The sequence below is a fragment of the Pseudophryne corroboree genome, chromosome 5 (genome assembly GCF_028390025.1).
Source record: "Pseudophryne corroboree isolate aPseCor3 chromosome 5, aPseCor3.hap2, whole genome shotgun sequence".
Taxonomy (NCBI): domain Eukaryota; kingdom Metazoa; phylum Chordata; class Amphibia; order Anura; family Myobatrachidae; genus Pseudophryne; species Pseudophryne corroboree.
Genome location: NC_086448.1, coordinates 366,251,276 through 366,323,364, shown reverse-complemented (window position 1 = coordinate 366,323,364; position 72,089 = coordinate 366,251,276).

The following is a 72,089-nucleotide window of genomic DNA, read 5'->3' as shown; positions in this document are numbered from 1 at the left end:
GCTCTATAATATGAATGCCTATGTCTTTTAACAACAATAGTCAAGTCTTCCAATGGACTTTTTAGTGAAACCCAATAGATAGCTTTATTTTCTCTTTGTTTACTCAAATATTGAATGCTTATGTCTTATAATTGTAGTAGGAAAGAATTCTAATTACTTGCTTATGACACCCCATAGAATATATTATGTTTCGTACTTTGGACACTGTAGCTTATTTACTTAAATCTCTGATAAATTGTGCTTCTGGTATGCACAGTCTGGTTAGCACAGTTAGTAAGGTGTTGGGTTTGCGCTATCAAATTAAGACTTTCATTGGTTCGAATCCCATGTTATCATGTTTTTATTTTACTAGTGTGGTTTGTGGCTCTATAATATGAATACCTATGTGTTCTAACAACAATAGTCAAGACTTCCAATGGACTTTTTAGTGAAACCCAATATATAGCTTTATTTTCTCTTTGTTTACTCAAATATTGAATGCTTATGTCTTATAAATTTAGTAGGAAAGTATTCTAATGACTTGCTTATGACAACCCATAGAATATATTATGTTTAGTACCTTGGACACTGTAGCTTATTCACTTAATTCTCTGATAAATTGCGTTTCTGGTACGCACAGTCTGGTTAGCACAGTAAGTAAGGCGTTGGGTTTGCACTATTAAATTAAGACTGTCATTGGTTCGAATCCCATGTTATCATGTTTTTATTTTACTAGTGTGGTTCGTGGCTCTATAATATGAATACCTATGTCTTCTAACAACAATAGTCAAGACTTCCAATGGACTTTTTAGTGAAACCCAATAGATAGCTTTATTTTCTCTTTATTTACTCAAATATTGAATGCTTATGTCTTATAAATTTAGTAGGAAAGTATTCTAATGACTTGCTTGTGACACCCCATAGAATATATTATGTTTAGTACCTTGTACACTGTAGCTTATTTACTTAAATCTCTGATAAATTGTGTGTCTGGTATGCACAGTCTGGTTAGCACAGTTGGTAAGGTGTTAGGTTTGCACTATCAAGTTAAGACTGTCATTGGTTCGAATCCAATGTTACCATGTTTTTATTTTACTAGTGTGGTTTGTGGCTCTATAATATGAATGCCTATGTCTTTTAACAACAATAGTAAAGTCTTCCAATGGACTTTTTTAGTGAAACCCAATAGATAGCTTTATTTTCTCTTTGTTTACTCAAATATTGAATGCTTATGTCTTATAAATTTAGTAGGAAAGTATTCTAATTACTTGCTTGTGACAGCCCATATATTATATTATGTTTAGTACTTGGACACTGTAGCTTATTCACTTAAATCTCTGATAAATTGTGTGTCTGGTATGCACAGTTTGGTTAGCACAGTTGGTAAGGTGTTGGGTTTGCACTATCAAATTAAGACTGTCATTGGTTCGAAATCCATGTTATCATGTTTTTATTTTACTAGTGTGGTTTGTGGCTCTATAATATGAATACCTATGTCTTCTAACAACAATAGTCAAGACTTACAATGGACTTTTTAGTGAAACCCAATAGATAGCTTTATTTTCTCTTTGTTTACTCAAATATTGGATGCTTATGTCTTATAAATTTAGTAGGAAAGTATTCTAATGACTTTCTTATGACAACCCATAGAATATATTATGTTTAGTACCTTGGACACTGTAGCTTATTCACTTAAATCTCTGATAAATTTTGTGTCTGCTATGTACAGTCTGGCTAGCACAGTTAGTAAGGTGTTGGGATTGCACTATCAAATTAAGACTGTCATTGGTTTGAATCCCATGTTACCATGTTTTTATTTTACTAGTGTGGTTTGTGGCTCTATAATATTAATGCCTATATCTTTTAACGACAATAGTCAAGTCTTCCAATGGACTTTTTAGTGAAACCCAATAGATAGCTTTATTTTCTCTTTGTTTACTCAAATATTGAATGCTTATGTCTTATAAATTTAGTAGGAAAGTATTCTAATGACTTGCTTGTGACACCCCATAGAATATATTATGTTTAGTACCTTGGACACTGTAGCTTATTCACTTAAATCTCTGATAAATTGTGTTTTGGTATGCACAGTCTGGTTAGCACAGTTAGTAAGGTGTTGGGTTTGAATTATCAAATTAAGACTGTCATTAGTTCGGATCCCATGTTGTCATGTTTTTATTTTACTAGTGTGGTTTGTGGCTCTATAATATGAATGCCTATGTCTTTTAACAACAATAGTCAAGTCTTCCAATGGACTTTTTAGTGAAACCCAATAGATAGCTTTATTTTCTCTTTGTTTACTCAAATATTGAATGCTTATGTCTTATAATTGTAATAGGAAAGAATTCTAATTACATGCTTATGACACCCCATAGAATATATTATGTTTAGTACTTTGGACACTGTAGCTTATTTACTTAAATCTCTGATAAATTGTGTTTCTGGTATGCACAGTCTGGTTAGCACAGTTAGTAAGGCGTTGGGTTTGCACTATTAAATTAAGACTGTCATTGGTTCGAATCCCATGTTATCATGTTTTTATTTTACTAGTGTGGTTTGTGGCTCTATAATATGAATGCCTATGTCTTTTAACAACAATAGTCAAGTCTTCCAATGGACTTTTTAGTGAAACCCAATAGATAGCTTTATTTTCTCTTTGTTTACTCAAATATTGGATGCTTATGTCTTATATATTTAGTAGGAAAGTATTCTAATTACTTGCTTATGACAACCCATAGAATATATTATGTTTAGTACCTTGGACACTGTAGCTTATTCACTTAAATCTCTGATAAATTGTGTGTCTGCTATGTACAGTCTGGTTAGCACAGTTAGTAAGGTGTTGGGATTGCACTATCAAATTAAGACTGTCATTGGTTCGAATCCCATGTTGTCATGTTTTTATTTTACTAGTGTGGTTTGTGGCTCTATAATATTAATGCCTATGTCTTTTAACAACAATAGTCAAGTCTTCCAATGGACTTTTTAGTGAAACCCAATAGATAGCTTTATTTTCTCTTTGTTTACTCAAATATTCAATGCTTATGTCTTATAAATTTAGTAGGAAAGTATTCTAACGACTTGCTTATGACACCCCATAGAATATATTATGTTTAGTACCTTGGACACTGTAGCTTATTCACTTAAATATCTGATAAATTGTGTGTCTGGTATGCACAGTCTGTTTAGCACAGTTAGTAAGGTGTTGGGATTGCACTATCAAATTAAGACTGTCATTGGTTTCAATCCCATGTTATCCTGTTTTTATTTTACTAGTGTGGTTTGTGGCTCTATAATATGAATGCCTATGTCTTTTAACAACAATAGTCAAGTCTTCCAATGCACTTTTTAGTGAAACCCAATAGATAGCTTTATTTTCTCTTTGTTTACTCAAATATTGAATGCTTATGTCTTATAATTGTAGTAGGAAAGTATTCTAATTACTTGCTTATGACACCCCATAGAATATATTATGTTTAGTACCTTGGACACTGTAGCTTATTCACTGAAATATCTGATAAATTGTGTTTCTGGTATGCACAGTATGGTTAGCACAGTTAGTAAGGCGTTGGGTTTGCACTATTAAATTAAGACTGTCATTGGTTCGAATCCCATGTTACCATGTTTTTATTTTACTAGTGTGGTTTGTGGCTCTATAATATGAATGCCTATGTCTTTTAACAACAATAGTCAAGTCTTCCAATGGACTTTTTAGTGAAACCCAATAGATAGCTTTATTTTCTCTTTGTTTACTCAAATATTGAATGCTTATGTCTTATAAATTTAGTAGGAAAGTATTCTAATGACTTGCTTGTGACACCCCATAGAATATATTATGTTTAGTACCTTGGACACTGTAGCTTATTCACTTAAATCTCTGATAAATTGTGTTTTGGTATGCACAGTCTGGTTAGCACAGTTAGTAAGGTGTTGGGTTTGAATTATCAAATTAAGACTGTCATTAGTTCGGATCCCATGTTGTCATGTTTTTATTTTACTAGTGTGGTTTGTGGCTCTATAATATGAATGCCTATGTCTTTTAACAACAATAGTCAAGTCTTCCAATGGACTTTTTAGTGAAACCCAATCGATAGCTTTATTTTCTCTTTGTTTACTCAAATATTGAATGCTTATGTCTTATAATTGTAATAGGAAAGAATTCTAATTACATGCTTATGACACCCCATAGAATATATTATGTTTAGTACTTTGGACACTGTAGCTTATTTACTTAAATCTCTGATAAATTGTGCTTCTGGTATGCACAGTCTGGTTAGCACAGTTAGTAAGGCGTTGGGTTTGCACTATTAAATTAAGACTGTCATTGGTTCGAATCCCATGTTATCATGTTTTTATTTTACTAGTGTGGTTTGTGGCTCTATAATATGAATGCCTATGTCTTTTAACAACAATAGTCAAGTCTTCCAATGGACTTTTTAGTGAAACCCAATAGATAGCTTTATTTTCTCTTTGTTTACTCAAATATTGGATGCTTATGTCTTATATATTTAGTAGGAAAGTATTCTAATTACTTGCTTATGACAACCCATAGAATATATTATGTTTAGTACCTTGGACACTGTAGCTTATTCACTTAAATCTCTGATAAATTGTGTGTCTGCTATGTACAGTCTGGTTAGCACAGTTAGTAAGGTGTTGGGATTGCACTATCAAATTAAGACTGTCATTGGTTCGAATCCCATGTTGTCATGTTTTTATTTTACTAGTGTGGTTTGTGGCTCTATAATATTAATGCCTATGTCTTTTAACAACAATAGTCAAGTCTTCCAATGGACTTTTTAGTGAAACCCAATAGATAGCTTTATTTTCTCTTTGTTTACTCAAATATTCAATGCTTATGTCTTATAAATTTAGTAGGAAAGTATTCTAACGACTTGCTTATGACACCCCATAGAATATATTATGTTTAGTACCTTGGACAATGTAGCTTATTCACTTAAATATCTGATAAATTGTGTGTCTGGTATGCACAGTCTGTTTAGCACAGTTAGTAAGGTGTTGGGATTGCACTATCAAATTAAGACTGTCATTGGTTTCAATCCCATGTTATCCTGTTTTTATTTTACTAGTGTGGTTTGTGGCTCTATAATATGAATGCCTATGTCTTTTAACAACAATAGTCAAGTCTTCCAATGCACTTTTTAGTGAAACCCAATAGATAGCTTTATTTTCTCTTTGTTTACTCAAATATTGAATGCTTATGTCTTATAATTGTAGTAGGAAAGTATTCTAATTACTTGCTTATGACACCCCATAGAATATATTATGTTTAGTACCTTGGACACTGTAGCTTATTCACTGAAATATCTGATAAATTGTGTTTCTGGTATGCACAGTATGGTTAGCACAGTTAGTAAGGCGTTGGGTTTGCACTATTAAATTAAGACTGTCATTGGTTCGAATCCCATGTTACCATGTTTTTATTTTACTAGTGTGGTTTGTGGCTCTATAATATGAATGCCTATGTCTTTTAACAACAATAGTCAAGTCTTCCAATGGACTTTTTAGTGAAACCCAATAGATAGCTTTATTTTCTCTTTGTTTACTCAAATATTGAATGCTTATGTCTTATAAATTTAGTAGGAAAGTATTCTAGTGACTTGCTTGTGACACCCCATAGAATATATTATGTTTAGTACCTTGGACACTGTAGCTTATTCACTTAAATCTCTGATAAATTGTGTTTTGGTATGCACAGTCTGGTTAGCACAGTTAGTAAGGTGTTGGGTTTGAATTATCAAATTAAGATTGTCATTAGTTCGGATCCCATGTTGTCATGTTTTTATTTTACTAGTGTGGTTTGTGGCTCTATAATATGAATGCCTATGTCTTTTAACAACAATAGTCAAGTCTTCCAATGGACTTTTTAGTGAAACCCAATAGATAGCTTTATTTTCTCTTTGTTTACTCAAATATTGGATGCTTATGTCTTATATATTTAGTAGGAAAGTATTCTAATTACTTGCTTATGACAACCCATAGAATATATTATGTTTAGTACCTTGGACACTGTAGCTTATTCACTTAAATCTCTGATAAATTGTGTGTCTGCTATGTACAGTCTGGTTAGCACAGTTAGTAAGGTGTTGGGATTGCACTATCAAATTAAGACTGTCATTGGTTCGAATCCCATGTTGTCATGTTTTTATTTTACTAGTGTGGTTTGTGGCTCTATAATATTAATGCCTATGTCTTTTAACAACAATAGTCAAGTCTTCCAATGGACTTTTTAGTGAAACCCAATAGATAGCTTTATTTTCTCTTTGTTTACTCAAATATTCAATGCTTATGTCTTATAAATTTAGTAGGAAAGTATTCTAACGACTTGCTTATGACACCCCATAGAATATATTATGTTTAGTACCTTGGACACTGTAGCTTATTCACTTAAATATCTGATAAATTGTGTGTCTGGTATGCACAGTCTGTTTAGCACAGTTAGTAAGGTGTTGGGATTGCACAATCAAATTAAGACTGTCATTGGTTTCAATCCCATGTTATCCTGTTTTTATTTTACTAGTGTGGTTTGTGGCTCTATAATATGAATGCCTATGTCTTTTAACAACAATAGTCAAGTCTTCCAATGCACTTTTTAGTGAAACCCAATAGATAGCTTTATTTTCTCTTTGTTTACTCAAATATTGAATGCTTATGTCTTATAATTGTAGTAGGAAAGTATTCTAATTACTTGCTTATGACACCCCATAGAATATATTATGTTTAGTACCTTGGACACTGTAGCTTATTCACTGAAATATCTGATAAATTGTGTTTCTGGTATGCACAGTATGGTTAGCACAGTTAGTAAGGCGTTGGGTTTGCACTATTAAATTAAGACTGTCATTGGTTCGAATCCCATGTTACCATGTTTTTATTTTACTAGTGTGGTTTGTGGCTCTATAATATGAATGCCTATGTCTTTTAACAACAATAGTCAAGTCTTCCAATGGACTTTTTAGTGAAACCCAATAGATAGCTTTATTTTCTCTTTGTTTACTCAAATATTGAATGCTTATGTCTTATAAATTTAGTAGGAAAGTATTCTAATGACTTGCTTGTGACACCCCATAGAATATATTATGTTTAGTACCTTGGACACTGTAGCTTATTCACTTAAATCTCTGATAAATTGTGTTTTGGTATGCACAGTCTGGTTAGCACAGTTAGTAAGGTGTTGGGTTTGAATTATCAAATTAAGGCTGTCATTAGTTCGGATCCCATGTTGTCATGTTTTTATTTTACTAGTGTGGTTTGTGGCTCTATAATATGAATGCCTATGTCTTTTAACAACAATAGTCAAGTCTTCCAATGGACTTTTTAGTGAAACCCAATCGATAGCTTTATTTTCTCTTTGTTTACTCAAATATTGAATGCTTATGTCTTATAATTGTAATAGGAAAGAATTCTAATTACATGCTTATGACACCCCATAGAATATATTATGTTTAGTACTTTGGACACTGTAGCTTATTTACTTAAATCTCTGATAAATTGTGCTTCTGGTATGCACAGTCTGGTTAGCACAGTTAGTAAGGCGTTGGGTTTGCACTATTAAATTAAGACTGTCATTGGTTCGAATCCCATGTTATCATGTTTTTATTTTACTAGTGTGGTTTGTGGCTCTATAATATGAATGCCTATGTCTTTTAACAACAATAGTCAAGTCTTCCAATGGACTTTTTAGTGAAACCCAATAGATAGCTTTATTTTCTCTTTGTTTACTCAAATATTGGATGCTTATGTCTTATATATTTAGTAGGAAAGTATTCTAATTACTTGCTTATGACAACCCATAGAATATATTATGTTTAGTACCTTGGACACTGTAGCTTATTCACTTAAATCTCTGATAAATTGTGTGTCTGCTATGTACAGTCTGGTTAGCACAGTTAGTAAGGTGTTGGGATTGCACTATCAAATTAAGACTGTCATTGGTTCGAATCCCATGTTGTCATGTTTTTATTTTACTAGTGTGGTTTGTGGCTCTATAATATTAATGCCTATGTCTTTTAACAACAATAGTCAAGTCTTCCAATGGACTTTTTAGTGAAACCCAATAGATAGCTTTATTTTCTCTTTGTTTACTCAAATATTCAATGCTTATGTCTTATAAATTTAGTAGGAAAGTATTCTAACGACTTGCTTATGACACCCCATAGAATATATTATGTTTAGTACCTTGGACACTGTAGCTTATTCACTTAAATATCTGATAAATTGTGTGTCTGGTATGCACAGTCTGTTTAGCACAGTTAGTAAGGTGTTGGGATTGCACTATCAAATTAAGACTGTCATTGGTTTCAATCCCATGTTATCCTGTTTTTATTTTACTAGTGTGGTTTGTGGCTCTATAATATGAATGCCTATGTCTTTTAACAACAATAGTCAAGTCTTCCAATGCACTTTTTAGTGAAACCCAATAGATAGCTTTATTTTCTCTTTGTTTACTCAAATATTGAATGCTTATGTCTTATAATTGTAGTAGGAAAGTATTCTAATTACTTGCTTATGACACCCCATAGAATATATTATGTTTAGTACCTTGGACACTGTAGCTTATTCACTGAAATATCTGATAAATTGTGTTTCTGGTATGCACAGTATGGTTAGCACAGTTAGTAAGGCGTTGGGTTTGCACTATTAAATTAAGACTGTCATTGGTTCGAATCCCATGTTACCATGTTTTTATTTTACTAGTGTGGTTTGTGGCTCTATAATATGAATGCCTATGTCTTTTAACAACAATAGTCAAGTCTTCCAATGGACTTTTTAGTGAAACCCAATAGATAGCTTTATTTTCTCTTTGTTTACTCAAATATTGAATGCTTATGTCTTATAAATTTAGTAGGAAAGTATTCTAGTGACTTGCTTGTGACACCCCATAGAATATATTATGTTTAGTACCTTGGACACTGTAGCTTATTCACTTAAATCTCTGATAAATTGTGTTTTGGTATGCACAGTCTGGTTAGCACAGTTAGTAAGGTGTTGGGTTTGAATTATCAAATTAAGACTGTCATTAGTTCGGATCCCATGTTGTCATGTTTTTATTTTACTAGTGTGGTTTGTGGCTCTATAATATGAATGCCTATGTCTTTTAACAACAATAGTCAAGTCTTCCAATGGACTTTTTAGTGAAACCCAATAGATAGCTTTATTTTCTCTTTGTTTACTCAAATATTGGATGCTTATGTCTTATATATTTAGTAGGAAAGTATTCTAATTACTTGCTTATGACAACCCATAGAATATATTATGTTTAGTACCTTGGACACTGTAGCTTATTCACTTAAATCTCTGATAAATTGTGCGTCTGCTATGTACAGTCTGGTTAGCACAGTTAGTAAGGTGTTGGGATTGCACTATCAAATTAAGACTGTCATTGGTTCGAATCCCATGTTGTCATGTTTTTATTTTACTAGTGTGGTTTGTGGCTCTATAATATTAATGCCTATGTCTTTTAACAACAATAGTCAAGTCTTCCAATGGACTTTTTAGTGAAACCCAATAGATAGCTTTATTTTCTCTTTGTTTACTCAAATATTCAATGCTTATGTCTTATAAATTTAGTAGGAAAGTATTCTAACGACTTGCTTATGACACCCCATAGTATATATTGTGTTTAGTACCTTGGACACTGTAGCTTATTCACTTAAATATCTGATAAATTGTGTGTCTGGTATGCACAGTCTGTTTAGCACAGTTAGTAAGGTGTTGGGATTGCACTATCAAATTAAGACTGTCATTGGTTTCAATCCCATGTTATCCTGTTTTTATTTTACTAGTGTGGTTTGTGGCTCTATAATATGAATGCCTATGTCTTTTAACAACAATAGTCAAGTCTTCCAATGCACTTTTTAGTGAAACCCAATAGATAGCTTTATTTTCTCTTTGTTTACTCAAATATTGAATGCTTATGTCTTATAATTGTAGTAGGAAAGTATTCTAATTACTTGCTTATGACACCCCATAGAATATATTATGTTTAGTACCTTGGACACTGTAGCTTATTCACTGAAATATCTGATAAATTGTGTTTCTGGTATGCACAGTATGGTTAGCACAGTTAGTAAGGCGTTGGGTTTGCACTATTAAATTAAGACTGTCATTGGTTCGAATCCCATGTTACCATGTTTTTATTTTACTAGTGTGGTTTGTGGCTCTATAATATGAATGCCTATGTCTTTTAACAACAATAGTCAAGTCTTCCAATGGACTTTTTAGTGAAACCCAATAGATAGCTTTATTTTCTCTTTGTTTACTCAAATATTGAATGCTTATGTCTTATAAATTTAGTAGGAAAGTATTCTAATGACTTGCTTGTGACACCCCATAGAATATATTATGTTTAGTACCTTGGACACTGTAGCTTATTCACTTAAATCTCTGATAAATTGTGTTTTGGTATGCACAGTCTGGTTAGCACAGTTAGTAAGGTGTTGGGTTTGAATTATCAAATTAAGACTGTCGTTAGTTCGGATCCCATGTTGTCATGTTTTTATTTTACTAGTGTGGTTTGTGGCTCTATAATATGAATGCCTATGTCTTTTAACAACAATAGTCAAGTCTTCCAATGGACTTTTTAGTGAAACCCAATCGATAGCTTTATTTTCTCTTTGTTTACTCAAATATTGAATGCTTATGTCTTATAATTGTAATAGGAAAGAATTCTAATTACATGCTTATGACACCCCATAGAATATATTATGTTTAGTACTTTGGACACTGTAGCTTATTTACTTAAATCTCTGATAAATTGTGCTTCTGGTATGCACAGTCTGGTTAGCACAGTTAGTAAGGCGTTGGGTTTGCACTATTAAATTAAGACTGTCATTGGTTCGAATCCCATGTTATCATGTTTTTATTTTACTAGTGTGGTTTGTGGCTCTATAATATGAATGCCTATGTCTTTTAACAACAATAGTCAAGTCTTCCAATGGACTTTTTAGTGAAACCCAATAGATAGCTTTATTTTCTCTTTGTTTACTCAAATATTGGATGCTTATGTCTTATATATTTAGTAGGAAAGTATTCTAATTACTTGCTTATGACAACCCATAGAATATATTATGTTTAGTACCTTGGACACTGTAGCTTATTCACTTAAATCTCTGATAAATTGTGTGTCTGCTATGTACAGTCTGGTTAGCACAGTTAGTAAGGTGTTGGGATTGCACTATCAAATTAAGACTGTCATTGGTTCGAATCCCATGTTGTCATGTTTTTATTTTACTAGTGTGGTTTGTGGCTCTATAATATTAATGCCTATGTCTTTTAACAACAATAGTCAAGTCTTCCAATGGACTTTTTAGTGAAACCCAATAGATAGCTTTATTTTCTCTTTGTTTACTCAAATATTCAATGCTTATGTCTTATAAATTTAGTAGGAAAGTATTCTAACGACTTGCTTATGACACCCCATAGAATATATTATGTTTAGTACCTTGGACACTGTAGCTTATTCACTTAAATATCTGATAAATTGTGTGTCTGGTATGCACAGTCTGTTTAGCACAGTTAGTAAGGTGTTGGGATTGCACTATCAAATTAAGACTGTCATTGGTTTCAATCCCATGTTATCCTGTTTTTATTTTACTAGTGTGGTTTGTGGCTCTATAATATGAATGCCTATGTCTTTTAACAACAATAGTCAAGTCTTCCAATGCACTTTTTAGTGAAACCCAATAGATAGCTTTATTTTCTCTTTGTTTACTCAAATATTGAATGCTTATGTCTTATAATTGTAGTAGGAAAGTATTCTAATTACTTGCTTATGACACCCCATAGAATATATTATGTTTAGTACCTTGGACACTGTAGCTTATTCACTGAAATATCTGATAAATTGTGTTTCTGGTATGCACAGTATGGTTAGCACAGTTAGTAAGGCGTTGGGTTTGCACTATTAAATTAAGACTGTCATTGGTTCGAATCCCATGTTACCATGTTTTTATTTTACTAGTGTGGTTTGTGGCTCTATAATATGAATGCCTATGTCTTTTAACAACAATAGTCAAGTCTTCCAATGGACTTTTTAGTGAAACCCAATAGATAGCTTTATTTTCTCTTTGTTTACTCAAATATTGAATGCTTATGTCTTATAATTGTAATAGGAAAGAAATCTAATTACTTGCTTATGACACCCCATAGAATATATTATGTTTAGTACTTTGGACACTGTAGCTTATTTACTTAAATCTCTGATAAATTGTGCTTCTGGTATGCACAGTCTGGTTAGCACAGTTAGTAAGGTGTTGGGTTTGCACTATCAAATTAAGACTTTCTTTGGTTCGAATCCCATGTTATCATGTTTTTATTTTACTAGTGTGGTTTTTGGCTCTATAATATGAATACCTATGTCTTCTAACAACAATAGTCAAGACTTCCAATGGACTTTTTAGTGAAACCCAATAGATAGCTTTATTTTCTCTTTGTTTACTCAAATATTTAATGCTTATGTCTTATAAATTTAGTAGGAAAGTATTCTAATGACTTGCTTGTGACACCCCATAGAATATATTATGTTTAGTACCTTGGACACTGTAGCTTATTCACTTAAATCTCTGATAAATTGTGGATTTGGTATGCACAGTCTGGTTAGCACAGTTAGTAAGGCGTTGGGTTTGCACTATTAAATTAAGACTGTCTTTGGTTCGAATCCCATGTTATCATGTTTTTATTTTACTAGTGTGGTTTGTGGCTCTATAATATGAATGCCTATGTCTTTTAACAACAATAGTCAAGTCTTCCAATGGACTTTTTAGTGAAACCCAATAGATAGCTTTATTTTCTCTTTGTTTACTCAAATATTGAATGCTTATGTCTTATAATTGTAGTAGGAAAGAATTCTAATTACTTGCTTATGACACCCCATAGAATATATTATGTTTAGTACTTTGGACACTGTAGCTTATTTACTTAAATCTCTGATAAATTGTGCTTCCAGTATGCACAGTCTGGTTAGCACAGTTAGTAAGGTGTTGGGTTTGCACTAGCAAATTAAGACTGTCATTGGTTCGAATCCCATGTTGTCATGTTTTTATTTTACTAGTGTGGTTTGTGGCTCTATAATATTAATGCCTATGTCTTTTAACGACAATAGTCAAGTCTTCCAATGGACTTTTTAGTGAAACCCAATATATAGCTTTATTTTCTCTTTGTTTACTCAAATATTGGATGCTTATGTCTTATATATTTAGTAGGAAAGTATTCTAATTACTTGCTTATGACAACCCATAGAATATATTATGTTTAGTACCTTGGACACTGTAGCTTATTCACTTAAATCTCTGATAAATTGTGTGTCTGCTATGTACAGTCTGGTTAGCACAGTTAGTAAGGTGTTGGGATTGCACTATCAAATTAAGACTGTCATTGGTTCGAATCCCATGTTGTCATGTTTTTATTTTACTAATGTGGTTTGTGGCTCTATAATATTAATGCCTATGTCTTTTAACAACAATAGTCAAGTCTTCCAATGGACTTTTTAGTGAAACCCAATAGACAGCTTTATTTTCTATTTGTTTACTCAAATATTCAATGCTTATGTCTTATAAATTTAGTAGGAAAGTATTCTAATGACTTGCTTATGACACCCCATAGAATATATTATGTTTAGTACCTTGGACACTGTAGCTTATTCACTTAAATATCTGATAAATTGTGTGTCTGGTATGCACAGTCTGTTTAGCACAGTTAGTAAGGTGTTGGGATTGCACTATCAAATTAAGACTGTCATTGGTTTCAATCCCATGTTATCGTGTTTTTATTTTACTAGTGTGGTTTGTGGCTCTATAATATGAATGCCTATGTCTTTTAACAACAATAGTCAAGTCTTCCAATGCACTTTTTAGTGAAACCCAATAGATAGCTTTATTTTCTCTTTGTTTACTCAAATATTGAATGCTTATGTCTTATAATTGTAGTAGGAAAGTATTCTAATTACTTGCTTATGACACCCCATAGAATATATTATGTTTAGTACCTTGGACACTGTAGCTTATTCACTTAAATCTCTGATAAATTGTGGGTCTGGTATGCACAGTCTGGTTAGCACAGTTAGTAAGGCGTTGGGTTTGCACTATTAAATTAAGACTGTCATTGGTTCGAATCCCATGTTATCATGTTTTTATTTTACTAGTGTGGTTTGTGGCTCTATAATATGAATGCCTATGTCTTTTAACAACAATAGTCAAGTCTTCCAATGGACTTTTTAGTGAAACCCAATAGATAGCTTTATTTTCTCTTTGTTTACTCAAATATTGAATGCTTATGTCTTATAAATTTAGTAGGAAAGTATTCTAATGACTTGCTTGTGACACCCCATAGAATATATTATGTTTAGTACCTTGGACACTGTAGCTTATTCACTTAAATCTCTGATAAATTGTGTTTTGGTATGCACAGTCTGGTTAGCACAGTTAGTAAGGTGTTGGGTTTGAATTATCAAATTAAGACTGTCATTAGTTCGGATCCCATGTTGTCATGTTTTTATTTTACTAGTGTGGTTTGTGGCTCTATAATATGAATGCCTATGTCTTTTAACAACAATAGTCAAGTCTTCCAATGGACTTTTTAGTGAAACATAATAGATAGCTTTATTTTCTCTTTGTTTACTCAAATATTGAATGCTTATGTCTTATAATTGTAATAGGAAAGAAATCTAATTACTTGCTTATGACACCCCATAGCATATATTATGTTTAGTACTTTGGACACTGTAGCTTATTTACTTAAATCTCTGATAAATTGTGCTTCTGGTATGCACAGTCTGGTTAGCACAGTTAGTAAGGCGTTGGGTTTGCACTATTAAATTAAGACTGTCATTGGTTCGAATCCTATGTTATCATGTTTTTATTTTACTAGTGTGGTTTGTGGCTCTATAATATGAATGCCTATGTCTTTTAACAACAATAGTCAAGTCTTCCAATGGACTTTTTAGTGAAACCCAATAGATAGCTTTATTTTCTCTTTGTTTACTCAAATATTGAATGCTTATGTCTTATAATTGTAGTAGGAAAGAATTCTAATTACTTGCTTATGACACCCCATAGAATATATTATGTTTAGTACTTTGGACACTGTAGCTTATTTACTTAAATCTCTGATAAATTGTGCTTCTGGTATGCACAGTCTGGTTAGCACAGTTAGTAAGGTGTTGGGTTTGCACTATCAAATTAAGACTTTCATTGGTTCGAATCCTATGTTATCATGTTTTTATTTTACTAGTGTGGTTTTTGGCTCTATAATATGAATACCTATGTCTTCTAACAACAATAGTCAAGACTTCCAATGGACTTTTTAGTGAAACCCAATAGATAGCTTTATTTTCTCTTTGTTTACTCAAATATTTAATGCTTATGTCTTATAAATTTAGTAGGAAAGTATTCTAATGACTTGCTTGTGACACCCCATAGAATATATTATGTTTAGTACCTTGGACACTGTAGCTTATTCACTTAAATCTCTGATAAATTGTAGGTCTGGTATGCACAGTCTGGTTAGCACAGTTAGTAAGGTGTTGGGTTTGCACTATTAAATTAAGACTGTCTTTGGTTCGAATCCCATGTTATCATGTTTTTATTTTACTAGTGTGGTTTGTGGCTCTATAATATGAATGCCTATGTCTTTTAACAACAATAGTCAAGTCTTCCAATGGACTTTTTAGTGAAACCCAATAGATAGCTTTATTTTCTCTTTGTTTACTCAAATATTGAATGCTTATGTCTTATAATTGTAGTAGGAAAGAATTCTAATTACTTGCTTATGACACCCCATAGAATATATTATGTTTAGTACTTTGGACACTGTAGCTTATTTACTTAAATCTCTGATAAATTGAGCTTCCAGTATGCACAGTCTGGTTAGCACAGTTAGTAAGGTGTTGGGTTTGCACTAGCAAATTAAGACTGTCATTGGTTCGAATCCCATGTTGTCATGTTTTTATTTTACTAGTGTGGTTTGTGGCTCTATAATATTAATGCCTATGTCTTTTAACGACAATAGTCAAGTCTTCCAATGGACTTTTTAGTGAAACCCAATATATAGCTTTATTTTCTCTTTGTTTACTCAAATATTGGATGCTTATGTCTTATATATTTAGTAGGAAAGTATTCTAATTACTTGCTTATGACACCCCATAGAATATATTATGTTTAGTACCTTGGACACTGTAGCTTATTCACTTAAATATCTGATAAATTGTGTGTCTGGTATGCACAGTCTGTTTAGCACAGTTAGTAAGGTGTTGGGATTGCACTATCAAATTAAGACTGTCATTGGTTTCAATCCCATGTTATCGTGTTTTTATTTTACTAGTGTGGTTTGTGGCTCTATAATATGAATGCCTATGTCTTTTAACAACAATAGTCAAGTCTTCCAATGCACTTTTTAGTGAAACCCAATAGATAGCTTTATTTTCTCTTTGTTTACTCAAATATTGAATGCTTATGTCTTATAATTGTAGTAGGAAAGTATTCTAATTACTTGCTTATGACACCCCATAGAATATATTATGTTTAGTACCTTGGACACTGTAGCTTATTCACTTAAATCTCTGATAAATTGTGGGTCTGGTATGCACAGTCTGGTTAGCACAGTTAGTAAGGCGTTGGGTTTGCACTATTAAATTAAGACTGTCATTGGTTCGAATCCCATGTTATCATGTTTTTATTTTACTAGTGTGGTTTGTGGCTCTATAATATGAATGCCTATGTCTTTTAACAACAATAGTCAAGTCTTCCAATGGACTTTTTAGTGAAACCCAATAGATAGCTTTATTTTCTCTTTGTTTACTCAAATATTGAATGCTTATGTCTTATAAATTTAGTAGGAAAGTATTCTAATGACTTGCTTGTGACACTCCATAGAATATATTATGTTTAGTACCTTGGACACTGTAGCTTATTCACTTAAATCTCTGATAAATTGTGGGTCTGGTATGCACAGTCTGGTTAGCACAGTTAGTAAGGCGTTGGGTTTGCACTATTAAATTAAGACTGTCATTGGTTTGAATCCCATGTTGTCATGTTTTTATTTTACTAGTGTGGTTTGTGGCTCTATAATATTAATGCCTATGTCTTTTAACGACAATAGTCAAGTCTTCCAATGGACTTTTTAGTGAAACCCAATAGATAGCTTTATTTTCTCTTTGTTTACTCAAATATTGAATGCTTATGTCTTATAAATTTAGTAGGAAAGTATTCTAATGACTTGCTTGTGACACCCCATAGAATATATTATGTTTAGTACCTTGGACACTGTAGCTTATTCACTTAAATCTCTGATAAATTGTGCTTCCAGTATGCACAGTCTGTTTAGCACAGTTGGTATGGTGTTGGGTATGCACTATCAAATTAACACTGTCATTGGTTCGAATCCCATGTTATCATGTTTTTATTTTACTAGTGTGGTTTGTGGCTCTATAATATGAATGCCTATGTCTTTTAACAACAATAGTCAAGTCTTCCAATGGACTTTTTAGTGAAATCCAATAGATAGCTTTATTTTCTCTTTGTTTACTCAAATATTGAATGCTTATGTCTTATAATTGTAGTAGGAAAGTATTCTAATTACTTGCTTATGACACCCCATAGAATATATTATGTTTAGTACCTTGGACACTGTAGCTTATTCACTGAAATATCTGATAAATTGTGTTTCTGGTATGCACAGTCTGGTTAGCACAGTTAGTAAGGCGTTGGGTTTGCACTATTAAATTAAGACTGTCATTGGTTCGAATCCCATGTTATCATGTTTTTATTTTACTAGTGTGGTTTGTGGCTCTATAATATGAATGCCTATGTCTTTTAACAACAATAGTCAAGTCTTCCAATGGACTTTTTAGTGAAACCCAATAGATAGCTTTATTTTCTCTTTGTTTACTCAAATATTGAATGCTTATGTCTTATAAATTTAGTAGGAAAGTATTCTAATGACTTGCTTGTGACACCCCATAGAATATATTATGTTTAGTACCTTGGACACTGTAGCTTATTCACTTAAATCTCTGATAAATTGTGGGTCTGGTATGCACAGTCTGGTTAGCACAGTTAGTAATGCGTTGGGTTTGCACTATTAAATTAAGACTGTCATTGGTTCGAATCCCATGTTATCATGTTTTTATTTTACTAGTGTGGTTTGTGGCTCTATAATATGAATGCCTATGTCTTTTAACAACAATAGTCAAGTCTTCCAATGGACGTTTTAGTGAAACCCAATAGATAGCTTTATTTTCTCTTTGTTTACTCAAATATTGAATGCTTATGTCTTATAATTGTAGTAGGAAAGAATTCTAATTACTTGCTTATGACACCCCATAGAATATATTATGTTTAGTACTTTGGACACTGTAGCTTATTTACTTAAATCTCTGATAAATTGTGCTTCTGGTATGCACAGTCTGGTTAGCACAGTTAGTAAGGCGTTGGGTTTGCACTATTAAATTAAGACTGTCATTGGTTCGAATCCCATGTTATCATGTTTTTATTTTACTAGTGTGGTTTGTGGCTCTATAATATGAATGCCTATGTCTTTTAACAACAATAGTCAAGTCTTCCAATGGACTTTTTAGTGAAACCCAATAGATAGCTTTATTTTCTCTTTGTTTACTCAAATATTGAATGCTTATGTCTTATAATTGTAGTAGGAAAGAATTCTAATTACTTGCTTATGACACCCCATAGAATATATTATGTTTAGTACTTTGGACACTGTAGCTTATTTACTTAAATCTCTGATAAATTGTGCTTCTGGTATGCACAGTCTGGTTAGCACAGTTAGTAAGGTGTTGGGTTTGCACTATCAAATTAAGACTTTCATTGGTTCGAATCCCATGTTATCATGTTTTTATTTTACTAGTGTGGTTTTTGGCTCTATAATATGAATACCTATGTCTTCTAACAACAATAGTCAAGACTTCCAATGGACTTTTTAGTGAAACCCAATAGATAGCTTTATTTTCTCTTTGTTTACTCAAATATTTAATGCTTATGTCTTATAAATTTAGTAGGAAAGTATTCTAATGACTTGCTTGTGACACCCCATAGAATATATTATGTTTAGTACCTTGGACACTGTAGCTTATTCACTTAAATCTCTGATAAATTGTGGGTCTGGTATGCACAGTCTGGTTAGCACAGTTAGTAAGGCGTTGGGTTTGCACTATTAAATTAAGACTGTCATTGGTTCGAATCCCATGTTATCATGTTTTTATTTTACTAGTGTGGTTTGTGGCTCTATAATATGAATGCCTATGTCTTTTAACAACAATAGTCAAGTCTTCCAATGGACTTTTTAGTGAAACCCAATAGATAGCTTTATTTTCTCTTTGTTTACTCAAATATTGAATGCTTATGTCTTATAATTGTAGTAGGAAAGAATTCTAATTACTTGCTTATGACACCCCATAGAATATATTATGTTTAGTACTTTGGACACTGTAGCTTATTTACTTAAATCTCTGATAAATTGTGCTTCCAGTATGCACAGTCTGGTTAGCACAGTTAGTAAGGTGTTGGGTTTGCACTAGCAAATTAAGACTGTCATTGGTTCGAATCCCATGTTGTCATGTTTTTATTTTACTAGTGTGGTTTGTGGCTCTATAATATTAATGCCTATGTCTTTTAACAACAATAGTCAAGTCTTCCAATGGACTTTTTAGTGAAACCCAATAGATAGCTTTATTTTCTCTTTGTTTACTCAAATATTCAATGCTTATGTCTTATAAATTTAGTAGGAAAGTATTCTAATGACTTGCTTATGACACCCCATAGAATATATTATGTTTAGTACCTTGGACACTGTAGCTTATTCACTTAAATATCTGATAAATTGTTTGTCTGGTATGCACAGTCTGTTTAGCACAGTTAGTAAGGTGTTGGGATTGCACTATCAAATTAAGACTGTCATTGGTTTCAATCCCATGTTATCCTGTTTTTATTTTACTAGTGTGGTTTGTGGCTCTATAATATGAATGCCTATGTCTTTTAACAACAATAGTCAAGTCTTCCAATGCACTTTTTAGTGAAACCCAATAGATAGCTTTATTTTCTCTATGTTTACTCAAATATTGAATGCGTATGTCTTATAATTGTAGTAGGAAAGTATTCTAATTACTTGCTTATGACACCCCATAGAATATATTATGTTTAGTACCTTGGACACTGTAGCTTATTCACTTAAATCTCTGATAAATTGTGGGTCTGGTATGCACAGTCTGGTTTGCACAGTTAGTAAGGCGTTGGGTTTGCACTATTAAATTAAGACTGTCATTGGTTCGAATCCCATGTTATCATGTTTTTATTTTACTAGTGTGGTTTGTGGCTCTATAATATGAATGCCTATGTCTTTTAACAACAATAGTCAAGTCTTCCAATGGACTTTTTAGTGAAACCCAATAGCTTTATTTTCTCTTTGTTTACTCAAATATTGAATGCTTATGTCTTATAAATTTAGTAGGAAAGTATTCTAATGACTTGCTTGTGACACCCCATAGAATATATTATGTTTAGTACCTTGGACACTGTAGTTTATTCACTTAAATCTCTGATAAATTGTGGGTCTGGTATGCACAGTCTGGTTAGCACAGTTAGTAAGGTGTTGGGTTTGCACTATTAAATTAAGACTGTCATTGGTTCGAATCCCATGTTATCATGTTTTTATTTTACTAGTGTGGTTTGTGGCTCTATAATATGAATGCCTATGTCTTTTAACAACAATAGTCAAGTCTTCCAATGGACTTTTTAGTGAAACCCAATAGATAGCTTTATTTTCTCTTTGTTTACTCAAATATTGAATGCTTATGTCTTATAATTGTAGTAGGAAAGAATTCTAATTACTTGCTTATGACACCCCATAGAATATATTATGTTTAGTACTTTGGACACTGTAGCTTATTTACTTAAATCTCTGATAAATTGTGCTTCCAGTATGCACAGTCTGGTTAGCACAGTTAGTAAGGTGTTGGGTTTGCACTAGCAAATTAAGACTGTCATTGGTTCGAATCCCATGTTGTCATGTTTTTATTTTACTAGTGTGGTTTGTGGCTCTATAATATTAATGCCTATGTCTTTTAACGACAATAGTCAAGTCTTCCAATGGACTTTTTAGTGAAACACAATAGATAGCTTTATTTTCTCTTTGTTTACTCAAATATTGGATGCTTATGTCTTATATATTTAGTAGGAAAGTATTCTAATTACTTGCTTATGACAACCCATAGAATATATTATGTTTAGTACCTTGGACACTGTAGCTTATTCACTTAAATCTCTGATAAATTGTGTGTCTGCTATGCACAGTCTGGTTAGCACAGTTAGTAAGGTGTTGGGATTGCACTATCAAATTAAGACTGTCATTGGTTCGAATCACACGTTGTCCTGTTTTTATTTTACTAGTGTGGTTTGTGGCTCTATAATATTAATGCCTATGTCTTTTAACAACAATAGTCAAGTCTTCCAATGGACTTTTTAGTGAAACCCAATAGATAGCTTTATTTTCTCTTTGTTTACTCAAATATTGAATGCTTATGTCTTATAATTGTAATAGGAAAGAATTCTAATTACTTGCTTATGACACCCCATAGAATATATTATGTTTAGTACTTTGGACACTGTAGCTTATTTACTTAAATCTCTGATAAATTGTGCTTCTGGTATGCACAGTCTGGTTAGCACAGTTAGTAAGGCGTTGGGTTTGCACTATTAAATTAAGACTGTCATTGGTTCGAATCCCATGTTATCATGTTTTTATTTTAATTGTGTGGTTTGTGGCTCTATAATATGAATGCCTATGTCTTTTAACAACAATAGTCAAGTCTTCCAATGGACTTTTTAGTGAAACCCAATAGATAGCTTTATTTTCTCTTTGTTTACTCAAATATTGAATGCTTATGTCTTATAATTGTAGTAGGAAAGAATTCTAATTACTTGCTTATGACACCCCATAGAATATATTATGTTTAGTACTTTGGACACTGTAGCTTATTTACTTAAATCTCTGATAAATTGTGCTTCTGGTATGCACAGTCTGGTTAGCACAGTTAGTAAGGTGTTGGGTTTGCACTATCAAATTAAGACTTTCATTGGTTCGAATCCCATGTTATCATGTTTTTATTTTACTAGTGTGGTTTTTGGCTCTATAATATGAATACCTATGTCTTCTAACAACAATAGTCAAGACTTCCAATGGACTTTTTAGTGAAACCCAATAGATAGCTTTATTTTCTCTTTGTTTACTCAAATATTTAATGCTTATGTCTTATAAATTTAGTAGGAAAGTATTTTAATGACTTGCTTGTGACACCCCATAGAATATATTATGTTTAGTACCTTGGACACTGTAGCTTATTCACTTAAATCTCTGATAAATTGTGGGTCTGGTATGCACAGTCTGGTTAGCACAGTTAGTAAGGCGTTGGATTTGCACTATTAAATTAAGACTGTCATTGGTTCGAATATCATGTTTTTATTTTACTAGTGTGGTTTGTGGTTCTTTAATATGAATGCCTATGTCTTTTAACAACAATAGTCAAGTCTTCCAATGGACTTTTTAGTGAAACCCAATAGATAGCTTTATTTTCTCTTTGTTTACTCAAATATTGAATGCTTATGTCTTATAATTGTAGTAGGAAAGTATTCTAAGTACTTGCTTATGACACCCCATAGAATATATTATGTTTAGTACCTTGGACTTTTTAGTGAAACCCAATAGATAGCTTTATTTTCTCTTTGTTTACTCAAATATTGAATGCTTATGTCTTATAATTGTAGTAGGAAAGAATTCTAATTACTTGCTTATGACACCCCATAGAATATATTATGTTTAGTACTTTGGACACTGTAGCTTATTTACTTAAATCTCTGATAAATTGTGCTTCTGGTATGCACAGTCTGGTTAGCACAGTTAGTAAGGTGTTGGGTTTGCACTATCAAATTAAGACTTTCATTGGTTCGAATCCCATGTTATCATGTTTTTATTTTACTAGTGTGGTTTTTGGCTCTATAATATGAATACCTATGTCTTCTAACAACAATAGTCAAGACTTCCAATGGACTTTTTAGTGAAACCCAATAGATAGCTTTATTTTCTCTTTGTTTACTCAAATATTTAATGCTTATGTCTTATAAATTTAGTAGGAAAGTATTCTAATGACTTGCTTGTGACACCCCATAGAATATATTATGTTTAGTACCTTGGACACTGTAGCTTATTCACTTAAATCTCTGATAAATTGTGGGTCTGGTATGCACAGTCTGGTTAGCACAGTTAGTAAGGCGTTGGGTTTGCACTATTAAATTAAGACTGTCATTGGTTCGAATCCCATGTTATCATGTTTTTATTTTACTAGTGTGGTTTGTGGCTCTATAATATGAATGCCTATGTCTTTTAACAACAATAGTCAAGTCTTCCAATGGACTTTTTAGTGAAACCCAATAGATAGCTTTATTTTCTCTTTGTTTACTCAAATATTGGATGCTTATGTCTTATATATTTAGTAGGAAAGTATTCTAATTACTTGCTTATGACAACCCATAGAATATATTATGTTTAGTACCTTGGACACTGTAGCTTATTCACTTAAATCTCTGATAAATTGTGTGTCTGCTATGTACAGTCTGGTTAGCACAGTTAGTAAGGTGTTGGGATTGCACTATCAAATTAAGACTGTCATTGGTTCGAATCCCATGTTGTCATGTTTTTATTTTACTAATGTGGTTTGTGGCTCTATAATATTAATGCCTATGTCTTTTAACAACAATAGTCAAGTCTTCCAATGGACTTTTTAGTGAAACCCAATAGATAGCTTTATTTTCTCTTTGTTTACTCAAATATTCAATGCTTATGTCTTATAAATTTAGTAGGAAAGTATTCTAATGACTTGCTTATGACACCCCATAGAATATATTATGTTTAGTACCTTGGACACTGTAGCTTATTCACTTAAATATCTGATAAATTGTGTGTCTGGTATGCACAGTCTGTTTAGCACAGTTAGTAAGGTGTTGGGATTGCACTATCAAATTAAGACTGTCATTGGTTTCAATCCCATGTTATCCTGTTTTTATTTTACTAGTGTGGTTTGTGGCTCTATAATATGAATGCCTATGTCTTTTAACAACAATAGTCAAGTCTTCCAATGCACTTTTTAGTGAAACCCAATAGATAGCTTTATTTTCTCTTTGTTTACTCAAATATTGAATGCTTATGTCTTATAATTGTAGTAGGAAAGTATTCTAATTACTTGCTTATGACACCCCATAGAATATATTATGTTTAGTACCTTGGACACTGTAGCTTATTCACTTAAATCTCTGATAAATTGTGGGTCTGGTATGCACAGTCTGGTTAGCACAGTTAGTAAGGCGTTGGGTTTGCACTATTAAATTAAGACTGTCATTGGTTCGAATCCCATGTTATCATGTTTTTATTTTACTAGTGTGGTTTGTGGCTCTATAATATGAATGCCTATGTCTTTTAACAACAATAGTCAAGTCTTCCAATGGACTTTTTAGTGAAACCCAATAGATAGCTTTATTTTCTCTTTGTTTACTCAAATATTGAATGCTTATGTCTTATAAATTTAGTAGGAAAGTATTCTAATGACTTGCTTGTGACACCCCATAGAATATATTATGTTTAGTACCTTGGACACTGTAGCTTATTCACTTAAATCTCTGATAAATTGTGTTTTGGTATGCACAGTCTGGTTAGCACAGTTAGTAAGGTGTTGGGTTTGAATTATCAAATTAAGACTGTCATTAGTTCGGATCCCATGTTGTCATGTTTTTATTTTACTAGTGTGGTTTGTGGCTCTATAATATGAATGCCTATGTCTTTTAACAACAATAGTCAAGTCTTCCAATGGACTTTTTAGTGAAACCCAATAGATAGCTTTATTTTCTCTTTGTTTACTCAAATATTGAATGCTTATGTCTTATAATTGTAATAGGAAAGAATTCTAATTACTTGCTTATGACACCCCATAGAATATATTATGTTTAGTACTTTGGACACTGTAGCTTATTTACTTAAATCTCTGATAAATTGTGCTTCTGGTATGCACAGTCTGGTTAGCACAGTTAGTAAGGCGTTGGGTTTGCACTATTAAATTAAGACTGTCATTGGTTCGAATCCCATGTTATCATGTTTTTATTTTACTAGTGTGGTTTGTGGCTCTATAATATGAATGCCTATGTCTTTTAACAACAATAGTCAAGTCTTCCAATGGACTTTTTAGTGAAACCCAATAGATAGCTTTATTTTCTCTTTGTTTACTCAAATATTGAATTCTTATGTCTTATAATTGTAGTAGGAAAGAATTCTAATTACTTGCTTATGACACCCCATAGAATATATTATGTTTAGTACTTTGGACACTGTAGCTTATTTACTTAAATCTCTGATAAATTGTGCTTCCAGTATGCACAGTCTGGTTAGCACAGTTAGTAAGGTGTTGGGTTTGCACTAGCAAATTAAGACTGTCATTGGTTCGAATCCCATGTTGTCATGTTTTTATTTTACTAGTGTGGTTTGTGGCTCTATAATATTAATGCCTATGTCTTTTAACGACAATAGTCAAGTCTTCCAATGGACTTTTTAGTGAAACCCAATATATAGCTTTATTTTCTCTTTGTTTACTCAAATATTGGATGCTTATGTCTTATATATTTAGTAGGAAAGTATTCTAATTACTTGCTTATGACAACCCATAGAATATATTATGTTTAGTACCTTGGACACTGTAGCTTATTCACTTAAATCTCTGATAAATTGTGTGTCTGCTATGTACAGTCTGGTTAGCACAGTTAGTAAGGTGTTGGGATTGCACTATCAAATTAAGACTGTCATTGGTTCGAATCCCATGTTGTCATGTTTTTATTTTACTAATGTGGTTTGTGGCTCTATAATATTAATGCCTATGTCTTTTAACAACAATAGTCAAGTCTTCCAATGGACTTTTTAGTGAAACCCAATAGATAGCTTTATTTTCTCTTTGTTTACTCAAATATTCAATGCTTATGTCTTATAAATTTAGTAGGAAAGTATTCTAATGACTTGCTTATGACACCCCATAGAATATATTATGTTTAGTACCTTGGACACTGTAGCTTATTCACTTAAATCTCTGATAAATTGTGGGTCTGGTATGCACAGTCTGGTTAGCACAGTTAGTAAGGCGTTGGGTTTGCACTATTAAATTAAGACTGTCATTGGTTCGAATCCCATGTTATCATGTTTTTATTTTACTAGTGTGGTTTGTGGCTCTATAATATGAATGCCTATGTCTTTTAACAACAATAGTCAAGTCTTCCAATGGACTTTTTAGTGAAACCCAATAGATAGCTTTATTTTCTCTTTGTTTACTCAAATATTGAATGCTTATGTCTTATAAATTTAGTAGGAAAGTATTCTAATGACTTGCTTGTGACACCCCTTAGAATATATTATGTTTAGTACCTTGGACACTGTAGCTTATTCACTTAAATCTCTGATAAATTGTGGGTCTGGTATGCACAGTCTGGTTAGCACAGTTAGTAAGGCATTGGGTTTGCACTATTAAATTAAGACTGTCATTGGTTCAAATCCCATGTTATCATGTTTTTATTTTACTAGTGTGGTTTGTGGCTCTATAATATGAATGCCTATGTCTTTTAACAACAATAGTCAAGTCTTCCAATGGACTTTTTAGTGAAACCCAATAGATAGCTTTATTTTCTCTTTGTTTACTCAAATATTGAATGCTTATGTCTTATAATTGTAGTAGGAAAGAATTCTAATTACTTGCTTATGACACCCCATAGAATATATTATGTTTAGTACTTTGGACACTGTAGCTTATTTACTTAAATCTCTGATAAATTGTGCTTCCAGTATGCATAGTCTGGTTAGCACAGTTAGTAAGGTGTTGGGTTTGCACTAGCAAATTAAGACTGTCATTGGTTCGAATCCCATGTTGTCATGTTTTTATTTTACTAGTGTGGTTTGTGGCTCTATAATATTAATGCCTATGTCTTTTAACGACAATAGTCAAGTCTTCCAATGGACTTTTTAGTGAAACCCAATAGATAGCTTTATTTTCTCTTTGTTTACTCAAATATTGGATGCTTATGTCTTATATATTTAGTAGGAAAGTATTCTAATTACTTGCTTATGACACCCCATAGAATATATTATGTTTAGTACCTTGGACACTGTGGCTTATTCACTTAAATATCTGATAAATAGTGTGTCTGGTATGCACAGTCTGTTTAGCACAGTTAGTAATGTGTTGGGATTGCACTATCAAATTAAGACTGTCATTGGTTTCAATCCCATGTTATCCTGTTTTTATTTTACTAGTGTGGTTTGTGGCTCTATAATATGAATGCCTATGTCTTTTAACAACAATAGTCAAGTCTTCCAATGGACTTTTTAGTGAACCCCAATAGATAGCTTTATTTTCTCTTTGTTTACTCAAATATTGAAAGCTTATGTCTTTTAAATTTAGTAGGAAAGTATTCTAATGACTTGCTTATGACAACCCATAGAATATATTATGTTTAGTACCTTGGACACTGTAGCTTATTCACTTAATTCTCTGATAAATTGTTTGTCTGTTATGCACAGTCTGGTTAGCACAGTTAGTAAGGTGTTAGGTTTGCACTAGCAAATTAAGACTGTCATTGGTTCGAATCCTATGTTGTCATGTTTTTATTTTACTAGTGTGGTTTGTGGCTCTATAATATTAATGCCTATGTCTTTTAACGACAATAGTCAAGTCTTCCAATGGACTTTTTAGTGAACCCCAATAGATAGCTTTATTTTCTCTTTGTTTACTCAAATATTGGATGCTTATGTCTTATATATTTAGTAGGAAAGTATTCTAATGACTTGCTTGTGACACCCCATAGAATATATTATGTTTAGTACCTTGGACACTGTAGCTTATTCACTTAAATCTCTGATAAATTGTGGGTCTGGTATGCACAGTCTGGTTAGCACAGTTAGTAAGGCGTTGGGTTTGCACTATTAAATTAAGACTGTCATTGGTTCGAATCCCATGTTATCATGTTTTTATTTTACTAGTGTGGTTTGTGGCTCTATAATATGAATGCCTATGTCTTTTAACAACAATAGTCAAGTCTTCCAATGGACTTTTTAGTGAAACCCAATAGATAGCTTTATTTTCTCTTTGTTTACTCAAATATTGAATGCTTATGTCTTATAATTGTAGTAGGAAAGAATTCTAATTACTTGCTTATGACACCCCATAGAATATATTATGTTTAGTACTTTGGACACTGTAGCTTATTTACTTAAATCTCTGATAAATTGTGCTTCCAGTATGCACAGTCTGGTTAGCACAGTTGGTAAGGTGTTGGGTATGCACTATCAAATTAAGACTGTCATTGGTTCGAATCCCATATTATCATGTTTTTATTTTACTAGTGTGGTTTGTGGCTCTATAATATGAATGCCTATGTCTTTTAACAACAATAGTCAAGTCTTCCAATGGACTTTTTAGTGAACCCCAATAGATAGCTTTATTTTCTCTTTGTTTACTCAAATATCGGATGCTTATGTCTTATATATTTAGTAGGAAAGTATTCTAATTACTTGCTTATGACAACCCATAGAATATATTATGTTTAGTACCTTGGACACTGTAGCTTATTCACTTAAATCTCTGATAAATTGTGTGTCTGGTATGCACAGTCTGTTTAGCACAGTTAGTAAGGTGTTGGGATTGCACTATCAAATTAAGACTGTCATTGGTTTCAATCCCATGTTATCATGTTTTTATTTTACTAGTGTGGTTTGTGGCTCTATAATATGAATGCCTATGTCTTTTAACAACAATAGTCAAGTCTTCCAATGCACTTTTTAGTGAAACCCAATAGATAGCTTTATTTTCTCTTTGTTTACTCAAATATTGAATGCTTATGTCTTATAATTGTAGTAGGAAAGTATTCTAATTACTTGCTTATGACACCCCATAGAATATATTATGTTTAGTACCTTGGACACTGTAGCTTATTCACTGAAATATCTGATAAATTGTGTTTCTGGTATGCACAGTCTGGTTAGCACAGTTAGTAAGGTGTTGGGATTGCACTATCAAATTAAGACTGTCATTGGTTTCAATCCCATGTTATCCTGTTTTTATTTTACTAGTGTGGTTTGTGGCTCTATAATATGAATGCCTATGTCTTTTAACAACAATAGTCAAGTCTTCCAATGCACTTTTTAGTGAAATCCAATAGATAGCTTTATTTTCTCTTTGTTTACTCAAATATTGAATGCTTATGTCTTATAATTGTAGTAGGAAAGTATTCTAATTACTTGCTTATGACACCCCATAGAATATATTATGTTTAGTACCTTGGACACTGTAGCTTATTCACTGAAATATCTGATAAATTGTGTTTCTGGTATGCACAGTCTGGTTAGCACAGTTAGTAAGGCGTTGGGTTTGCACTATTAAATTAAGACTGTCATTGGTTCGAATCCCATGTTATCATGTTTTTATTTTACTAGTGTGGTTTGTGGCTCTATAATATGAATGCCTATGTCTTTTAACAACAATAGTCAAGTCTTCCAATGGACGTTTTAGTGAAACCCAATAGATAGCTTTATTTTCTCTTTGTTTACTCAAATATTGAATGCTTATGTCTTATAATTGTAGTAGGAAAGAATTCTAATTACTTGCTTATGACACCCCATAGAATATATTATGTTTAGTTCTTTGGACACTGTAGCTTATTTACTTAAATCTCTGATAAATTGTGTTTCCAGTATGCACAGTCTGGTTAGCACAGTTACTAAGGTGTTGGGTTTGCACTATCAAATTAAGACTTTCATTGGATCGAATCCCATGTTATCATGTTTTTATTTTACTAGTGTGGTTTGTAGCTCTATAATATGAATACCTATGTCTTCTAACAACAATAGTCAAGACTTCCAATGGACTTTTTAGTGAAACCCAATAGATAGCTTTATTTTCTCTTTGTTTACTCAAATATTGAATGCTTATGTCTTATAAATTTAGTAGGAAAGTATTCTAATGACTTGCTTGTGACACCCCATAGAATATATTATGTTTAGTACCTTGGACACTGTAGCTTATTCACTTAAATCTCTGATAAATTGTGGGTCTGGTATGCACAGTCTGGTTAGCACAGTTGGTAAGGTGTTGGGTATGCACTATCAAATTAAGACTGTCATTGGTTCGAATCCCATGTTATCATGTTTTTATTTTACTAGTGTGGTTTGTGGCTCTATAATATGAATGCCTATGTCTTTTAACAACAATAGTCAAGTCTTCCAATGGACTTTTTAGTGAACCCCAATAGATAGCTTTATTTTCTCTTTGTTTACTCAAATATTGGATGCTTATGTCTTATATATTTAGTAGGAAAGTATTCTAATTACTTGCTTATGACAACCCATAGAATATATTATGTTTAGTACCTTGGACACTGTAGCTTATTCACTTAAATCTCTGATAAATTGTGGGTCTGGTATGCACAGTCTGGTTAGCACAGTTAGTAAGGCGTTGGGGTTGCACTATTAAATTAAGACTGTCATTGGTTCGAATCCTATGTTATCATGTTTTTATTTTACTAGTGTGGTTTGTGGCTCTATAATATGAATGCCTATGTCTTTTAACAACAATAGTCAAGTCTTCCAATGGACTTTTTAGTGAAACCCAATAGATAGCTTTATTTTCTCTATGTTTACTCAAATATTGAATGCTTATGTCTTATAATTGTAGTAGGAAAGAATTCTAATTACTTGCTTATGACACCCCATAGAATATATTATGTTTAGTACTTTGAACACTGTAGCTTATTTACTTAAATCTCTGATAAATTGTGCTTCCAGTATGCACAGTCTGGTTAGCACAGTTGGTAAGGTGTTGGGTATGCACTATCAAATTAAGACTGTCATTGGTTCGAATCCCATGTTATCATGTTTTTATTTTACTAGTGTGGTTTGTGGCTCTATAATATGAATGCCTATGTCTTTTAACAACAATAGTCAAGTCTTCCAATGGACTTTTTAGTGAACCCCAATAGATAGCTTTATTTTCTCTTTGTTTACTCAAATATTGGATGCTTATGTCTTATATATTTAGTAGGAAAGTATTCTAATTACTTGCTTATGACAACCCATAGAATATATTATGTTTAGTACCTTGGACACTGTAGCTTATTCACTGAAATATCTGATAAATTGTGTTTCTGGTATGCACAGTCTGGTTAGCACAGTTAGTAAGGTGTTGGGATTGCACTATCAAATTAAGACTGTCATTGGTTTCAATCCCATGTTATCCTGTTTTTATTTTACTAGTGTGGTTTGTGGCTCTATAATATGAATGCCTATGTCTTTTAACAACAATAGTCAAGTCTTCCAATGCACTTTTTAGTGAAATCCAATAGATAGCTTTATTTTCTCTTTGTTTACTCAAATATTGAATGCTTATGTCTTATAATTGTAGTAGGAAAGTATTCTAATTACTTGCTTATGACACCCCATAGAATATATTATGTTTAGTACCTTGGACACTGTAGCTTATTCACTGAAATATCTGATAAATTGTGTTTCTGGTATGCACAGTCTGGTTAGCACAGTTAGTAAGGTGTTGGGTTTGCACTATTAAATTAAGACTGTCATTGGTTCGAATCCCATGTTATCATGTTTTTATTTTACTAGTGTGGTTTGTGGCTCTATAATATGAATGCCTATGTCTTTTAACAACAATAGTCAAGTCTTCCAATGGACTTTTTAGTGAAACCCAATAGATAGCTTTATTTTCTCTTTCTTTACTCAAATATTGAATGCTTATGTCTTATAAATTTAGTAGGAAAGTATTCTAATGACTTGCTTGTGACACCCCATAGAATATATTATGTTTAGTACCTTGGACACTGTAGCTTATTCACTTAAATCTCTGATAAATTGTGTTTTGGTATGCACAGTCTGGTTAGCACAGTTAGTAAGGTGTTGGGTTTGAATTATCAAATTAAGACTGTCATTAGTTCGGATCCCATGTTGTCATGTTTTTATTTTACTAGTGTGGTTTGTGGCTCTATAATATGAATGCCTATGTCTTTTAGCAACAATAGTCAAGTCTTCCAATGGACTTTTTAGTGAAACCCAATAGATAGCTTTATTTTCTCTTTGTTTACTCAAATATTGAATGCTTATGTCTTATAATTGTAATAGGAAAGAATTCTAATTACTTGCTTATGACACCCCATAGAATATATTATGTTTAGTACTTTGGACACTGTAGCTTATTTACTTAAATCTCTGATAAATTGTGCTTCTGGTATGCACAGTCTGGTTAGCACAGTTAGTAAGGCGTTGGGTTTGCACTATTAAATTAAGACTGTCATTGGTTCGAATCCCATGTTATCATGTTTTTATTTTACTAGTGTGGTTTGTGGCTCTATAATATGAATGCCTATGTCTTTTAACAACAATAGTCAAGTCTTCCAATTGACTTTTTAGTGAAACCCAATAGATAGCTTTATTTTCTCTTTGTTTACTCAAATATTGAATGCTTATGTCTTATAATTGTAGTAGGAAAGAATTCTAATTACTTGCTTATGACACCCCATAGAATATATTATGTTTAGTACTTTGGACACTGTAGCTTATTTACTTAAATCTCTGATAAATTGTGCTTCTGGTATGCACAGTCTGGTTAGCACAGTTAGTAAGGTGTTGGGTTTGCACTAGCAAATTAAGACTGTCATTGGTTCGAATCCCATGTTGTCATGTTTTTATTTTACTAGTGTGGTTTGTGGCTCTATAATATTAATGCCTATGTCTTTTAACGACAATAGTCAAGTCTTCCAATGGACTTTTTAGTGAAACCCAATATATAGCTTTATTTTCTCTTTGTTTACTCAAATATTGAATGCTTATGTCTTATATATTTAGTAGGAAAGTATTCTAATTACTTGCTTATGACAACCCATAGAATATATTATGTTTAGTACCTTGGACACTGTAGCTTATTCACTTAAATCTCTGATAAATTGTGTGTCTGCTATGTACAGTCTGGTTAGCACAGTTAGTAAGGTGTTGGGATTGCACTATCAAATTAAGACTGTCATTGGTTCGAATCCCATGTTGTCATGTTTTTATTTTACTAATGTGGTTTGTGGCTCTATAATATTAATGCCTATGTCTTTTAACAACAATAGTCAAGTCTTCCAATGGACTTTTTAGTGAAACCCAATAGATAGCTTTATTTTCTCTTTGTTTACTCAAATATTCAATGCTTATGTCTTATAAATTTAGTAGGAAAGTATTCTAATGACTTGCTTATGACACCCCATAGAATATATTATGTTTAGTACCTTGGACACTGTAGCTTATTCACTTAAATATCTGATAAATTGTGTGTCTGGTATGCACAGTCTGTTTAGCACAGTTAGTAAGGTGTTGGGATTGCACTATCAAATTAAGACTGTCATTGGTTTCAATCCCATGTTATCCTGTTTTTATTTTACTAGTGTGGTTTGTGGCTCTATAATATGAATGCCTATGTCTTTTAACAACAATAGTCAAGTCTTCCAATGCACTTTTTAGTGAAACCCAATAGATAGCTTTATTTTCTCTTTGTTTACTCAAATATTGAATGCTTATGTCTTATAATTGTAGTAGGAAAGTATTCTAATTACTTGCTTATGACACCCCATAGAATATATTATGTTTAGTACCTTGGACACTGTAGCTTATTCACTTAAATCTCTGATAAATTGTGGGTCTGGTATGCACAGTCTGGTTAGCACAGTTAGTAAGGCGTTGGGTTTGCACTATTAAATTAAGACTGTCATTGGTTCGAATCCCATGTTATCATGTTTTTATTTTACTAGTGTGGTTTGTGGCTCTATAATATGAATGCCTATGTCTTTTAACAACAATAGTCAAGTCTTCCAATGGACTTTTTAGTGAAACCCAATAGATAGCTTTATTTTCTCTTTGTTTACTCAAATATTGAATGCTTATGTCTTATAAATTTAGTAGGAAAGTATTCTAATGACTTGCTTGTGACACCCCATAGAATATATTATGTTTAGTACCTTGGACACTGTAGCTTATTCACTTAAATCTCTGATAAATTGTGTTTTGGTATGCACAGTCTGGTTAGCACAGTTAGTAAGGTGTTGGGTTTGAATTATCAAATTAAGACTGTCATTAGTTCGGATCCCATGTTGTCATGTTTTTATTTTACTAGTGTGGTTTGTGGCTCTATAATATGAATGCCTATGTCTTTTAACAACAATAGTCAAGTCTTCCAATGGACTTTTTAGTGAAACCCAATAGATAGCTTTATTTTCTCTTTGTTTACTCAAATATTGAATGCTTATGTCTTATAATTGTAATAGGAAAGAATTCTAATTACTTGCTTATGACACCCCATAGAATATATTATGTTTAGTACTTTGGACACTGTAGCTTATTTACTTAAATCTCTGATAAATTGTGCTTCTGGTATGCACAGTCTGGTTAGCACAGTTAGTAAGGCGTTGGGTTTGCACTATTAAATTAAGACTGTCATTGGTTCGAATCCCATGTTATCATGTTTTTATTTTACTAGTGTGGTTTGTGGCTCTATAATATGAATGCCTATGTCTTTTAACAACAATAGTCAAGTCTTCCAATGGACTTTTTAGTGAAACCCAATAGATAGCTTTATTTTCTCTTTGTTTACTCAAATATTGAATTCTTATGTCTTATAATTGTAGTAGGAAAGAATTCTAATTACTTGCTTATGACACCCCATAGAATATATTATGTTTAGTACTTTGGACACTGTAGCTTATTTACTTAAATCTCTGATAAATTGTGCTTCCAGTATGCACAGTCTGGTTAGCACAGTTAGTAAGGTGTTGGGTTTGCACTAGCAAATTAAGACTGTCATTGGTTCGAATCCCATGTTGTCATGTTTTTATTTTACTAGTGTGGTTTGTGGCTCTATAATATTAATGCCTATGTCTTTTAACGACAATAGTCAAGTCTTCCAATGGACTTTTTAGTGAAACCCAATATATAGCTTTATTTTCTCTTTGTTTACTCAAATATTGGATGCTTATGTCTTATATATTTAGTAGGAAAGTATTCTAATTACTTGCTTATGACAACCCATAGAATATATTATGTTTAGTACCTTGGACACTGTAGCTTATTCACTTAAATCTCTGATAAATTGTGTGTCTGCTATGTACAGTCTGGTTAGCACAGTTAGTAAGGTGTTGGGATTGCACTATCAAATTAAGACTGTCATTGGTTCGAATCCCATGTTGTCATGTTTTTATTTTACTAATGTGGTTTGTGGCTCTATAATATTAATGCCTATGTCTTTTAACAACAATAGTCAAGTCTTCCAATGGACTTTTTAGTGAAACCCAATAGATAGCTTTATTTTCTCTTTGTTTACTCAAATATTCAATGCTTATGTCTTATAAATTTAGTAGGAAAGTATTCTAATGACTTGCTTATGACACCCCATAGAATATATTATGTTTAGTACCTTGGACACTGTAGCTTATTCACTTAAATCTCTGATAAATTGTGGGTCTGGTATGCACAGTCTGGTTAGCACAGTTAGTAAGGCGTTGGGTTTGCACTATTAAATTAAGACTGTCATTGGTTCGAATCCCATGTTATCATGTTTTTATTTTACTAGTGTGGTTTGTGGCTCTATAATATGAATGCCTATGTCTTTTAACAACAATAGTCAAGTCTTCCAATGGACTTTTTAGTGAAACCCAATAGATAGCTTTATTTTCTCTTTGTTTACTCAAATATTGAATGCTTATGTCTTATAAATTTAGTAGGAAAGTATTCTAATGACTTGCTTGTGACACCCCTTAGAATATATTATGTTTAGTACCTTGGACACTGTAGCTTATTCACTTAAATCTCTGATAAATTGTGGGTCTGGTATGCACAGTCTGGTTAGCACAGTTAGTAAGGCATTGGGTTTGCACTATTAAATTAAGACTGTCATTGGTTCAAATCCCATGTTATCATGTTTTTATTTTACTAGTGTGGTTTGTGGCTCTATAATATGAATGCCTATGTCTTTTAACAACAATAGTCAAGTCTTCCAATGGACTTTTTAGTGAAACCCAATAGATAGCTTTATTTTCTCTTTGTTTACTCAAATATTGAATGCTTATGTCTTATAATTGTAGTAGGAAAGAATTCTAATTACTTGCTTATGACACCCCATAGAATATATTATGTTTAGTACTTTGGACACTGTAGCTTATTTACTTAAATCTCTGATAAATTGTGCTTCCAGTATGCATAGTCTGGTTAGCACAGTTAGTAAGGTGTTGGGTTTGCACTAGCAAATTAAGACTGTCATTGGTTCGAATCCCATGTTGTCATGTTTTTATTTTACTAGTGTGGTTTGTGGCTCTATAATATTAATGCCTATGTCTTTTAACGACAATAGTCAAGTCTTCCAATGGACTTTTTAGTGAAACCCAATAGATAGCTTTATTTTCTCTTTGTTTACTCAAATATTGGATGCTTATGTCTTATATATTTAGTAGGAAAGTATTCTAATTACTTGCTTATGACACCCCATAGAATATATTATGTTTAGTACCTTGGACACTGTGGCTTATTCACTTAAATATCTGATAAATAGTGTGTCTGGTATGCACAGTCTGTTTAGCACAGTTAGTAATGTGTTGGGATTGCACTATCAAATTAAGACTGTCATTGGTTTCAATCCCATGTTATCCTGTTTTTATTTTACTAGTGTGGTTTGTGGCTCTATAATATGAATGCCTATGTCTTTTAACAACAATAGTCAAGTCTTCCAATGGACTTTTTAGTGAACCCCAATAGATAGCTTTATTTTCTCTTTGTTTACTCAAATATTGAAAGCTTATGTCTTTTAAATTTAGTAGGAAAGTATTCTAATGACTTGCTTATGACAACCCATAGAATATATTATGTTTAGTACCTTGGACACTGTAGCTTATTCACTTAATTCTCTGATACATTGTTTGTCTGTTATGCACAGTCTGGTTAGCACAGTTAGTAAGGTGTTAGGTTTGCACTAGCAAATTAAGACTGTCATTGGTTCGAATCCTATGTTGTCATGTTTTTATTTTACTAGTGTGGTTTGTGGCTCTATAATATTAATGCCTATGTCTTTTAACGACAATAGTCAAGTCTTCCAATGGACTTTTTAGTGAACCCCAATAGATAGCTTTATTTTCTCTTTGTTTACTCAAATATTGAATGCTTATGTCTTATAATTGTAGTAGGAAAGTATTCTAATTACTTGCTTATGACACCCCATAGAATATATTATGTTTAGTACCTTGGACACTGTAGCTTATTCACTGAAATATCTGATAAATTGTGTTTCTGGTATGCACAGTCTGGTTAGCACAGTTAGTAAGGCGTTGGGTTTGCACTATTAAATTAAGACTGTCATTGGTTCGAATCCCATGTTATCATGTTTTTATTTTACTAGTGTGGTTTGTGGCTCTATAATATGAATGCCTATGTCTTTTAACAACAATAGTCAAGTCTTCCAATGCACTTTTTAGTGAAATCCAATAGATAGCTTTATTTTCTCTTTGTTTACTCAAATATTGAATGCTTATGTCTTATAATTGTAGTAGGAAAGTATTCTAATTACTTGCTTATGACACCCCATAGAATATATTATGTTTAGTACCTTGGACACTGTAGCTTATTCACTGAAATATCTGATAAATTGTGTTTCTGGTATGCACAGTCTGGTTAGCACAGTTAGTAAGGCGTTGGGTTTGCACTATTAAATTAAGACTGTCATTGGTTCGAATCCCATGTTATCATGTTTTTATTTTACTAGTGTGGTTTGTGGCTCTATAATATGAATGCCTATGTCTTTTAACAACAATAGTCAAGTCTTCCAATGGACGTTTTAGTGAAACCCAATAGATAGCTTTATTTTCTCTTTGTTTACTCAAATATTGAATGCTTATGTCTTATAATTGTAGTAGGAAAGAATTCTAATTACTTGCTTATGACACCCCATAGAATATATTATGTTTAGTTCTTTGGACACTGTAGCTTATTTACTTAAATCTCTGATAAATTGTGTTTCCAGTATGCACAGTCTGGTTAGCACAGTTACTAAGGTGTTGGGTTTGCACTATCAAATTAAGACTTTCATTGGATCGAATCCCATGTTATCATGTTTTTATTTTACTAGTGTGGTTTGTAGCTCTATAATATGAATACCTATGTCTTCTAACAACAATAGTCAAGACTTCCAATGGACTTTTTAGTGAAACCCAATAGATAGCTTTATTTTCTCTTTGTTTACTCAAATATTGAATGCTTATGTCTTATAAATTTAGTAGGAAAGTATTCTAATGACTTGCTTGTGACACCCCATAGAATATATTATGTTTAGTACCTTGGACACTGTAGCTTATTCACTTAAATCTCTGATAAATTGTGGGTCTGGTATGCACAGTCTGGTTAGCACAGTTGGTAAGGTGTTGGGTATGCACTATCAAATTAAGACTGTCATTGGTTCGAATCCCATGTTATCATGTTTTTATTTTACTAGTGTGGTTTGTGGCTCTATAATATGAATGCCTATGTCTTTTAACAACAATAGTCAAGTCTTCCAATGGACTTTTTAGTGAACCCCAATAGATAGCTTTATTTTCTCTTTGTTTACTCAAATATTGGATGCTTATGTCTTATATATTTAGTAGGAAAGTATTCTAATTACTTGCTTATGACAACCCATAGAATATATTATGTTTAGTACCTTGGACACTGTAGCTTATTCACTTAAATCTCTGATAAATTGTGGGTCTGGTATGCACAGTCTGGTTAGCACAGTTAGTAAGGCGTTGGGGTTGCACTATTAAATTAAGACTGTCATTGGTTCGAATCCTATGTTATCATGTTTTTATTTTACTAGTGTGGTTTGTGGCTCTATAATATGAATGCCTATGTCTTTTAACAACAATAGTCAAGTCTTCCAATGGACTTTTTAGTGAAACCCAATAGATAGCTTTATTTTCTCTATGTTTACTCAAATATTGAATGCTTATGTCTTATAATTGTAGTAGGAAAGAATTCTAATTACTTGCTTATGACACCCCATAGAATATATTATGTTTAGTACTTTGGACACTGTAGCTTATTTACTTAAATCTCTGATAAATTGTGCTTCCAGTATGCACAGTCTGGTTAGCACAGTTGGTAAGGTGTTGGGTATGCACTATCAAATTAAGACTGTCATTGGTTCGAATCCCATGTTATCATGTTTTTATTTTACTAGTGTGGTTTGTGGCTCTATAATATGAATGCCTATGTCTTTTAACAACAATAGTCAAGTCTTCCAATGGACTTTTTAGTGAACCCCAATAGATAGCTTTATTTTCTCTTTGTTTACTCAAATATTGGATGCTTATGTCTTATATATTTAGTAGGAAAGTATTCTAATTACTTGCTTATGACAACCCATAGAATATATTATGTTTAGTACCTTGGACACTGTAGCTTATTCACTGAAATATCTGATAAATTGTGTTTCTGGTATGCACAGTCTGGTTAGCACAGTTAGTAAGGTGTTGGGATTGCACTATCAAATTAAGACTGTCATTGGTTTCAATCCCATGTTATCCTGTTTTTATTTTACTAGTGTGGTTTGTGGCTCTATAATATGAATGCCTATGTCTTTTAACAACAATAGTCAAGTCTTCCAATGCACTTTTTAGTGAAATCCAATAGATAGCTTTATTTTCTCTTTGTTTACTCAAATATTGAATGCTTATGTCTTATAATTGTAGTAGGAAAGTATTCTAATTACTTGCTTATGACACCCCATAGAATATATTATGTTTAGTACCTTGGACACTGTAGCTTATTCACTGAAATATCTGATAAATTGTGTTTCTGGTATGCACAGTCTGGTTAGCACAGTTAGTAAGGTGTTGGGTTTGCACTATTAAATTAAGACTGTCATTGGTTCGAATCCCATGTTATCATGTTTTTATTTTACTAGTGTGGTTTGTGGCTCTATAATATGAATGCCTATGTCTTTTAACAACAATAGTCAAGTCTTCCAATGGACGTTTTAGTGAAACCCAATAGATAGCTTTATTTTCTCTTTGTTTACTCAAATATTGAATGCTTATGTCTTATAATTGTAGTAGGAAAGAATTCTAATTACTTGCTTATGACACCCCATAGAATATATTATGTTTAGTACTTTGGACACTGTAGCTTATTTACTTAAATCTCTGATAAATTGTGCTTCCGGTATGCACAGTCTGGTTAGCACAGTTGGTAAGGTGTTGGGTATGCACTATCAAATTAAGACTGTCATTGGTTCGAATCCCATGTTATCATGTTTTTATTTTACTAGTGTGGTTTGTGGCTCTATAATATGAATGCCTATGTCTTTTAACAACAATAGTCAAGTCTTCCAATGCACTTTTTAGTGAAATCCAATAGATAGCTTTATTTTCTCTTTGTTTACTCAAATATTGAATGCTTATGTCTTATAATTGTAGTAGGAAAGTATTCTAATTACTTGCTTATGACACCCCATAGAATATATTATGTTTAGTACCTTGGACACTGTAGCTTATTCACTGAAATATCTGATAAATTGTGTTTCTGGTATGCACAGTCTGGTTAGAACAGTTAGTAAGGCGTTGGGTTTGCACTATTAAATTAAGACTGTCATTGGTTCGAATCCCATGTTATCATGTTTTTATTTTACTAGTGTGGTTTGTGGCTCTATAATATGAATGCCTATGTCTTTTAACAACAATAGTCAAGTCTTCCAATGGACTTTTTAGTGAAACCCAATAGATAGCTTTATTTTCTCTTTGTTTACTCAAATATTGAATGCTTATGTCTTATAAATTTAGTAGGAAAGTATTCTAATGACTTGCTTGTGACACCCCATAGAATATATTATGTTTAGTACCTTGGACACTGTAGCTTATTCACTTAAATCTCTGATAAATTGTGGGTCTGGTATGCACAGTCTGGTTAGCACAGTTAGTAAGGCGTTGGGTTTGCACTATTAAATTAAGACTGTCATTGGTTCGAATCCCATATTATCATGTTTTTATTTTACTAGTTTGGTTTGTGGCTCTATAATATGAATGACTATGTCTTTTAACAACAATAGTCAAGTCTTCCAATGGACGTTTCAGTGAAACCCAATAGATAGCTTTATTTTCTCTTTGTTTACTCAAATATTGAATGCTTATGTCTTATAATTGTAGTAGGAAAGAATTCTAATTACTTGCTTATGACACCCCATAGAATATATAATGTTTAGTACTTTGGACACTGTAGCTTATTTACTTAAATCTCTGATAAATTGTGTTTCCAGTATGCACAGTCTGGTTAGCACAGTTACTAAGGTGTTGGGTTTGCACTATCAAATTAAGACTTTCATTGGATCGAATCCCATGTTATCATGTTTTTATTTTACTAGTGTGGTTTGTGGCTCTATAATATGAATACCTATGTCTTCTAACAACAATAGTCAAGACTTCCAATGGACTTTTTAGTGAAACCCAATAGATAGCTTTATTTTCTCTTTGTTTACTCAAATATTGAATGCTTATGTCTTATAAATTTAGTAGGAAAGTATTCTAATGACTTGCTTGTGACAACCCATAGAATATATTATGTTTAGTACCTTGGACACTGTAGCTTATTCACTTAAATCTCTGATAAATTGTGGGTCTGGTATGCACAGTCTGGTTAGCACAGTTGGTAAGGTGTTGGGTATGCACTATCAAATTAAGACTGTCATTGGTTCGAATCCCATGTTATCATGTTTTTATTTTACTAGTGTGGTTTGTGGCTCTATAATATGAATGCCTATGTCTTTTAACAACAATAGTCAAGTCTTCCAATGGACTTTTTAGTGAACCCCAATAGATAGCTTTATTTTCTCTTTGTTTACTCAAATATTGAATGCTTATGTCTTATAAATTTAGTAGGAAAGTATTCTAATGACTTGCTTATGACAACCCATAGAATATATTATGTTTAGTACCTTGGACACTGTAGCTTATTCACTTAATTCTCTGATAAATTGTTTGTCTGTTATGCACAGTCTGGTTAGCACAGTTAGTAAGGTGTTGGGTTTGCACTAGCAAATTAAGACTGTCATTGGTTTGAATCCCATGTTGTCATGTTTTTATTTTACTAGTGTGGTTTGTGGCTCTATAATATTAATGCCTATGTCTTTTAACGACAATAGTCAAGTCTTCCAATGGACTTTTTAGTGAAACCCAATAGATAGCTTTATTTTCTCTTTGTTTACTCAAATATTGAATGCTTATGTCTTATAAATTTAGTAGGAAAGTATTCTAATGACTTGCTTGTGACACCCCATAGAATTTATTATGTTTAGTACCTTGGACACTGTAGCTTATTCACTTAAATCTCTGATAAATTGTGGGTCTGGTATGCACAGTCTGGTTAGCACAGTTAGTAAGGCGTTGGATTTGCACTATTAAATTAAAACTGTCATTGGTTTGAATCCCATGTTATCATGTTTTTATTTTACTAGTGTGGTTTGTGGCTCTATAATATGAATGCCTATGTCTTTTAACAACAATAGTCAAGTCTTCCAATGGACTTTTTAGTGAAACCCAATAGATAGCTTTATTTTCTCTTTGTTTACTCAAATATTGAAAGCTTATGTCTTATAATTGTAGTAGGAAAGAATTCTAATTACTTGCTTATGACACCCCATAGAATATATTATGTTTAGTACTTTGGACACTGTAGCTTATTTACTTAAATCTCTGATAAATTGTGCTTCCATTATGCACAGTCTGGTTAGCACAGTTACTAAGGTGTTGGGTTTGCACTATCAAATTAAGACTTTCATTGGATCGAATCCCATGTTATCATGTTTTTATTTTACTAGTGTGGTTTGTGGCTCTATAATATGAATACCTATGTCTTCTAACAACAATAGTCAAGACTTCCAATGGACTTTTTAGTGAAACCCAATAGATAGCTTTATTTTCTCTTTGTTTACTCAAATATTGAATGCTTATGTCTTATAAATTTAGTAGGAAAGTATTCTAATGACTTGCTTGTGACACCCCATAGAATATATTATGTTTAGTACCTTGGACACTGTAGCTTATTCACTTAAATCTCTGATAAATTGTGGGTCTGGTATGCACAGTCTGGTTAGCACAGTTGGTAAGGTGTTGGGTATGCACTATCAAATTAAGACTGTCATTGGTTCGAATCCCATGTTATCATGTTTTTATTTTACTAGTGTGGTTTGTGGCTCTATAATATGAATGCCTATGTCTTTTAACAACAATAGTCAAGTCTTCCAATGGACTTTTTAGTGAACCCCAATAGATAGCTTTATTTTCTCTTTGTTTACTCAAATATTGAATGCTTATGTCTTATAAATTTAGTAGGATAGTATTCTAATGACTTGCTTATGACAACCCATAGAATATATTATGTTTAGTACCTTGGACACTGTAGCTTATTCACTTAAATCTCTGATAAATTGTGGATCTGGTATGCACAGTCTGGTTAGCACAGTTAGTAAGGCGTTGGGGTTGCACTATTAAATTAAGACTGTCATTGGTTCGAATCCTATGTTATCATAGTTTTATTTTACTAGTGTGGTTTGTGGCTCTATAATATGAATGCCTATGTCTTTTAACAACAATAGTCAAGTCTTCCAATGGACTTTTTAGTGAAACCCAATAGATAGCTTTATTTTCTCTTTGTTTACTCAAATATTGAATGCTTATGTCTTATAATTGTAGTAGGAAAGAATTCTAATTACTTGCTTATGACACCCCATAGAATATATTATGTTTAGTACTTTGGACACTGTAGCTTATTTACTTAAATCTCTGATAAATTGTGCTTCCAGTATGCACAGTCTGGTTAGCACAGTTACTAAGGTGTTGGGTTTGCACTATCAAATTAAGACTTTCATTGGATCGAATCCCATGTTATAATGTTTTTATTTTACTAGTGTGGTTTGTGGCTCTATAATATGAATACCTATGTCTTCTAACAACAATAGTCAAGACTTCCAATGGACTTTTTAGTGAAACCCAATAGATAGCTTTATTTTCTCTTTGTTTACTCAAATATTGAATGCTTATGTCTTATAAATTTAGTAGGAAAGTATTATAATGACTTGCTTGTGACACCCCATAGAATATATTATGTTTAGTACCTTGGACACTGTAGCTTATTCACTTAATTCTCTGATAAATTGTTTGTCTGTTATGCACAGACTGGTTAGCACAGTTAGTAAGGTGTTGGGTTTGCACTAGCAAATTAAGACTGTCATTGGTTCGAATCCCATGTTGTCATGTTTTTATTTTACTAGTGTGGTTTGTGGCTCTATAATATTAATGCCTATGTCTTTTAACGACAATAGTCAAGTCTTCCAATGGACTTTTTAGTGAAACCCAATAGATAGCTTTATTTTCTCTTTGTTTACTCAAATATTGAATGCTTATGTCTTATAAATTTAGTAGGAAAGTATTCTAATGACTTGCTTGTGACACCCCATAGAATATATTATGTTTAGTACCTTGGACACTGTTGCTTATTCACTTAAATCTCTGATAAATTGTGGGTCTGGTATGCACAGTCTGGTTAGCACAGTTAGTAAGGCATTGGGTTTGCACTATTAAATTAAGACTGTCATTGGTTCGAATCCCATGTTATCATGTTTTTATTTTACTAGTGTGGTTTGTGGCTCTATAATATGAATGCCTATGTCTTTTAACAACAATAGTCAAGTCTTCCAATGGACTTTTTAGTGAACCCCAATAGATAGCTTTATTTTCTCTTTGTTTACTCAAATATTGAATGCTTATGTCTTATAAATTTAGTAGGAAAGTATTCTAATGACTTGCTTATGACAACCCATAGAATATATTATGTTTAGTACCTTGGACACTGTAGCTTATTCACTTAATTCTCTGATAAATTGTTTGTCTGTTATGCACAGTCTGGTTAGCACAGTTAGTAAGGTGTTGGGTTTGCACTAGCAAATTAAGACTGTCATTGGTTTGAATCCCATGTTGTCATGTTTTTATTTTACTAGTGTGGTTTGTGGCTCTATAATATTAATGCCTATGTCTTTTAACGACAATAGTCAAGTCTTCCAATGGACTTTTTAGTGAAACCCAATAGATAGCTTTATTTTCTCTTTGTTTACTCAAATATTGAATGCTTATGTCTTATAAATTTAGTAGGAAAGTATTCTAATGACTTGCTTGTGACACCCCATAGAATATATTATGTTTAGTACCTTGGACACTGTAGCTTATTCACTTAAATCACTGATAAATTGTGGGTCTGGTATGCACAGTCTGGTTAGCACAGTTGGTAAGGTGTTGGGTATGCACTATCAAATTAAGATTGTCATTGGTTCGAATCCCATGTTATCATGTTTTTATTTTACTAGTGTGGTTTGTGGCTCTATAATATGAATGCCTATGTCTTTTAACAACAATAGTCAAGTCTTCCAATGGACTTTTTAGTGAACCCCAATAGATAGCTTTATTTTCTCTTTGTTTACTCAAATATTGAATGCTTATGTCTTATAAATTTAGTAGGAAAGTATTCTAATGACTTGCTTATGACAACCCATAGAATATATTATGTTTAGTACCTTGGACACTGTAGCTTATTCACTTAATTCTCTGATAAATTGTTTGTCTGTTATGCACAGTCTGGTTAGCACAGTTAGTAAGGTGTTGGGTTTGCACTAGCAAATTAAGACTGTCATTGGTTTGAATCCCATGTTGTCATGTTTTTATTTTACTAGTGTGGTTTGTGGCTCTATAATATTAATGCCTATGTCTTTTAACGACAATAGTCAAGTCTTCCAATGGACTTTTTAGTGAAACCCAATAGATAGCTTTATTTTCTCTTTGTTTACTCAAATATTGAATGCTTATGTCTTATAAATTTAGTAGGAAAGTATTCTAATGACTTGCTTGTGACACCCCATAGAATATATTATGTTTAGTACCTTGGACACTGTAGCTTATTCACTTAAATCTCTGATAAATTGTGGGTCTGGTATGCACAGTCTGGTTAGCACAGTTAGTAAGGCGTTGGATTTGCACTATTAAATTAAGACTGTCATTGGTTTGAATCCCATGTTATCATGTTTTTATTTTACTAGTGTGATTTGTGGCTCTATAATATGAATGCCTATGTCTTTTAACAACAATAGTCAAGTCTTCCAATGGACTTTTTAGTGAAACCCAATAGATAGCTTTATTTTCTCTTTGTTTACTCAAATATTGAATGCTTATATCTTATAATTGTAGTAGGAAAGAATTCTAATTACTTGCTTATGACACCCCATAGAATATATTATGTTTAGTACTTTGGACACTGTAGCTTATTTACTTAAATCTCTGATAAATTGTGCTTCCATTATGCACAGTCTGGTTAGCACAGTTACTAAGGTGTTGGGTTGGCACTATCAAATTAAGACTTTCATTGGATCGAATCCCATGTTATCATGTTTTTATTTTACTAGTGTTGTTTGTGGCTCTATAATATGAATACCTATGTCTTCTAACAACAATAGTTAAGACTTCCAATGGACTTTTTAGTGAAACCCAATAGATAGCTTTATTTTCTCTTTGTTTACTCAAATATTGAATGCTTATGTCTTATAAATTTAGTAGGAAAGTATTCTAATGACTTGCTTATGACAACCCATAGAATATATTATGTTTAGTACCTTGGACACTGTAGCTTATTCACTTAATTCTCTGATAAATTGTTTGTCTGTTATGCACAGTCTGGTTAGCACAGTTAGTAAGGTGTTGGGTTTGCACTAGCAAATTAAGACTGTCATTGGTTTGAATCCCATGTTGTCATGTTTTTATTTTACTAGTGTGGTTTGTGGCTCTATAATATTAATGCCTATGTCTTTTAACGACAATAGTCAAGTCTTCCAATGGACTTTTTAGTGAAACCCAATAGATAGCTTTATTTTCTCTTTGTTTACTCAAATATTGAATGCTTATGTCTTATAAATTTAGTAGGAAAGTATTCTAATGACTTGCTTGTGACACCCCATAGAATATATTATGTTTAGTACCTTGGACACTGTAGCTTATTCACTTAAATCTCTGATAAATTGTGGGTCTGGTATGCACAGTCTGGTTAGCACAGTTAGTAAGGCGTTGGATTTGCACTATTAAATTAAGACTGTCATTGGTTTGAATCCCATGTTATCATGTTTTTATTTTACTAGTGTGGTTTGTGGCGCTATAATATGAATGCCTATGTCTTTTAACAACAATAGTCAAGTCTTCCAATGGACTTTTTAGTGAAACCCAATAGATAGCTTTATTTTCTCTTTGTTTACTCAAATATTGAATGCTTATGTCTTATAAATGTAGTAGGAAAGTATTCTAATGACTTGCTTGTGACACCCCATAGAATATATTATGTTTAGTACCTTGGACACTGTAGCTTATTCACTTAAATCTCTGAAAAATTGTGTGTCTGGTATGCACAGTCTGGTTAGCACAGTTGGTAAAGTGTTGGGTATGCACTATCAAATTAAGACTGTCATTGGTTCGAATCCCATGTTATCATGTTTTTATTTTACTAGTGTGGTTTGTGGCTCTATAATATGAATGCCTATGTCTTTTAACAACAATAGTCAAGTCTTCCAATGGACTTTTTAGTGAACCCCAATAGATAGCTTTATTTTCTCTTTGTTTACTCAAATATTGAATGCTTATGTCTTATAAATTTAGTAGGAAAGTATTCTAATGACTTGCTTGTGACACCCCATAGAATATATTATGTTTAGTACCTTGGACACTGTAGCTTATTCACTTAAATCTCTGAAAAATTGTGTGTCTGGTATGCACAGTCTGGTTAGCACAGTTGGTAAAGTGTTGGGTATGCACTATCAAATTAAGACTGTCATTGGTTCGAATCCCATGTTATCATGTTTTTATTTTACTAGTGTGGTTTGTGGCTCTATAATATGAATGCCTATGTCTTTTAACAACAATAGTCAAGTCTTCCAATGGACTTTTTAGTGAAACCCAATAGATAGCTTTATTTTCTCTTTGTTTACTCAAATATTGAATGCTTATGTCTTATAATTGTAGTAGAAAAGAATTCTAATTACTTGCTTATGACACCCCATAGAATATATTATGTTTAGTACTTTGGACACTGTAGCTTATTTACTTAAATCACTGATAAATTGGGCTTCCCTTATGCACAGTCTGGTTAGCACAGTTACTAAGGTGTTGGGTTTGCACTATAAAATTGAGACTTTCATTGGATCGAATCCCATGTTATCATGTTTTTATTTTACTAGTGTGGTTTGTGGCTCTATAATATGAATACCTATGTCTTCTAACAACAATAGTCAAGACTTCCAATGGACTTTTTAGTGAAACCCAATAGATAGCTTTATTTTCTCTTTGTTTACTCAAATATTGAATGCTTATGTCTTATAAATTTAGTAGGAAAGTATTCTAATGACTTGCTTGTGACACCCCATAGAATATATTATGTTTAGTACCTTGGACACTGTAGCTTATTCACTTAAATCTCTGATAAATTGTGGGTCTGGTATGCACAGTCTGGTTAGCACAGTTGGTAAGGTGTTGGTTATGCACTATCAAATTAAGACTGTCATTGGTTCGAATCCCATGTTATCATGTTTTTATTTTACTAGTGTGGTTTGTGGCTCTATAATATGAATACCTATGTCTTCTAACAACAATAGTCAAGACTTCCAATGGACTTTTTAGTGAAACCCAATAAATAGCTTTATTTTCTCTTTGTTTACTCAAATATTGAATGCTTATGTCTTATAAATTTAGTAGGAAAGTATTCTAATGACTTGCTTATGACAACCCATAGAATATATTATGTTTAGAACCTTGGACACTGTAGCTTATTCACTTAAATCTCTGATAAATTGTGGGTCTGGTATGCACAGTCTGGTTAGCACAGTTAGTAAGGCGTTGGGGTTGCACTATTAAATTAAGACTGTCATTGGTTCAAATCCTATGTTATCATGTTTTTATTTTACTAGTGTGGTTTGTGGCTCTATAATATGAATGCCTATGTCTTTTAACAACAATAGTCAAGTCTTCCAATGGACTTTTTAGTGAAACCCAATAGAAAGCTTTATTTTCTCTTTGTTTACTCAAATATTGAATGCTTATGTCTTATAATTGTAGTAGGAAAGAATTCTAATTACTTGCTTATGACACCCCATAGAATATATTATGTTTAGTACTTTGGACACTGTAGCTTATTTACTTAAATCTCTGATAAATTGTGCTTCCAGTATGCACAGTCTGGTTAGCACAGTTACTAAGGTGTTGGGTTTGCACTATCAAATTAAGACTTTCATTGGATCGAATCCCATGTTATCATGTTTTTATTTTACTAGTGTGGTTTGTGGCTCTATAATATGAATACCTATGTCTTCTAACAACAATAGTCAAGACTTCCAATGGACTTTTTAGTGAAACCCAATAGATAGCTTTATTTTCTCTTTGTTTACTCAAATATTGAATGCTTTTGTCTTATAAATTTAGTAGGAAAGTATTCTAATGACTTGCTTGTGACACCCCATAGAATATATTATGTTTAGTACCTTGGACACTGTAGCTTATTCACTTAAATCTCTGATAAATTGTGGGACTGGTATGCACAGTCTGGTTAGCACAGTTAGTAAGGCGTTGGGTTTGCACTATTAAATTAAGACTGTCATTGGTTCGAATCCCATGTTATCATGTTTTTATTTTACTAGTGTGGTTTGTGGCTCTATAATATGAATGCCTATGTCTTTTAACAACAATAGTCAAGTCTTCCAATGGACGTTTTAGTGAACCCCAATAGATAGCTTTATTTTCTCTTTGTTTACTCAAATATTGAATGCTTATGTCTTATAAATTTAGTAGGAAAGTATTCTAATGACTTGCTTATGACAACCCATAGAATATATTATGTTTAGTACCTTGGACACTGTAGCTTATTCACTTAATTCTCTGATAAATTGTTTGTCTGTTATGCACAGTCTGGTTAGCACAGTTAGTAAGGTGTTGGGTTTGCACTAGCAAATTAAGACTGTCATTGGTTTGAATCCCATGTTGTCATGTTTTTATTTTACTAGTGTGGTTTGTGGCTCTATAATATTAATGCCTATGTCTTTTAACGACAATAGTCAAGTCTTCCAATGGACTTTTTAGTGAAACCCAATAGATAGCTTTATTTTCTCTTTGTTTACTCAAATATTGAATGCTTATGTCTTATAAATTTAGTAGGAAAGTATTCTAATGACTTGCTTGTGACACCCCATAGAATATATTATGTTTAGTACCTTGGACACTGTAGCTTATTCACTTAAATCTCTGATAAATTGTGGGTCTGGTATGCACAGTCTGGTTAGCACAGTTAGTAAGGCGTTGGATTTGCACTATTAAATTAAGACTGTCATTGGTTTGAATCCCATGTTATCATGTTTTTATTTTACTAGTGTGGTTTGTGGCTCTATAATATGAATGCCTATGTCTTTTAACAACAATAGTCAAGTCTTCCAATGGACTTTTTAGTGAAACCCAATAGATAGCTTTATTTTCTCTTTGTTTACTCAAATATTGAATGCTTATGTCTTATAAATTTAGTAGGAAAGTATTCTAATGACTTGCTTATGACAACCCATAGAATATATTATGTTTAGTACTTTGGACACTGTAGCTTATTTACTTAAATCTCTGATAAATTGTGCTTCCATTATGCACAGTCTGGTTAGCACAGTTACTAAGGTGTTGGGTTTGCACTATCAAATTAAGACTTTCATTGGATCGAATCCCATGTTATCATGTTTTTATTTTACTAGTGTGGTTTGTGGCTCTATAATATGAATACCTATGTCTTCTAACAACAATAGTCAAGACTTCCAATGGACTTTTTAGTGAAACCCAATAGATAGCTTTATTTTCTCTTTGTTTACTCAAATATTGAATGCTTATGTCTTATAAATTTAGTAGGAAAGTATTCTAATGACTTGCTTGTGACACCCCATAGAATATATTATGTTTAGTACCTTGGACACTGTAGCTTATTCACTTAAATCTCTGATAAATTGTGGGTCTGGTATGCACAGTCTGGTTAGCACAGTTGGTAAGGTGTTGGGAATGCACTATCAAATTAAGACTGTCATTGGTTCGAATCCCATGTTATCATGTTTTTATTTTACTAGTGTGGTTTGTGGCTCTATAATATGAATGCCTATGTCTTTTAACAACAATAGTCAAGTCTTCCAATGGACTTTTTAGTGAACCCCAATAGATAGCTTTATTTTCTCTTTGTTTACTCAAATATTGAATGCTTATGTCTTATAAATTTAGTAGGAAAGTATTATAATGACTTGCTTATGACAACCCATAGAATATATTATGTTTAGTACCTTGGACACTGTAGCTTATTCACTTAAATCTCTGATAAATTGTGGGTCTGGTATGCACAGTCTGGTTAGCACAGTTAGTAAGGCGTTGGGGTTGCACTATTAAATTAAGACTGTCATTGGTTCGAATCCTATGTTATCATGTTTTTATTTTACTAGTGTGGTTTGTGGCTCTATAATATGAATGCCTATGTCTTTTAACAACAATAGTCAAGTCTTCCAATGGACTTTTTAGTGAAACCCAATAGATAGCTTTATTTTCTCTTTGTTTACTCAAATATTGAATGCTTATGTCTTATAATTGTAGTAGGAAAGAATTCTAATTACTTGCTTATGACACCCCATAGAATATATTATGTTTAGTACTTTGGACACTGTAGCTTATTTACTTAAATCTCTGATAAATTGTGCTTCCAGTATGCACAGTCTGGTTAGCACAGTTACTAAGGTGTTGGGTTTGCACTATCAAATTAAGACTTTCATTGGATCGAATCCCATGTTATCATGTTTTTATTTTACTAGTGTGGTTTGTGGCTCTATAATATGAATACCTATGTCTTCTAACAACAATAGTCAAGACTTCCAATGGACTTTTTAGTGAAACCCAATAAATAGCTTTATTTTCTCTTTGTTTACTCAAATATTGAATGCTTATGTCTTATAAATTTAGTAGGAAAGTATTCTAATGACTTGCTTGTGACACCCCATAGAATATATTATGTTTAGTACCTTGGACACTGTAGCTTATTCACTTAAATCTCTGATAAATTGTGGGTCTGCTATGCACAGTCTGGTTAGCACAGTTGGTAAGGTGTTGGGTATGCACTATCAAATTAAGACTGTCATTGGTTCGAATCCCATGTTATCATGTTTTTATTTTACTAGTGTGGTTTGTGGCTCTATAATATGAATGCCTATGTCTTTTAACAACAATAGTCAAGTCTTCCAATGGACTTTTTAGTGAACCCCAATTGATAGCTTTATTTTCTCTTTGTTTACTCAAATATTGAATGCTTATGTCTTATAAATTTAGTAGGAAAGTATTCTAATGACTTGCTTATGACAACCCATAGAATATATTATGTTTAGTACCTTGGACACTGTAGCTTATTCACTTAATTCTCTGATAAATTGTTTGTCTGTTATGCACAGTCTGGTTAGCACAGTTAGTAAGGTGTTGGGTTTGCACTAGCAAATTAAGACTGTCATTGGTTCGAATCCCATGTTGTCATGTTTTTATTTTACTAGTGTGGTTTGTGGCTCTATAATATTAATGCCTATGTCTTTTAACGACAATAGTCAAGTCTTCCAATGGACTTTTTAGTGAAACCCAATAGATAGCTTTATTTTCTCTTTGTTTACTCAAATATTGAATGCTTATGTCTTATAAATTTAGTAGGAAAGTATTCTAATGACTTGCTTGTGACACCCCATAGAATATATTATGTTTAGTACCTTGGACACTGTAGCTTATTCACTTAAATCTCTGATAAATTGTGGGTCTGGTATGCACAGTCTGGTTAGCACAGTTAGTAAGGCGTTGGGTTTGCACTATTAAATTAAGACTGTCATTGGTTCGAATCCCATGTTATCATGTTTTTATTTTACTAGTGTGGTTTGTGGCTCTATAATATGAATGCCTATGTCTTCTAACAACAATAGTCAAGACTTCCAATGGACTTTTTAGTGAAACCCAATAGATAGCTTTATTTTCTCTTTGTTTACTCAAATATTGAATGCTTTTGTCTTATAAATTTAGTAGGAAAGTATTCTAATGACTTGCTTGTGACACCCCATAGAATATATTATGTTTAGTACCTTGGACACTGTAGCTTATTCACTTAAATCTCTGATAAATTGTTGGTCTGGTATGCACAGTCTGGTTAGCACAGTTGGTAAGGTGTTGGGTATGCACTATCAAATTAAGACTGTCATTGGTTCGAATCCCATGTTATCATGTTTTTATTTTACTAGTGTGGTTTGTGGCTCTATAATATGAATGCCTATGTCTTTTAACAACAATAGTCAAGTCTTCCAATGGACTTTTTAGTGAACCCCAATAGATAGCTTTATTTTCTCTTTGTTTACTCAAATATTGAATGCTTATGTCTTATAAATTTAGTAGGAAAGTATTCTAATGACTTGCTTATGACAACCCATAGAATATATTATGTTTAGTACCTTGGACACTGTAGCTTATTCACTTAATTCTCTGATAAATTGTTTGTCTGTTATGCACAGTCTGGTTAGCACAGTTAGTAAGGTGTTGGGTTTGCACTAGCAAATTAAGACTGTCATTGGTTCGAATCCCATGTTGTTGTGTTTTTATTTTACTAGTGTGGTTTGTGGCTCTATAATATTAATGCCTATGTCTTTTAACGACAATAGTCAAGTCTTCCAATGGACTTTTTAGTAAAACCCAATAAATAGCTTTATTTTCTCTTTGTTTACTCAAATATTGGATGCTTATGTCTTATATATTTAGTAGGAAAGTATTCTAATTACTTGCTTATGACAACCCATAGAATATATTATGTTTAGTACCTTGGACACTGTAGCTTATTCACTTAAATCTCTGATAAATTGTGTGTCTGGTATGCACAGTCTGTTTAGCACAGTTAGTAAGGTGTTGGGATTGCACTATCAAATTAAGACTGTCATTGGTTTCAATCCCATGTTATCCTGTTTTTATTTTACTAGTGTGGTTTGTGGCTCTATAATATGAATGCCTATGTCTTTTAACAACAATAGTCAAGTCTTCCAATGCACTTTTTAGTGAAACCCAATAGATAGCTTTATTTTCTCTTTGTTTACTCAAATATTGAATGCTTATGTCTTATAATTGTAGTAGATAAGTATTCTAATTACTTGCTTATGACACCCCATAGAATATATTATGTTTAGTACCTTGGACAATGTAGCTTATTCACTGAAATATCTGATAAATTGTGTTTCTGGTATGCACAGTCTGGTTAGCACAGTTAGTAAGGTGTTGGGATTGCACTATCAAATTAAGACTGTCATTGGTTCGAATCCCATTTTGTCATGTTTTTATTTTACTAGTGTGGTTTGTGGCTCTATAATATTAATGCCTATGTCTTTTAACAACAATAGTCAAGTCTTCCAATGGACTTTTTAGTGAAACCCAATAGATAGCTTTATTTTCTCTTTGTTTACTCAAATATTGAATGCTTATGTCTTATAAATTTAGTAGGAAAGTATTCTAATGACTTGCTTATGACACCCCATAGAATATATTATGTTTAGTACCTTGGACACTGTAGCTTATTCACTTAAATATCTGATAAATTGTGTGTCTGGTATGCACAGTCTGTTTAGCACAGTTAGTAAGGTGTTGGGATTGCATTATCAAATTAAGACTGTCATTGGTTTCAATCCCATGTTATCCTGTTTTTATTTTACTAGTGTGGTTTGTGGCTCTATAATATGAATGCCTATGTCTTTTAACAACAATAGTCAAGTCTTCCAATGCACTTTTTAGTGAAACCCAATAGATAGCTTTATTTTCTCTTTGTTTACTCAAATATTGAATGCTTATGTCTTATAATTGTAGTAGGAAAGTATTCTAATTACTTGCTTATGACACCCCATAGAATATATTATGTTTAGTACCTTGGACACTGTAGCTTATTCACTGAAATATCTGATAAATTGTGTTTCTGGTATGCACAGTCTGGTTAGCACAGTTAGTAAGGCGTTGGGTTCGCACTATTAAATTAAGACTGTCATTGGTTCGAATCCCATGTTATCATGTTTTTATTTTACTAGTGTGGTTTGTGGCTCTATAATATGAATGCCTATGTCTTTTAACAACAATAGTCAAGTCTTCCAATGGACTTTTTAGTGAAACCCAATAGATAGCTTTATTTTCTCTTTGTTTACTCAAATATTGAATGCTTATGTCTTATAAATTTAGTAGGAAAGTATTCTAATGACTTGCTTGTGACACCCCATAGAATATATTATGTTTAGTACCTTGGACACTGTAGCTTATTCACTTAAATCTCTGATAAATTGTGGGTCTGGTATGCACAGTCTAATTAGCACAGTTAGTAAGGCGTTGGGTTTGCACTATTAAATTAAGACTGTCATTGGTTCGAATCCCATGTTATCATGTTTTTATTTTACTAGTGTGGTTTGTGGCTCTATAATATGAATGCCTATGTCTTTTAACAACAATAGTCAAGTCTTCCAATGGACTTTTTAGTGAAACCCAATAGATAGCTTTATTTTCTCTTTGTTTACTCAAATATTGAATGCTTATGTCTTATAAATTTAGTAGGAAAGTATTCTAATGACTTGCTTATGACAACCCATAGAATATATTATGTTTAGTACCTTGGACACTGTAGCTTATTCTCTTAATTCTCTGATAAATTGTTTGTCTGTTATGCACAGTCTGGTTAGCACAGTTAGTAAGGTGTTGGGTTTGCACTAGCAAATTAAGACTGTCATTGGTTCGAATCCCATGTTGTCATGTTTTTATTTTACTAGTGTGGTTTGTGGCTCTATAATATTAATGCCTATGTCTTTTAACGACAATAGTCAAGTCTTCCAATGGACTTTTTAGTGAAACCCAATAGATAGCTTTATTTTCTCTTTGTTTACTCAAATATTGAATGCTTATGTCTTATAAATTTAGTAGGAAAGTATTCTAATGACTTGCTTGTGACACCCCATAGAATATATTATGTTTAGTACCTTGGACACTGTAGCTTATTCACTTAAATCTCTGATAAATTGTGGGTCTGGTATGCACAGTCTGGTTAGCACAGTTAGTAAGGCGTTGGGTTTGCACTATTAAATTAAGACTGTCATTGGTTTGAATCCCATGTTATCATGTTTTTATTTTACTAGTGTGGTTTGTGGCTCTATAATATGAATGCCTATGTCTTTTAACAACAATAGTCAAGTCTTCCAATGGACTTTTTAGTGAACCCCAATAGATAGCTTTATTTTCTCTTTGTTTACTCAAATATTGAATGCTTATGTCTTATAAATTTTGTAGGAAAGTATTCTAATGACTTGCTTATGACAACCCATAGAATATATTATGTTTAGTACCTTGGACACTGTAGCTTATTCAATTAATTCTCTGATAAATTGTTTGTCTGTTATGCACAGTCTGGTTAGCACAGTTAGTAAGGTGTTGGGTTTGCACTAGCAAATTAAGACTGTCATTGGTTCGAATCCCATGTTGTTGTGTTTTTATTTTACTAGTGTGGTTTGTGGCTCTATAATATTAATGCCTATGTCTTTTAACGACAATAGTCAAGTCTTCCAATGGACTTTTTAGTGAAACCCAATAGATAGCTTTATTTTCTCTTTGTTTACTCAAATATTGGATGCTTATGTCTTATATATTTAGTAGGAAAGTATTCTAATTACTTTCTTATGACAACCCATAGAATATATTATGTTTAGTACCTTGGACACTGTAGCTTATTCACTTAAATCTCTGATAAATTGTGTGTCTGGTATGCACAGTCTGTTTAGCACAGTTAGTAAGGTGTTGGGATTGCACTATCAAATTAAGACTGTCATTGGTTTCAATCCCATGTTATCCTGTTTTTATTTTACTAGTGTGGTTTGTGGCTCTATAATATGAATGCCTATGTCTTTTAACAACAATAGTCAAGTCTTCCAATGCACTTTTTAGTGAAACCCAATAGATAGCTTTATTTTCTCTTTGTTTACTCAAATATTGAATGCTTATGTCTTATAATTGTAGTAGATAAGTTTTCTAATTACTTGCTTATGACACCTCATAGAATATATTATGTTTAGTACCTTGGACAATGTAGCTTATTCACTGAAATATCTGATAAATTGTGTTTCTGGTATGCACAGACTGGTTAGCACAGTTAGTAAGGTGTTGGGATTGCACTCTCAAATTAAGACTGTCATTGGTTCGAATCCCATTTTGTCATGTTTTTATTTTACTAGTGTGGTTTGTGGCTCTATAATATTAATGCCTATGTCTTTTAACAACAATAGTCAAGTCGTCCAATGGACTTTTTAGTGAAACCCAATAGATAGCTTTATTTTCTCTTTGTTTACTCAAATATTGAATGCTTATGTCTTATAATTGTAGTAGGAAAGTATTCTAATTACTTGCTTATGACACCCCATAGAATATATTATGTTTAGTACCTTGGACACTGTAGCTTATTCACTGAAATATCTGATAAATTGTGTTTCTGGTAGCACAGTCTGGTTAGCACAGTTAGTAAGGCGTTGGGTTCGCACTATTAAATTAAGACTGTCATTGGTTCGAATCCCATGTTATCATGTTTTTATTTTACTAGTGTGGTTTGTGGCTCTATAATATGAATGCCTATGTCTTTTAACAACAATAGTCAAGTCTTCCAATGGACTTTTTAGTGAAACCCAATAGATAGCTTTATTTTCTCTTTGTTTACTCAAATATTGAATGCTTATGTCTTATAAATTTAGTAGGAAAGTATTCTAATGACTTGCTTGTGACACCCCATAGAATATATTATGTTTAGTACCTTGGACACTGTAGCTTATTCACTTAAATCTCTGATAAATTGTGGGTCTGGTGTGCACAGTCTAATTAGCACAGTTAGTAAGGCGTTGGGTTTGCACTATTAAATTAAGCCTGTCATTGGTTCGAATCCCATGTTATCATGTTTTTATTTTACTAGTGTGGTTTGTGGCTCTATAATATGAATGCCTATGTCTTTTAAAAACAATAGTCAAGTCTTCCAATGGACTTTTTAGTGAAACCCAATAGATAGCTTTATTTTCTCTTTGTTTACTCAAATATTGAATGCTTATGTCTTATAAATTTAGTAGGAAAGTATTCTAATGACTTGCTTATGACAACCCATAGAATATATTATGTTTAGTACCTTGGACACTGTAGCTTATTCTCTTAATTCTCTGATAAATTGTTTGTCTGTTATGCACAGTCTGGTTAGCACAGTTAGTAAGGTGTTGGGTTTGCACTAGCAAATTAAGACTGTCATTGGTTCGAATCCCATGTTGTCATGTTTTTATTTTACTAGTGTGGTTTGTGGCTCTATAATATTAATGCCTATGTCTTTTAACGACAATAGTCAAGTCTTCCAATGGACTTTTTAGTGAAACCCAATAGATAGCTTTATTTTCTCTTTGTTTACTCAAATATTGAATGCTTATGTCTTATAAATTTAGTAGGAAAGTATTCTAATGACTTGCTTGTGACACCCCATAGAATATATTATGTTTAGTACCTTGGACACTGTAGCATATTCACTTAAATCTCTGATAAATTGTGGGTATGGTATGCACAGTCTGGTTAGCACAGTTAGTAAGGCGTTGGGTTTGCACTATTAAATTAAGACTGTCGTTGGTTTGAATCCCATGTTATCATGTTTTTATTTTACTAGTGTGGTTTGTGGCTCTATAATATGAATGCCTATGTCTTTTAACAACAATAGTCAAGTCTTCCAATGGACTTTTTAGTGAAACCCAATAGATAGCTTTATTTTCTCTTTGTTTACTCAAATATTGAATGCTTATGTCTTATAATTGTAGTAGGAAAGAATTCTAATTACTTGCTTATGACACCCCATAGAATATTTTATGTTTAGTACTTTGGACACTGTAGCTTATTTACTTAAATCTCTGATAAATTGTGCTTCCAGTATGCACAGTCTGGTTAGCACAGTTACTAAGGTGTTGGGTTTGCACTAGCAAATTAAGACTGTCATTGGTTCGAATCCCATGTTGTCATGTTTTTATTTTACTAGTGTGGTTTGTGGCTCTATAATATGAATGCCTATGTCTTTTAACAACAATAGTCAAGTCTTCCAATGGACTTTTTAGTGAACCCCAATAGATAGCTTTATTTTCTCTTTGTTTACTCAAATATTGAATGCTTATGTCTTATAAATTTAGTAGGAAAGTATTCTAATGACTTGCTTATGACAACCTATAGAATATATTATGTTTAGTACCTTGGACACTGTAGCTTATTCACTTAATTCTCTGATAAATTGTTTGTCTGTTATGCACAGTCTGGTTAGCACAGTTAGTAAGGTGTTGGGTTTGCACTAGCAAATTAAGACTGTCATTGGTTCGAATCCCATGTTGTCGTGTTTTTATTTTACTAGTGTGGTTTGTGGCTCTATAATATTAATGCCTATGTCTTTTAACGACAATAGTCAAGTCTTCCAATGGACTTTTTAGTGAAACCCAATAGATAGCTTTATTTTCTCTTTGTTTACTCAAATATTGGATGCTTATGTCTTATATATTTAGTAGGAAAGTATTCTAATTACTTGCTTATGACAACCCATAGAATATATTATGTTTAGTACCTTGGACACTGTAGCTTATTCACTGAAATATCTGATAAATTGTGTTACTGGTATGCACAGTCTGGTTAGCACAGTTAGTAAGGCGTTGGGTTTGCACTATTAAATTATGACTGTCATTGGTTCAAATCCCATGTTATCATGTTTTTATTTTACTAGTGTGGTTTGTGGCTCTATAATATGAATGCCTATGTCTTTTAACAACAATAGTCAAGTCTTCCAATGGACTTTTTAGTGAAACCCAATAGATAGCTTTATTTTCTCTTTGTTTACTCAAATATTGAATGCTTATGTCTTATAATTGTAGTAGGAAAGAATTCTAATTACTTGCTTATGACACCCCATAGAATATATTATGTTTAGTACTTTGGACACTGTAGCTTATTTACTTAAATCTCTGATACATTGTGCTTCTGGTATGCACAGTCTGGTTAGCACAGTTAGTAAGGTGTTGGGTTTGCGCTATCAAATTAAGACTTTCATTGGTTCGAATCCCATGTTATCATGTTTTTATTTTACTAGTGTGGTTTGTGGCTCTATAATATGAATACCTATGTCTTCTAACAACAATAGTCAAGACTTCCAATGGACTTTTTAGTGAAACCCAATAGATAGCTTTATTTTCTCTTTGTTTACTCAAATATTGAATGCTTATGTCTTATAAATTTAGTAGGAAAGTATTCTAATGACTTGCTTATGACAACCCATAGAATATATTATGTTTAGTACCTTGGACACTGTAGCTTATTCACTTAATTCTCTGATAAATTGTGTTTCTGGTACGCACAGTCTGGTTAGCACAGTAAGTAAGGCGTTGGGTTTGCACTATTAAATTAAGACTGTCATTGGTTCAAATCCCATGTTATCATGTTTTTATTTTACTAGTGTGGTTCGTGGCTCTATAATATGAATACCTATGTCTTCTAACAACAATAGTCAAGACTTCCAATGGACTTTTTAGTGAAACCCAATAGATAGCTTTATTTTCTCTTTATTTACTCAAATATTGAATGCTTATGTCTTATAAATTTAGTAGGAAAGTATTCTAATGACTTGCTTGTGACACCCCATAGAATATATTATGTTTAGTACCTTGTACACTGTAGCTTATTCACTTAAATCTCTGATAAATTGTGTGTCTGGTATGCACAGTCTGGTTAGCACAGTTGGTAAGGTGTTGGGTTTGCACTATCAAATTAAGACTGTCATTGGTTCGAATTCCATGTTATCATGTTTTTATTTTACTAGTGTGGTTTGTGGCTCTATAATATGAATACCTATGTATTCTAACAACAATAGTCAAGTCTTCCAATGGACTTTTTAGTGAAACCCAATAGATAGCTTTATTTTCTCTTTGTTTACTCAAATATTGGATGCTTATGTCTTATAAATTTAGTAGGAAAGTATTCTAATGACTTGCTTATGACAACCCATAGAATATATTATGTTTAGTACCTTGGACACTGTAGCTTATTCACTTAAATCTCTGATAAATTTTGTGTCTGCTATGTACAGTCTGGCTAGCACAGTTAGTAAGGTGTTGGGATTGCACTATCAAATTAAGACTGTCATTGGTTTGAATCCCATGTTACCATGTTTTTATTTTACTAGTGTGGTTTGTGGCTCTATAATATTAATGCCTATATCTTTTAACGACAATTGTCAAGTCTTCCAATGGACTTTTTAGTGAAACCCAATAGATAGCTTTATTTTCTCTTTGTTTACTCAAATATTGAATGCTTATGTCTTATAAATTTAGTAGGAAAGTATTCTAATGACTTGCTTGTGACACCCCATAGAATATATTATGTTTAGTACCTTGGACACTGTAGCTTATTCACTTAAATCTCTGATAAATTGTGTTTTGGTATGCACAGTCTGGTTAGCACAGTTAGTAAGGTGTTGGGTTTGAATTATCAAATTAAGACTGTCATTAGTTCCGATCCCATGTTGTCATGTTTTTATTTTACTAGTGTGGTTTGTGGCTCTATAATATGAATGCCTATGTCTTTTAACAACAATAGTCAAGTCTTCCAATGGACTTTTTAGTGAAACCCAATAGATAGCTTTATTTTCTCTTTGTTTACTCAAATATTGAATGCTTATGTCTTATAAATTTAGTAGGAAAGTATTCTAATGACTTGCTTGTGACACCCCATAGAATATATTATGTTTAGTACCTTGGACACTGTAGCTTATTCACTTAAATCTCTGATAAATTGTGGGTCTGGTATGCACAGTCTGGTTAGCACAGTTAGTAAGGCGTTGGGTTTGCACTATTAAAATAAGACTGTCATTGGATTGAATCCCATGTTATTATGTTTTTATTTTACTAGTGTGGTTTGTGGCTCTATAATATGAATGCCTATGTCTTTTAACAACAATAGTCAAGTCTTCCAATGGACTTTTTAGTGAAACCCAATAGATAGCTTTATTTTCTCTTTATTTACTCAAATATTGAATGCTTATGTCTTATAAATTTAGTAGGAAAGTATTCTAATGACTTGCTTGTGACGCCCCATAGAATATATTATGTTTAGTACCTTGGACACTGTAGCTTTTGCACTTAAATCTCTGATAAATTGTGTTTCTGGTATTCACAGTATGGTTAGCACAGTTAGTAAGGTGTTGGGTTTGCACTATCAAATTAAGACTGTCATTGGTTCGAATCCCATGTTGTCATGTTTTTATTTTACTAGTGTGGTTTGTGGCTCTATAATATAAATGCTTATGTCTTTTAACAACAATAGTCAAGTCTTCCAATGGACTTTTTAGTGAAACCCAATAGATAGCTTTATTTTCTCTTTGTTTACTCAAATATTGAATGCTTATGTCTTATAAATTTAGTAGGAAAGTATTCTAATGACTTGCTTATGACAACCCATAGAATATATTATGTTTAGTACCTTGGACACTGTAGCTTATTCACTTAATTCTCTGATAAATTGTTTGTTTGGTATGCACAGTCTGGTTAGCACAGTTAATAAGGTGTTGGGTTTGCACTAGCAAATTAAGACTGTCATTGGTTCGAATCCCATGTTGTCATGTTTTTATTTTACTAGTGTGGTTTGTGGCTCTATAATATTAATGCCTATGTCTTTTAACGACAATAGTCAAGTCTTCCAATGGACTTTTTAGTGAACCCCAATAGATAGCTTTATTTTCTCTTTGTTTACTCAAATATTGGATGCTTATGTCTTATAAATTTAGTAGGAAAGTATTCTAATGACTTGCTTATGACAACCCATAGAATATATTATGTTTAGTACCTTGGACACTGTAGCTTATTCACTTAAATCTCTGATAAATTGTGTGTATGCTATGTACAGTCTGGCTAGCACAGTTAGTAAGGTGTTGGGATTGCACTATCAAATTAAGACTGTCATTGGTTTGAATCCCATGTTACCATGTTTTTATTTTACTAGTGTGGTTTGTGGCTCTATAATATTAATGCCTATATCTTTTAACGACAATAGTCAAGTCTTCCAATGGACTTTTTAGTGAAACCCAATAGATAGCTTTATTTTCTCTTTGTTTACTCAAATATTGAATGCTTATGTCTTATAAATTTAGTAGGAAAGTATTCTAATGACTTGCTTGTGACACCCCATAGAATATATTATGTTTAGTACCTTGGACACTGTAGCTTATTCACTTAAATCTCTGATAAATTGTGTTTTGGTATGCACAGTCTGGTTAGCACAGTTAGTAAGGTGTTGGGTTTGAACTATCAAATTAAGACTGTCATTGGTTTGAATCCCATGTTGTCATGTTTTTATTTTACTAGTGTGGTTTGTGGCTCTATAATATGAATGCCTATGTCTTTTAACAACAATAGTCAAGTCTTACAATGGACTTTTTAGTGAAACCCAATAGATAGCTTTATTTTCTCTTTGTTTACTCAAATATTGAATGCTTATGTCTTATAAATTTAGTAGGAAAGTATTCTAATGACTTGCTTATGACAACCCATAGAATATATTATGTTTAGTACCTTGGACACTGTAGCTTATACACTTAATTCTCTGATAAATTGTTTGGCTGGTATGCACAGTCTGGTTAGCACAGTTAGTAAGGTGTTGGGTTTGCACTAGCACATTAAGACTGTCATTGGTTCGAATCCCATGTTGTTATGTTTTTATTTTACTAGTGTGGTTTGTGGCTCTATAATATAAATGCCTATGTCTTTTAACAACAATAGTCAAGTCTTCCAATGGACTTTTTAGTGAAACCCAATAGATAGCTTTATTTTCTCTTTGTTTACTCAAATATTGAATGCTTATGTCTTATAAATTTAGTAGGAAAGTATTCTAATGACTTGCTTGTGACACCCCATAGAATATATTATGTTTAGTACCTTGGACACTGTAGCTTATTCACTTAAATCTCTGATAAATTGTGTTTTTGTATGCACAGTCTGGTTAGCACAGTTAGTAAGGTGTTGGGTTTGAACTATCAAATTAAGACTGTCATTGGTTCGAATCCCATGTTGTCATGTTTTTATTTTACTAGTGTGGTTTGTGGCTCTATAATATAAATGCTTATGTCTTTTAACATCAATAGTCAAGTCTTCCAATGGACTTTTTAGTGAAACCCAATAGATAGCTTTATTTTCTCTTTGTTTACTCAAATATTGAATGCTTATGTCTTATAAATTTAGTAGGAAAGTATTCTAATGACTTGCTTATGACAACCCATAGAATATATTATGTTTAGTACCTTGGACACTGTAGCTTATTCACTTAAATCTCTGATAAATTGGGTTTTGGTATGCACAGTCTGGTTAGCACAGTTAGTAAGGTGTTGGGTTTGCACTATCAAATTAAGACTGTCATTGGTTCGAATCCCATGTTGTCATGTTTTTATTTTACTAGTGTGGTTTGTGGCTCTATAATATAAATGCTTATGTCTTTTAACAACAATAGTCAAGTCTTCCAATGGACTATTTAGTGAAACCCAATAGATAGCTTTATTTTCTCTTTGTTTACTCAAATATTGAATGCTTATGTCTTATAAATTTAGTAGGAAAGTATTCTAATGACTTGCTTATGACAACCCATAGAATATATTATGTTTAGTACCTTGGACACTGTAGCTTATTCACTTAATTCTCTGATAAATTGTTTGTTTGGTATGCACAGTCTGGTTAGCACAGTTAATAAGGTGTTGGGTTTGCACTAGCAAATTAAGACTGTCATTGGTTCGAATCCCATGTTGTCATGTTTTTATTTTACTAGTGTGGTTTGTGGCTCTATAATATTAATGCCTATGTCTTTTAACGACAATAGTCTAGTCTTCCAATGGACTTTTTAGTGAAACCCAATAGATAGCTTTATTTTCTCTTTGTTTACTCAAATATTGAATGCTTATGTCTTATAAATTTAGTAGGAAAGTATTCTAATGACTTGCTTATGACAACCCATAGAATATATTATGTTTAGTACTTTGGACACTGTAGCTTATTTACTTAAATCTCTGATAAATTGTGCTTCCAGTATGCACAGTCTGGTTAGCACAGTTACTAAGGTGTTGGGTTTGCACTAGCAAATTAAGACTGTCATTGGTTCAAATCCCATGTTGTCATGTTTTTATTTTACTAGTGTGGTTTGTGGCTCTATAATATGAATGCCTATGTCTTTTAACAACAATAGTCAAGTCTTCCAATGGACTTTTTAGTGAACCCCAATAGATAGCTTTATTTTCTCTTTGTTTACTCAAATATTGAATGCTTATGTCTTATAAATTTAGTAGGAAAGTATTCTAATGACTTGCTTATGACAACCCATAGAATATATTATGTTTAGTATCTTGGACACTGTAGCTTATTCAGTTAAATCTCTGATAAATTGTGTTTCCAGTATGCACAGTCTGGTTAGCACAGTTAGTGAGGTGTTGGGTTTGCACTATCAAATTAAGACTGTCATTGGTTCGAATCCCATGTTATCATGTTTTTATTTTACTAGTGTTGTTTGTGGCTCTATAATATGAATGCCTATGTCTTTTAACAACAATAGTCAAGTCTTCCAATGGACTTTTTTAGTGAAACCCAATAGATAGCTTTATTTTCTCTTTGTTTACTCAAATATTGAATGCTTATGTCTTATAATTGTAGTAGGAAAGTATTCTAATGATTTGCTTATGACACCCCATAGAATATATGATGTTTAGTACCTTGGACACTGTAGCTTATTCACTTAAATCTCTGATAAATTGTGGGTCTGGTATGCACACTCTGGTTAGCACAGTTAGTAAGGTGTTGGGTTTGCACTATCAAATTAAGACTGTCATTGGTTCGAATCCTATGTTATCATGTTTTTATTTTACTAGTGTGGTTTGTGGCTCTATAATATGAATGCCTATGTCTTTTAACAACAATAGTCAAGTCTTCCAATGGACTTTTTAGTGAAACCCAATAGATTGCTTTATTTTCTTTTTGTTTACTCAAATATTGAATGCTTATATTTTATAATTGTAGTAGGAAAGTATTCTAATTACTTGCTTATGACACCCCATAGAATATATTATGTTTAGTATCTTGGACACTGTAGCTTATTCACTTAAATCTCTGATAAATTGTGTTTCCAGTATGCACAGTCTGGTTAGCACAGTTAGTAAGGTGTTGGGTTTGCACTATCAAATTAAGACTGTCATTGGTTCGAATCCCATGTTATCATGTTTTTATTTTACTAGTGTGGTTTGTGGCTCTATAATATGAATGCCTATGTCTTTTCACAACAATAGTCAAGTCTTCCAATGGACTTTTTAGTGAAACCCAATAGATAGCTTTATTTTCTCTTTGTTTACTCAAATATTGAATGCTTATGTCTTATAAATTTAGTAGGAAAGTATTCTAATGACTTGCTTATGACACCCCATAGAATATATTATGTTTAGTACCTTGGACACTGTAGCTTATTCACTTAAATCTCCGATAAATTGTGTTTCTGGTATGCACAGTCTGGTTAGCACAGTTAGTAAGGTGTTGGGGTTGCACTATCAAATTAAGACTGTCATTGGTTCGAATCCCATGTTATCATGTTTTTATTTTACTAGTGTTGTTTGTGGCTCTATAATATGAATGCCTATGTCTTTTAACAACAATAGTCAAGTCTTCCAATGGACTTTTTAGTGAAACCCAATAGATAGCTTTATTTTCTTTTTGTTTACTCAAATATTGAATGCTTATGTCTTATAAATTTAGTAGGAAAGTATTCTAATGACTTGCTTATGACACCCCATAGAATATATTATGTTTAGTACCTTGGACACTGAAGCTTATTCACTTAAATCTCTGATAAATTCTGAGTCTCGTATGCACAGTCTGGTTAGCACAGTTAGTAAGGTGTTGGGTTTGCACTATCAAATTAAGACTGTCATTGGTTCGAATCCCATGTTATCATGTTTTTATTTTACTAGTGTGGTTTGTGGCTCTATAATATGAATGCCTATGTCTTTTAACAACAATAGTCAAGTCTTCCAATGGACTTTTTAGTGAAACCCAATAGATAGCTTTATTTTCTCTTTGTTTACTAAAATATTGAATGCTTATGTCTTATAAATTTAGTAGGAAAGTATTCTAATGACTTGCTAATGACACCCCATAGAATATATTATGTTTAGTACCTTGGACACTGTAGCTTATTCACTTAAATCTCTGATAAATTGTGTATCTGGTATGCACGGTATGGTTAGCACAGTTAGTAAGGTGTTGCGTTTGCACTATCAAATTAAGACTGTCATTGGTTCGAATCCCATGTTCTCATGTTTTTATTTTACTAATGTGGTTTGTGGCTCTATAATATGAATGCCTATGTCTTTTAACAACAATAGTCAAGTCTTCCAATGGACTTTTTTAGTGAAACCCAATAGATAGCGTTATTTTCTCTTTGTTTACTCATATACTGAATGCTTATGTCTTATAATTGTAGTAGGAAAGTATTCTAATGATTTGCCTATGACACCCCATAGAATATATTATGTTTAGTACCTTGGACACTGTAGCTTATTCACTTAAATCTCTGATAAATTGTGTATCTGGTATGCACAGTCTGGTTAGCACAGTTAGTAAGGTGTTGGGTTTGCACTATCAAATTAAGACTGTCATTGGTTCGAATCCCATGTTATCATGTTTTTATTTTACTATTGTGGTTTGTGGCTCTATAATATGAATGCCTATGTCTTTTAACAACAATAGTCAAGTCTTCCAATTTACTTTTTTTGTGAAACCCAATAGATAGCTTTATTTTCTCTTTGTTTACTCAAATATTGAATGCTTATGTCTTATAAATTTAGTAGGAAAGTATTCTAATGACTTGCTTATGACACCCCATAAAATATATTATGTTTAGTACCTTGGACACTGTAGCTTATTCACTTAAATCTCTGATAAATTGTGTATCTGATATACACGGTACGGTTAGCACAGTTAGTAAGGTGTTGGGTTTGCACTATCAAATTAAGACTGTCATTGGTTCGAATCCCATGTTATCATGTTTTTATTTTACTAGTGTGGTTTGTGGCTCTATAATATGAATGCCTATGTCTTTTAACAACAATAGTCAAGTCTTCCAATTTACTTTTTTAGTGAAACCCAATAGATAGCTTTATTTTCTCTTTGTTTACTAAAATATTGAATGCTTATGTCTTATAAATTTAGTAGGAAAGTATTCTAATGACTTGCTTATGACACCCCATAAAATATATTATGTTTAGTACCTTGGACACTGTAGCTTATTCACTTAAATCTCTGATAAATTGTGTATCTGATATGCACGGTACGGTTAGCACAGTTAGTAAGTTGTTGGGTTTGCACTATCAAATTAAGACTGTCATTGGTTTGAATCCCATGTTCTCATGTTTTTATTTTACTAGTGTGGTTTGTGGCTCTATAATATGAATGCCTATGTCTTTTAACAACAATAGTCAAGTCTTCCAATGGACTTTTTAGTGAAACCCAATAGATAGCTTTATTTTCTCTTTGTTTACTCAAATATTGAATGCTTATGTCTTATAATTGTAGTAGGAAAGTATTCTAATGATTTGCTTATGACACCCCATAGAATATATTATGTTTAGTACCTTGGACACTGTAGCTTATTCACTTAAATCTCTGATAAATTGTGTGTCTGGTATGAACACTCTGGTTAGCACAGTTAGTAAGGTGTTGAGTTTGCACTATCAAATAAAGATTGTCATTGGTTCGAATCCTATGTTATCATGTTTTTATTTTACTAGTGTGGTTTGTGGCTCTATAATATGAATGCCTATGTCTTTTAACAACAATAGTCAAGTCTTCCAATGGACTTTTTAGTGAAACCCAACAGATAGCTTTATTTTCTTTTTGTTTACTCAAATATTGAATGCTTATATTTTATAATTGTAGTAGGAAAGTATTCTAATTACTTGCTTATGACACCCCATAGATTATATTATGTTTAGTATCTTGGACACTGTAGCTTATTCACTTAAATCTCTGATAAATTGTTATTCCAGTATGCACAGTCTGGTTAGCACAGTTAGTAAGGTGTTGGGTTTGCACTATCAAATTAAGACTGTCATTGGTTCGAATCCCATGTTATCATGTTTTTATTTTACTAGTGTGGTTTGTCGCTCTATAATATGAATGCCTATGTCTTTTAACAACAATAGTCAAGTCTTCCAATGGACTTTTTAGTGAAACCCAATAGATAGCTTTATTTTCTCTTTGTTTACTCAAATATTGAATGCTTATGTCTTATAAATTTAGTAAGAAAGTATTCTAATGACTTGCTTATGACACCCCATAGAATATATTATGTTTAGTACCTTGGACACTGTAGCTTATTCACTTAAATCTCCGATAAATTGTGGTTCTGGTATGCACAGTCTGGTTAGCACAGTTAGTAAGGTGTTGGGGTTGCACTACCAAATTAAGACAGTCATTGGTTCGAATCCCATGTTATCATATTTTAATTTTACTAGTGTGGTTTGTGGCTCTATAATATGAATACCTATGTCTTCTAACAACAATAGTAAAGTCTTCCAATGGACTTTTTAGTGAAACCCAATAGATAGCTGTATTTTCTCTTTGTTTACTCAAATATTGAATGCTTATGTCTTATAAATTTAGAAGGAAAGTATTCTAAGTACTTGCTTATGACACGCCATAGAATATATTATGTTTAGTATCTTGGACACTGTAGCTTATTCACTTAAATCTCTGATAAATTGTGTTTCTGGTATGCACAGTCTGGTTAGCACAGTTAGTAAGGTGTTGGGTTTGCACTATCAAATTAAGCCTGTCATTGGTTTGAATCCCATGTTATCATGTTTTTATTTTACTAGTGTGGTTTGTGGCTCTATAATATGAATGCCTATGTCTTTTAACAACAATAGTCAAGTCTTCCAATGGACTTTTTAGTGAAACCCAATAGATAGCTTTATTTTCTTTTTGTTTACTCAAATATTGAATGCTTATGTCTTATAAATTTAGTAGGAAAGTATTCTAATGACTTGCTTATGACACCCCATAGAATATATTATGTTTAGTACCTTGGACACTGAAGCTTATTCACTTAAATCTCCGATAAATTGTGTATCTGGTATGCACGGTATGGTTAGCACAGTTAGTAAGGTGTTGGGTTTGCACTATCAAATTAAGACTGTCATTGGTTCGAATCCCATGTTCTCATGTTTTTATTTTACTAGTGTGGTTTGTGGCTCTATAATATGAATGCCTATGTCTTTTAACAACAATAGTCAAGTCTTCCAATGGACTTTTTTAGTGAAACCCAATAGATAGCTTTATTTTCTCTTTGTTTACTCAAATATTGAATGCTTATGTCTTATAAATTTAGTAGAAAAGTATTCTAATGACTTGCTTATGACACCCCATAGAATATTTTATGTTTAGTACCTTGGACACTGTAGCTTATTCACTTAAATCTCCGATAAATTGTGGTTCTGGTATGCACAGTCTGGTTAGCACAGTTAGTAAGGTGTTGGGGTTGCACTATCAAATTAAGACTGTCATTGGTTCGAATCCAATGTTATCATATTTTAATTTTACTAGTGTGGTTTGTGGCTCTATAATATGAATACCTATGTCTTCTAACAACAATAGTAAAGTCTTCCAATGGACTTTTTAGTGAAACCCAATAGATAGCTTTATTTTCTCTTTGTTTACTCAAATATTGAATGCTTATGTCTTATAAATTTAGTAGGAAAGTATTCTAATTACTTGCTTATGACACCCCATAGAATATATTATGTTTAGTATCTTGGACACTGTAGCTTATTCACTTAAATCTCTGATAAATTGTGTTTCTGGTATGCGCAGTCTGGTTAGCACAGTTAGTAAGGTGTTGGGTTTGCACTACCAAATTAAGACTGTCAGTGGTTTGAATCCCATGTTATCATGTTTTTATTTTACTAGTGTTGTTTGTAGCTCTATAATATGAATGCCTATGTCTTTTAACAACAATAGTCAAGTCTTCCAATGGACTTTTTAGTGAAACCCAATAGATAGCTTTATTTTCTTTTTGTTTACTCAAATATTGAATGCTTATGTCTTATAAATTTAGTAGGAAAGTATTCTAATGACTTGCTTATGACACCCCATAGAATATATAATGTTTAGTACCTTGGACACTGAAGCTTATTCACTTAAATCTCTGATAAATTCTGAGTCTGGTATGCACAGTCTGGTTTGCACAGTTAGTAAGGTGTTGGGTTTGCACTATCAAATTAAGACTGTCATTGGTTCGAATCCCATGTTATCATGTTTTTATTTTACTAGTGTGGTTTGTGGCTCTATAATATGAATGCCTATGTCTTTTAACAACAATAGTCAAGTCTTCCAATGGACTTTTTTAGTGAAACCCAATAGATAGCTTTATTTTCTTTTTGTTTACTCAAATATTGAATGCTTATGTCTTATAAATTTAGTAGGAAAGTATTCTAATGACTTGCTTATGACACCCCATAGAATATATTATGTTTAGTACCTTGGACACTGAAGCTTATTCACTTAAATCTCTGATAAATTGTGTTTCTGGTATGCACAGTCTGGTTAGCACAGTTAGTAAGGTGTTTGGTTTGCACTACCAAATTAAGACTGTCAGTGGTTTGAATCCCATGTTATCATGTTTTTATTTTACTAGTGTGGTTTGTGGCTCTATAATATGAATGCCTATGTCTTTTAACAACAATAGTCAAGTCTTCCAATGGACTTTTTAGTGAAACCCAATAGATAGCTTTATTTT